General features: G+C 35.2%; 3 protein-coding genes, 1 long non-coding RNA gene and 2 pseudogenes across 4 annotated transcripts in view; 3 read left to right on the forward strand and 3 right to left on the reverse strand.

Annotated features, from left to right (window-relative positions):
• Window positions 1-2,598: 2,598 nt before the first annotated feature.
• Window positions 2,599-3,861, reverse strand: LOC114541082 (chromobox protein homolog 5-like). Its single transcript, XM_028561067.1, has 4 exons — window positions 3,682-3,861; window positions 3,470-3,555; window positions 3,081-3,257; window positions 2,599-2,674 (listed from the first exon to the last, which is right to left on the reverse strand). Exons 1-4 carry the CDS (start codon window positions 3,859-3,861, stop codon window positions 2,599-2,601), a joined length of 519 nt encoding a protein of 172 aa, XP_028416868.1.
• Window positions 3,862-4,989: 1,128 nt separating this feature from the next.
• Window positions 4,990-8,254, reverse strand: LOC114541095 (annotated as a pseudogene).
• Window positions 8,255-16,008: 7,754 nt separating this feature from the next.
• On the forward strand, window positions 16,009-30,085 carry LOC114541105 (C3 and PZP-like alpha-2-macroglobulin domain-containing protein 8). Its single transcript, XM_028561087.1, has 16 exons — window positions 16,009-16,297; window positions 22,596-22,800; window positions 23,109-23,253; window positions 23,390-23,442; window positions 23,669-23,689; window positions 23,967-24,018; window positions 24,122-24,195; window positions 25,056-25,095; window positions 25,423-25,507; window positions 25,930-26,026; window positions 26,599-26,814; window positions 27,371-27,556; window positions 27,985-28,095; window positions 28,422-28,499; window positions 28,813-29,085; window positions 29,909-30,085. The coding sequence occupies exons 1-16, from the start codon at window positions 16,242-16,244 to the stop codon at window positions 30,083-30,085; spliced, it is 1,869 nt and encodes a 622-aa protein (XP_028416888.1). The 5' UTR covers window positions 16,009-16,241.
• A 1,970-nt stretch (window positions 30,086-32,055) lies between these two features.
• LOC114541113 lies at window positions 32,056-32,665 on the reverse strand (annotated as a pseudogene).
• Window positions 32,666-39,358: 6,693 nt separating this feature from the next.
• Window positions 39,359-50,570, forward strand: LOC114541122 (pregnancy zone protein-like). Its single transcript, XM_028561110.1, has 15 exons — window positions 39,359-39,458; window positions 40,240-40,416; window positions 40,488-40,653; window positions 41,517-41,673; window positions 42,057-42,131; window positions 43,197-43,359; window positions 43,697-43,899; window positions 44,071-44,298; window positions 46,004-46,143; window positions 46,304-46,391; window positions 48,155-48,256; window positions 48,760-48,853; window positions 49,336-49,392; window positions 49,678-49,794; window positions 50,114-50,570. The coding sequence occupies exons 1-15, from the start codon at window positions 39,359-39,361 to the stop codon at window positions 50,509-50,511; spliced, it is 2,265 nt and encodes a 754-aa protein (XP_028416911.1). The 3' UTR covers window positions 50,512-50,570.
• A 21,339-nt stretch (window positions 50,571-71,909) lies between these two features.
• The window catches only part of LOC114541598, a 494-nt gene continuing 314 nt past the window's right edge, over window positions 71,910-72,089 (forward strand). The window contains exon 1 of the long non-coding RNA XR_003689320.1: window positions 71,910-71,922. This is a non-coding gene — a long non-coding RNA (uncharacterized LOC114541598). The remainder of the gene's footprint in view (window positions 71,923-72,089) is intronic.

Here is a 72,089-nt window from a genome sequence, read left to right on the forward strand (position 1 = left end):
CCATGTTATTTTAGGAATGTCTGCAGGGGTTTTCCCTAACCTTGCACGTGTAAACATGTCGTAATACCTCATTTGCAAGTAAAATGTCGGACAATTTGTCTAAAAATCGCTGGTCTTTTGAAGATGAAATCAAGCTTTGTCAACCGGATTTACGGTATGCAGCTAGGAATAATGAGAAAAAGATCATCTGTACGCTGGATATACCTTATCCTCTTTTGAAGCAATGGCACGGCATTGTATACGGGTATGTTAATAAGCCAAATTCAGCACAGACGAGTCAACCAGATATTTGCCCTGATCGCCCATCGTCATCGAGTTCTGATCCTACTTCGACGGCTAATCGAGGCAAGCCCGTGAATTTTGTTGATGTGCTAGAATATTGTATTCCGGACAGATTTTTTATGGTAAGCACCGATATAACAGTGAGAGAAAAAGTAAATGAAACACTTTCAAAAATTGCTGGTGGTGTGGCACAACTTTATAGAAAGACCAGGGAAGAGCTCGAATAGATTTGGATAAACGGATGAGAAAATTTCATTTGTTTGAAGGACAAACCAAGCCAATTCATGATTTCCATGAGGAAATTAAGAGTGTTCAGGATGAGTTAAGAGAATGAAGGGAAAATATGTGAATTTGGAAGAGGAGAAAGAAAAAATTTATAAAGAAATGCAAAACGCGTTGGAAGAAAAAGAGAAAGTAATTGAGCATTTACAGAAAAGTAACAAACAACTTGAGGAGTATGCTGAAAATCTTTCAAAAGTTGTTGGTCTTAGTTCCTACCAGGGTAAGTCTGTATCAGAAGCCAAGAATAAGACTAGGACTTTGAAAACATTTCTATCAAGAGCAAATATGGCATTATGGTTTACCTCATCATTTGGCCTAGAGTTAGACACTCTTAAAGTCAGAGAGCATGAAACTGGACAGGTTCACATTGTGAACTTCCAACAAGAAAATTTTATTCAGGAACCAGCATCCAATGATGAATCTGGTAGGGATCAACTTTCAGCACTTTGCCAGAAGGAGAACAGAACAAAATTGAGCAAATCCTATTTCTGCTTGACAAGTTCTGTGTGGGAGATAATTTTTATCATGAGTTGTCAATGATGGTCGATGGACTTCCAAGGTCATATTTGGTAAAGCAATGCCGTAAAGATTTGAACAACATGTGTCACTTAGAAGGATTGAAGGGCAAGTTTCCTGGAGCCAAAGTGAGCTCTGTGGAAAATCTACTAGCAGATCACATTTCAGCCTATATAAAAAAAATCCTGGTTTTTGTGCAGAGACTGATTCAATTCAAATTAAAATCAGTGGTGATGGAGCAAAAATGACCAATAATTCTAATTTTATTTTATTATCATTTGCCATGTTGCAAAGCGGTGAAAGTGTTATGTCAGCTAAGGGAAACAGAACAATTGGAATTGTAAATGGGAAGGAGGATTACAACACAATAAAGGAGTCTTTTGGGGATATAATAAATGAAATAAATAAACTTGTTGCTGCTGCTGGAAAAGTAATTGTAAATGATCAAAACATAGACATTGAATTCTTCTTGGGTGGGGACTATAAATTTATCCTAATGATGCTAGGACTGAAAGGTGCAACATCAAATTATGCCTGTGCTTGGTGTAAATTACACAAAGATGAGAGGTGGAGAATGGATCAACATTACACTCACTTTAACAAACCTGAATTGTCCAGGTCTTTGGAAGAAATGCATGCTATGTGCACTAAGTCAAAAGATAACTATTGTTGTAATCAGCCGCCGTTGTTTAACATTGATCTTGACCATGTTGTACCAGATGAGTTGCACTTGCTACTTCGTGTGACAGATATTCTTACTGAAAACTTGGTGCTGGAGTGCATTGATTGGGACAAAGAGGAAGAGATTGATTGTCCAAGAGGTTCAGTTCGTGGAGTTCATCTGGAGAAGCTAATCCAGACAGTTAGATCTTGTGGTGTATCTTTTGATGTGTGGGAAAAGAGGGATGCTGATGGGAAATCAAGTGGCCATCATGATTGGACCAGCTTGCTGGGGTCAGATAAGAAGCGTCTTCTGGAAGAGTTACCTCAAAAGATGGCTGGGATTTTGCGTCCAGAGACTGTTGATGACATTATAACAATATGGAAAGGTTTTGACGAGCTATATAAGGTAATAACTAACTGGAGTCCAGATGAAAATCCAACAGAATTATGGATAATGGCTAAGGACTGGGTAAAATGTTTCCTTTCAATGAATGGTAAGAGGGAAGGCTATGAGAGAAAAAGGATAACCCCCTATATGCACATCATGGTACAGCACTTCCCAAGGTTTTTAGAGCTTTATGGGTCAGTGAAGATCTTTACAGGACAGGGGGTGGAAAAGAATAATGATGTTGCTCGGAATATAGTTTTGCGAAAGTCAAACAAATGGGACTCGGCATGCGATGTACTTCGACATGAGAAAAGGCAATGGGAACTGCAGGATTGTGAAAGGAAACCTAGAGCTTACACTCAAAATAATGAGTTGTATTGGGAGAGTGGGATCAGAGAAAGCAGGCAAAAAAGAAAACGAGTAAGTGCAGTCAGCAATTAAATCAAGATGGTAACCTATCTAACCAGTCAAATGAGTGTGTGCCCAGTGTATTCAGTACTACCCATGACACCATCCCTACCAGTAGCGGCAATGTGGATTATTCTAGATTAACAATTAAGGAATTAAGGCAAGAATTGAAAAGGCGTAATGCAAAAGGATATAGCAGAAAGAGTAAAGCAGAACTTATCAAACAATTAACTGAAATGTAAAAATAACTGTATATAACAAACCATATATAAAACTTAAGAATAATAGTATATTTAATCTACTGTAGGAACTGTAACAGATTGTCGTACAAAATCAATTGATAATTTTTCAATTAACATCTGCCGACTTTCCTGAAGTGTTCCACTAGCCATGCTAAAACTTTTCGGTGACTTCTTTAAAAATGCCCTCACTTTAACAGGGTATTTTATTGCTACTCCATCACCAATCCTATTTAAAACTACATCCCAATTGTCTACAAACTTACATCTAATAAAATTGTTTTTTTTCTAATAATAAATACTTGTTGTCCCTTGATTGTCTTCCCTTCCCATAAAATAAATATCTAAAAACATCATGCTCAAAATCTAAAATTAACTTGTTCCTGTTCTTTGACTTTAACTTTGTTGTCAGAGCCACCTGTAGAAAGTCGAGATTCCTACATAATCTCTCAGGTGGAATACATGGCTTGTTATAACTCCTGAAAAAGAAAATATCAAGTACACATTTAAGAATTTAATGTAGTGTACATGTTTCCAATTTGACAATTGTTAAGCAGCTTTGCATTATCAGTTATGCATCATCAATTGCAGCACATCAACTCATTCAAACATGCAGAGAGTGCACAAACATTTATAAGAAATATTACACATTATAATGTACTGAATTTAATAATACTCAGTCACAAAATACCTTATGAGATCAGCAGTTAAATTATCTTCCTCTTCCCATGTATTTTGGAAGGCACTATATCCTTTCCATTTTACCAAGTATTCCGTCTGTGAAAGAGATAATCAAAAAATGTTATTCAACGGGATTTAGAATCAGCTGCCGCTGTAAAATACTATTAAATACACGATTTCAAATGCATGTATATAAAATATAAATTCATTAACATTTCCTACCGTATTTCGCACTCTCTTCTTTGAAACCAATCTCTCTACTGGATAAAACTCACGAGAAGCCTTCCTTTTCCTTGATTTGAGAGATTTAGAGCCTCCCCAAAGTAAATCTCCCGAAGATGCATTGTGCATTTGAACGTAAAATCCCTCGTTATTTGCATATTCGCGCAAGCCACCCGCCATCTTTATGAATATTAATTAGAAAGACATGACGTATCTCAAAATCCCCGAGCCAACAAGCAAAACTGCTGAATTTATGAAACTGCGCGCCAGACCGCTGACTGTCACGAATTTCTGGCCAGTAAACTAAATACTGTATGCCATATAATAAATTAAATTCCTCATTAACCGAATACGTTCGGTCCGTGCTGGAAAAATATCAGACCCCGGTCTTTTATGTACGGACCTTGCTATCGCTCTGTCCGATTTCCAAGACCTCGCGGTCTGACATTTTTCTAGTACGGACCTCAAATTCGGTTAATAAGTGGTATGTCTTAACTCTTAAGACACTTATATAGAAACAATACACCGGTGCACGTACTTCGATTTTATTAGACATTTTGTTTGCATACGATCATATTTTCCAGGCATAAAAACCGCTTATGCCCAATGCCAAGTCAACTTATTTTGCATAAAAAGCCATAATCACTTTGCAAGGTGTATAATTTATTAATGTTCATAGAAATTGTTCATGAAATCGACAAATGGTATATAGCGATGTCGTAAATTTTGTGAAAAACAACCGTTTCGAGCAGATAGTAACACACATTTCATAAAAAACCCGGTTTAAACAATGTTTTTTTTTTGCCATTCCTGGCAAGTACCGTAATATAGTGAGAATGTTTAAAATCAAAATTTCGTCAAGTTTTGGATTAGTATTATAATACAAAATTCCATAAATTTTGTGTGCCTTATTTTCTTTCCCTTCTTCATAAAAATAATTATCAGTTGATGTGGTCAGTACAGTTGAAATATTGCGCCTTACTATAACCAAAAGAACTTAAAATGTGTGACAAACATATCCATAATTTTCATACAAAAGCGGGTAAAAGACTTTATATGTTACGCTTGTGCATCATTATATATACCTACTTACATAAATGATGAAATTGAAGGTTTTCAGAAGCGTGCTTTAAGAATTATTTTGTCCCATCATGCTTATATCGATGCATTGGAAGAGTTGACATTCTCGCCATTTTTCAGCTGTTAACTTTTTTAGAGAGGATACCGCTGTAAAAATTATTATAATAAATTATAGAATAACACATGGATGCCCGGAAATAAGGACTATATTTCATGTTGAAACTACGCTAATAGAATGCCATAAAATGCAATGTTTAACAGACGGACAAAGGTTACATACGCTAAATTGCAAGCACGGAGTTCTGGATTTTTTTATACACAAATAATAGTTCCAATGATATATATTGTTCCAATGATATTACTGGAAAGCCACTTCTGTTTCTGCTCCGTTTTGTAGTTTGTTGAATTTCAGAAGGCTATGATTTGGGGCCTCTGCTCGTTCCAGATAATCATTTTTAGAGCCCGTTTTATTTTTTCCTCCAACGTATAAAGATAGTAATTTTGACCATTGGTTGGGTTTGCGTAAATTTATGTGAACAGATTGATCAGCGCTCTTGGAACAATACAGCAAAGTTTCATCAACGTCTCCGTTCCTCGATGGATTAGTCTTTCCTCCCTTGCACCACGATGGTGATTGATCTATTTGTTCCAGCTTTAATTGGGGTGATTTCACGCTTATATACAACCGTTTAGGACTTGTTGTTTCCTCTGTCATCATAATACTTTGTTGTAAAACAGATTTTATTGGACCACTTTTTCCTACTCTCACTGCCTTTGAAGGAGAAATAGGGAAGACGACGTAGCCATAGACAAGACCTCTGCCGTTATGTTCTTTGAATTCTACAACATGTGTTTTTGCAGATTTCTTAATGACACGATATCTGTTGCTCGGAACGAGTTGCGTCTTTTTCGTACCACTGGACGGTTCTGCATCTACTTGCACAGCATATTCATATTTCGATTTTGCTCCTGAGGGATTTCTACCGTGGTTAAACCACGCTGTGCAATACATGCCATTTGTTGCTTCGGGTGGATTTCTATTTGCCTTATAGGAATCTTGCCTTTTGTTACGATGAAGAACCAAACCTTGGCTGTCTGGATTAGGGACATAATACCTTTAAAGCGCAAAAAAGATCAATCATTATTCAGATAACAGCACCTAATTATCTTACACCGCAAGTCTCAACGATAAAAAATATTTATAGATAAAGTTCGTCTGCGTATTTTTGTTTGCAAAACTATCATGCTATAATATCGCTTTACAAAAAGCGCGCCTTCTTCGATGAGCGCGCGCGTGTATCCGACGTTGCACATGCACTCAAAGTTAATTGCTATGCTATCATGCTTCAAACATTGTGCTAATGCATGCATCATGGCAAGCACGCTGCATAAAAACAAATGCGTTTTCATAAAAAAAGTATACGAAGAACCACTTTTGTCAGTATTGATAATGCATTGATTAGTTACTTCGCTTTAAAAAAACTATCCATGGCCAAAAATACAGGTTAGTGGTGAGGTGTGTGGGTTCATGCGGTTCAGTTTTTATTTCAGGATCAGTTCTTAGTTTTGTATTAATTTTGACATGCACCAGTATATGGCTGCATTTCTGGCCATGATTGCATTATTTCGAAATTTATCACACAATAATAAAGTTGAAAATAATTAAAAATATATCTTTCATCATGCACAATTAATAAAGTTTGTCGACTGCGAGAATACATACACGATGTCGATTTACGTGGAATGGTTGGTATTTCCCTCTCTATAATTCTACAAATATATCTGGTGCTGGTATTTGGTGAAAATACATATTTCTCACCTGTTTCCATTAACATCCACCAGTATTGCCAGTTCAATATTTGACCAGGATGTTTTGGTCGATAAACCATTATTATTGCAAGAAAAGATATTTGAAGACGAAGTGCTGCTGGATGAAGAACTGGTTGAAGGCATCAAATCTTGGAACAATGTGGTATGAACTTCATAATTTTGACCATTGTGTTGAATGTTTGATCCAAGCGATACAATGAGATCGTCGTAGAAAAACACTGATTTCTTGAAGCGAAAATCAACTGTCTTAAAAGGTGAACTTTTTTCCCCAATATATGTGGGTTGTTTAAAGTCCATACCAAATACACCATTCCGAGATTGTCTTTTGCCTTTACTACCTTCGAGGAACAAACCACCGGCCATAGCATTATCCGCCGGGTTGTACTGTCGTGCACTACTGCGGCTATAGGTTGCCATATCTGTATACGGCAGGTTAACTGCAGTGGTACCAGGAATTTTTCTCCAATCCCATCCTTTGTCTATGTTTTTCGAACTCAGGGCTGCCTCACTGTTTGCTATTAGCATTGCTCCATGACTGCCATACATTCCATAGATATTATCCTTGCCACTTTCAAAATCCCAAACAAACTTGTCAAAACCTTTCATGGAAACTGCCCAGTCATCTCTGCGATGTACGCTAAACGATCCAAACTGTTTTGCCCAGTGACCTATTGGTGATTCTTCCGCTTTATAAAACCATTTTCTTGGGCCAATTTTGTATGTGGCGGCGAGGCGTTTTACTCTTTCTATGATTTCCAAAGAACCCAGCGTGTTCAAGTAGTAAATCCTTGATGCTTTACCCTGGCAAAGTCTTTCATTTAATTCGCCGGTACAGCTTCCAGGAACTGGTTGATAGAGTCGGAGACACATGCGAACTTCAGCTAAATCAGAGTTGAAATTCGGATCACCGTTGGCCAGGTAGTCTTTTGAAGGAGATTTCGTGGCCATGTAACAATAGGCTGGCACCATTTCAGCAAGAATGGCTTGATCATAACGCGGAAAACGCGCACCAATCGAACTAGGAGTCGAATAGAGAACAGCGCTTATTCGAAGGACTTTTAATGAGTCGATTATATTCAATTTTATCTGGCTACTTAACTCAAAGCTGTTTCTTCCAGCAGGGAAGAAATCAAAGCAACTGTATGCAATGCTTGAGGACCATATGCAGAGGCGTAAAATGTCTTGTGATGGAAAACCGTGTAATCTGGCTTAACAAGTCCCGAAAGTCCTTCAGTGACACTCAAGGCGTTCTCAACCCATCTTTTAAATGCGTCCATATCTCGAATCTTTTTAGTCTTCTCTTCCTTATTACTTTCAGGCATCGCAAGCACGGCCATCAATCGATACAACATTGCACTTCGTATCCTGTCCGCGGTACTGCCCTTGAACTCAAACGTTTCTTGGTAAACCTCTCCAAACTCCACATACCATTTCATCGTTTCAACCATGTCTGAAGCGAGATGTTTCGCATCAAGAACATTGAATGCAGAAAGCCCGTCATTTGAAGGAGTTCGTGGTCCATGGAGCCAAGCGCACTTCCTTTGCTCAACCCTTGATCTTTTAAGTAATTCATAAGCCCAATTATCTTTGTTTTACGAAGATTACTGATGCTCTCTAAAGCTCCCTTGACATGTTCAACGCAGGCTTTTTTACTGTTGAGCATTTAGGAGCCATATCGTTGCTGGTAGAATCAAACGAACGGCTATAGGAAGCTCTAAAAGACGCCTTTAATGAAGCATCTTTGCCAGTAATTGCTTCCACATCCGCATCAGCGAGGGTATTTCCGGAATCACAGTTATACTTTTTAGCGAATTCACAGGCGACATGTTCGACCTCGACTGTACGCGACTTAAGATGAAATTCTAACGTCAACGGAAGTAGGACCCTATGGTGAACGAACGAAAATTCTTCTATTCCACCGCGAGCTTTCGATTTGTCATTTCGTGAAAATAATCCAGAATTGGGAGTGGTCGAACCACCTTTTAACAACTTCTGATATTGTACTCGTGCATCGTCAAAATATTTCACCAAACTGTCCCACCGATGTTTAAGAAACGAGTCAGTTGTAGAGACACTGTGAGGGATTGTTGTAAATGCATGGGTGTCACTTGCGTACCAATTAATTAAACGTCGAGTTATTTCAGTAATAGCGGTCATTTTTGAGGAATCCACTGTAGAGGGTAATGAGGGATACGCAGGTTGTAGGCTCCAACGGTATATTTGATGCCAGAACGATTTTCGCCTGTGTCTTAACAAAGCATCTTCTTGAGTTAAACCAGAAAATATTTTGCTACAACTCGTACAGTAGTTTTGGTTTGACTCTACATATGTTAGAGGTGGGACGATTAAATCTCGTGTTCCAGTGGGAAGCTTATCAAGAAATCTTAAAAAGTCAATGTGCAAAGTTTTCGATGATGTTACGCCGGAAGGAGCTGTAATTGTAAACTGTTTGACTTTTCCGACGTAGTTTTGTTGCCCGCGGACTGATGCAGATGATGTTGTAGAACATCCAAAAAATTCCGAGTATGATACCCATGCTCCTCTCCAGCCTTTAAAATTGAGAGAAAAGGGAAAACAAAAATTTTTCTCACTGGAATCTTGCAATTGCCGAACACAGATAGATAGACACTTATTAGCCAATGCTTCCGAATTATGAACCCAAATTTGTATTCCAGCGTTCCTTTTGATTTGCACGTTCTTTGCGGAAAGATCCCAAGTCAGCTTCTGTGCCGCACTCCATTGCCATTTCAGTGATTTTGATCCTTTTTTGAAGCGACTTGTGGTGATTTGCAAATTGGTTTTTGGGCTGATTTCGCTCGGAATTGAACCTTCGAAGTTATATTCTAGAATGAGAAAGAAAAGGAAAGAATTATACACCTAAAATCATTATAATACTGTTTTGAAACTTGAAAAAAGGACCCACGCTCCTCTGGGAAATTCTAGTTTTAGGGAAGAATAGGAAGAGTCGATAGCAGATGGCAGTTTCAGAAAATTTTTCCATACTTCGAAGGTACAAACTATAAACCAAACGGGGAGGTACATATTCAAACTATATATTGCGATATGCATGTGCTGGTTTTGAATGTTTTGAGTTTGAGATTTATTAATTTTTTTGTTATTTTTTTTATTTTGTAAACATCTCGAATTGAATGGGTCTGCCAAATAAATATGTTTGGACTGGGCAGATATCAGTATATTTACTACAGTATCTATATATCCAGCAATACTCAGTTCTAACTATATATAAATACACGCATCCAAAGTCCCTTGGCGCTAATATAAAATGCTAGCATTTTCAACAGTGAAAAGTTCTTGTGAAATGCAGTTCTCTTTTTTTGCATATGCATTTAATCATACAATCATCGCGTGGATTCAATCAATCAAATTAACCACGTTGTTTCTTGTTGCCTGGCGACAGATCATAGGAATCCTAGTTTATTCGCAACAACCAATGAAAACCGTGATTTATCGATGATTCCATACCGTAAAAGCAAAGTTATTATGGAGTGTATCCATCTTTAAAGGTATAATTGGAAAATACAATAATGACACAACAATGTGGAGAAGCCAAATTTAAATTTCTTCTGGTTAAATAATTTTGATGATAAATTGTTGAACCGTTTGATTTCCTTTTTGAACGTCTTTTTAATATCATTTCTTAATATAAATATAGCTCTTACATTGGATCTTCAGCAATCAATTAACTCAGATTGTATATTAAAACTGTTAGAGACTATAATGTTCGTATTTTCTTTACTTAAAATGAACTAAAAAGTTCAAGATTGCTCTCGGCTAAAACAGTCTCTAACCCTTAAATAACAAGAGAAGTATAGTGAAAGACAAAACTATAGTCACATGAGTAAAATCAAATACAATTAACTCGAGCTATAAAATTCAATTGTGCATGAATGTACTACATACAAACAGTTTTCGCGAAATTTCAAATATATAGTTTGAAATACTTTTTCCCAAAATTTTGTGATTAAACAATCACACGTTGGTTAGTTACCAGTTCTAACACGTCTACAACTTTTAAGTTTTAATAGAGATATTATTCTACAATATTCATGTTTGCATTGTGTTTGACGACCTACCAACTGCAACACTTGAAATTGCTCCCGGAACGAGAACAACGAACATTAAGACAAACGCGCAGTTCATATTTCTATCCTCGCTCGTTGATGTTCTAAAAATTAAAAATAAAATTTATCAACTCAACTAAATCTTCGAAAAAATGCACTTTCATTATACTCAATTGTTAAACGGTACAATCACACGTGTTTCATAGTAAAATGTAAAAAATGAATAATTTCCCTTTGAATTTACACTAATTATATTACGGCAATCTCTAGCATTACGTTCTCTGTTGATAAGTTTTGCAAACAATCGAGTTTGATAAAAATGTTCATGCAGTTGGACTGGACTGTTAAGGCAGTGTTACCCTTACTTTATCTTCTGTGAACAATAACTTCAATTCCTCTCCTAAATTTTGGAAAAACAGTGATCCAGATACTCGCGCTGCAAAGAACTTTACCGGCGCGAAGACGAAGATAGAAGGATTGCTTCTTATCTCTGACATGCCCATCTTATAAAACTTCAGCTTTCAAATGTTTTAGCGTTGATGTCATTTATCCGGATGATTGATTTTAACCCAAATGAGAAGAAATGAAAGATGTTTGCATAGGCCTTCATCATCAGTACGATTCACTTTCAAAATGATCATTTTTATTATGAAATAAATATAAAATTGAAGCATATTTTTAGTGATGAATATAGGAATAGTTATGGATATTCATGCAGTTCGTATTTTGGTTGAATATTTTTCTGGTGTCATATTGTTCCGCTTCAATGAACTTTCTGGTTGTACTGTGCGTAGAACTCCGGGATATGTCGTCCAACACAGCATGGAAGCAACCTTCTTCAACATCCAGTCAGTTTAATTAAAGCCGAGATGCCACCAAACTACAAATATAACGTTTAGATAGCTTATTAATTCGCAAGTGCATTATGATTTCCCAGCAACTTTCTATGATTAAATAGCTAAATATTTACTTTACTTTCCCTCCTGTTGGGACTTAAATAAAGCTCTCATGATGATAAAATACACCTAAAAAACTCCCTGCAAACATGTAACATATTATAAACTTTATGATAATATTCCGACGGAGGTAACTTCGGCCTAAGAGTATAATTTGAAATTTAAATGTCACCGCACTTTGCCACAAGTTGTCAACAACTTGTCAAGACTTGTTACAACAACTAGAAGCAAGCAATGTGACATTTTGTTGACAGCTTGTCGCAAGCTACACTGACTTGGATTAAGCAATGTGAACACATCTTGTTGTCAGCTTGTGAACAAACTATTTACAGACTTGTTACAAACTGTGCGTTTTGGCGTCTGTTAAATGTAGGCTTCTTTCGGTTCGTGGGAAATATGACGCATGGTCTAAAAGGGTTTTAACGCAACCTTATCGCCGCAAACGTATTCAGGAGACAGGAACAACAATCGTTTGTTTTTATATAACACCGTCGGATTTACAATGGACAGCTTTGAGGTTATCAAAATGGTGTTTCGCAAAGAGGACGACATTTAACGCTGCGCTGGAAAACTGAAATCCAACTTCAAATCATTCCACTATGTACAGTATACACAGCGAAGTCTTTAATTTTTATTATTATGTTTTATTTGATTGTCAACTCGACCGTAAAAGCCCAGACCTTATTAGATCTTTGATTTACAATTTTCAGCATCATATACGTGTTGTGTAAATATATATATATATAGCTATATCAAATAGCTATTATACGCAAAAAAATCCGAAATTCTGAAAGTTTCGATCTAAGCTAAGGGTTTCGACAAGAAAATAAAGAAGTATGTGCTTTATTTAATTCACTATATTCATGCATGCCGGGGCGAAGAAAACAGTTTTTGTGGCGGGGGCATGCAGAGATTTAGCTAGTAAGGCTAGGATACATTCCTGCCACCTTTGCCACCACCTTAAACTTAACGTACACGCAGAGCAGCAAAATATATTTTCAAAATAATAACCAGGCAATAATATGATCTATTATAAGCTATCACTTTTGGTTGAACGCTTTTCCAGCAAAGAATGTAGGTGTCATATTGTTTTGCTTCAATTAACTTCCTCACGGTACCCGTGCGCAGAACTCCAGGATATGCAAGCTATCACAGCTAGCTTAGTAACCAGTTGTTTAAGAGCCGGTTAGTTTAAATAACATCGAGTTGATCGCCAATCTACAAATCTAATGTTCCGAGTTCCAGCTTATTAATGATGTTTCATCAAGATCTGCGGCTAAATTGTAGTTAGATAAATGCGCTCCCTCGTAATTTAAAAACGATAGCTTTTATTATTTGCTGATTGAACGGAATTTTTAGGTAACATACTTTCTCATAATGCCATTTCATTTCAGTAATAAATAAATAGAATTGCTCCATGAGTTGTAGCTAATTGTGAGCTAGGCTTGCAAATCATACCGGTCGATTTGAAGCAATGCAAAATAAAAAAATTAAAAAAAGCTATCTGCACGATAGGATTCGCTATACAGGAATTAAAAGTAAATGAATATAAATACACAATTTTAAAAAACAACCAAAAAAATGGAATAAAAGTCTATAAATAATATCCATTCATCAGTAGAACTCGATGGTGTGTATTATAGAGAATAATACATGGACGCGCAGAAATATGGAATTTATTTCGAGTGTTGAGAATGATATCGAACGAGTGAGCGCAGCGAATGAGTGAGATATCTTTCTCAACACGAGAAATAAATTCCATATTTCCAAGCATCCATGTGTTATTTTGCTTATTATATAATAAAAACTGTTTTTTTGAAAAGTTTTTTATCCCCCTTCTTGATTCCACATCGGTGGATCAAACACGATAACCGGCTTTAAGCCGGTTTTCCACTAGCGATATTTTTCGCGCGAAGCGACTTTAAGGCGGTTTTCCACTAGGCGGAATTTTTCGATCGAACGAAATTTTTCGCTCAATTTTCTTTTGAATTGTGGTCGGTCAAGCGAATCCGCTTCGGTCGACTTCTCACAATTGAAAAGAAAATTGAGCGAAAAATTTCGTTCGATCGAAAAATTCCGCCTAGTGGAAAACCGCCTTTATTCCTTTGTATTTGTTCCAGATGGTTGCAGTTGAGAGCTCTGAAACAAAAGTAAAATGTCGCTTCGCGCGAAAAATATCGCTAGTGGAAAACCGGCTTTAATATCATGAATATTCGCACATGCGTTATTATCGCTTTTCAAAATGGCGGACTCGTCAATAAAACACTGCATATTATATAATAAACAAGATGCCCGCTAGGCATTAAACTGGCATTGCTTGAGTCGAGCTAGGGCTATGACAATATTCGTAGGGCTATGTTCAGATATTCGTAGCACGTCATGACACAGTTCATTGACAACGTCGTTGTATTGTTTTCAATAGATAGTACTAGTGAGAACTCGTGAGATTGATTTGAGATTGTATTCAGTTTGATCAGAGAATTCATAGCGATATGGAGTTGAAAACGCTCGGCATCTTTTAGTGTAGGGCTACTGTGCTCGGCGTGTGCAGTTGTATGTAAGGTCAGCGTTAAGATAAACATGGCACTTGGAAGCCACATTTCGAAATATCTTGAATTTTTATCGTCTTTTGTCCACAAGAAAACGATGAACGTCATGAACGAATGCACTCAGCAGTGCAGAATGCACGTTAGCTTAGCAACCACGCCTGCATAGCTCGTGGCTTGCAGGTGAGCGCACCTTATCGCACCTTGCGGGTCGCGAAATTCTCGAACATAAAAATATTAATAAGAACGCTTCCCATTTTAAGAACTCGCCTGCACACGCATGCGCAATGCGAGTTAATAATAATATTACATATGACAAAATTTAACCGTGATGGTAATGCAACACTGTGAAGAAACAGTCTCGAAACGATTTGAATAGATTTACGTTATCCAGCCCATCAAACAGCCATTAAAAAATAACCGAGATAGCTGCAGCTCAAGAATTCTTCGCCTAATGCAGGCGGCGAAGAGAAAGCGAAGGGGCCTGGAGAAAATAATGATTTTATGATTTGCACCATTTTGTGTCTACTGTGAATATAGGCAACCTGCTCACGTGGCTGTCAGGCCTGCTTCCACCGTCCATTATACGCGATCCCGGTTTGGGACAACAATATGGAATATTTTAATTTCTAGCGCAATATTGACTCCTAATTCACAAAATGCGAACTCCCTGACTCCCTCCCAGCGGGAGAAATGCTAATGTCCACAGCTGTTGTCTATTCGCGCCAAAAATAGGCCAGCTTCCTATCAAAGTGAAAATCGATTCCCATTAATCTCACCATGCAGTGAACTTTGTGGCTTATGAGGCATAGTGAAAAATCACGTCGTGTGCGCCTTGCTTGAATGCGCAATTGTTTATAGCATAAAATTAATCTCAGATTAATCTGTAATAAATATATAACATGCATGAAATTACAGGAAATTGTACGTACTATATGGCTAAGTAAAGTGAAACTAAATACGGAAAACAATTTGAGCAGGATATTTACTATACAATCAGTGTTTTGGTTTTTAGTTCTATTAAAAAATCAACCTATATGTTCTGTCAACTGCCAATGCCCTTTTCTGGCATACGACACGTTACGTTAAAAAACTGTAATGATAGTGCGTTTTAAAATGGGCACCCTGCATGGCTGCATGGCAGGTATTTGTCATTTGTGATGTGCGACCACGTATTTTTTGTTTCAGTGTCAGTCTGTTTGTACCCTTTCTAAGCGTACTCGATCGAAGCTAAACGACAGCACATGCATATGTTGTGTACTCATCAAAGTTAAATCAAAATGCATGTATATTCTGTATACTCAATCAAAACTAAACGACGACACGCATATTCTGGGAGATCAAAATTAAAGGTCTGTACGCAAATTCTGCCTTTTGATCAAAACTTCACGACTGCTCTCATCTGCTTTCGTTTATAAACTTTCTCAGGCTAAAGCACAAGCAAAAACACTCGTTACTCCTTACACTTAACATGCAATACATGTGTCAACAAATGCATAACACATTTGTCAACAAATGCATACTAAAGTATATGGAAAACTAAGTTATTTCGATTTATTCACCTAGCTTTTTCAAAATAATTATGACAAGGGTAAGGATTTAGACTTTTACGTGCGTGTGACTTGAGATTATACGACTATACGTGCGTGTATACGTGCGTTTAAAAAACAGGTATATGGAAAGCAGCCCTAGCAAAAATGATAGGCCAAGGTTTGACCAAGATCAACAGCGGTTTTCGTTAGGTTATTTCTGGACATTTCTGTCTGTCCTACAATAATATTTACTTCTCAATTGGCTTACTCGCAGCGGGGGAAAAGCTAATCAATCCACACATGCTTACAATGCTGTGAACTTTGTGGCTTATAACGCATTGTGTTCGCAAAAGGTGGCTGGATACATTATACAATCAGGGTTAATCAGCTTTGATGACTTTGTCTGTTAAAAGGGAAATTAGCGAGACGTGATTATTCTATTAGTGACAATAGGCATATAAAGTTACATTTATTTAAGAACATGATCAGATTATTGTTCACGGTTCAACAGCAAAGGTTGGGCAAAAGTTAACGATGAAATCATTTATATTGACATTTTTTCTTCATCTTTTCTCAACCTTTCCTGAAAGGTGAGTCATTGATTGCATCATTTTCCGTTTAGTAAAACGTATCGAATGGAACTAATAATCGTTATTAAGCTAAATACTAGTCGTATTAAATTAATTGTGTGAATAATACAATGGTTAAACTTGCATGGGTTAAATTGCGACGTGAAAGCGTTGAAGCGTTCGATTGGACATGAGTTAACAACTTTCTAGCTTACTTTAAACATATTCAAAGCGCTAATTTAATTTAGGTATCAGCGTCTCATTCGATATCCTGCATTACTGAAAGGTTTTATATCGCTTCGTCAAATCAAAACGTGAATCCACTTTATTTAAAAGTAGGAGGCATACTTTGCTAAATATATATATATAAATTATTTTCCGGTTCAAATAGCTACTTGCTCTTTCCTGAAACTCTGTTGAAAGCGTATGCCAATGCCATCATCAGCACTTCAATTTAGTAGATCAGCAGGTATTATTATGTTTAATAAAACCTTGTGTTTATGGTCGGCACCAACCATCCAAATGATCCAATGGCCATTTGCTTGACTGCTTGTCGCTATATTGTTCATTGCTGTGGAGGGAGCGTTTCTGAAGCCAGTGGGATTAAGCAGCATCTTAGTTTGTCCGCGGCATTACTAAAACGTTTCATATATATATCGTTATATATTCGCTTCGGCTTCATCGCATCAAAACGTGAATCCGCTTTCAGTTTGTATATGTTTTTATAGACGTATACGCTATAGACAGGCATTATAGTCACGCGGGAAAAATATATATTTTCCGGTTCAAGAAGCTACTTGCTATTTCCTAAAATTCTGTTGAATTCGTCTGCCACTTCATTTAATAAAGCCTTGCGCGTGCACACCAAGAACTATAGGTATTTTAGGGTCACTTGACAATTTAACGCTGAGTTTGAATGAAAAATTTTGTATCGATATGAAAGGAAGGGTTAATTTCAAAGAGCTAAAACAAGTATTGCGCACAAAAATGGACAGTTTCAATCTTAATTCATTATCATAGGCTGAAAGTTTATTAAAGTTCGACTGAGTTAAAAACCGCTTGGGCATGTAATGATTCATGTAAAATATACTATTAAGTAAGTACAGTACATGTTGAAAACAATTTGAGCAGGATATTTAAAATGTTTATAGTTCGAATAAAAAGAACTATATGCTCTGTTAACTAACTGCCTTGTATACCTATGTAAAGACTATAGTGTAGGAATTTACTTTTGGTTTCATATTTGGAAAGATTTCTTACATTTTAAAACAGCTTGAACAAACAACTGCTTTCTCTAATAACCTAGAGGATAGTGCGGCTTTCTGACCCCATCCTCTCAGAAAATTGTTCTTGTGTTACTAGGCATGAAATATTTAGGCCTACCCTATAGCTTCATAATAATTTTATTTAGCTTGAAATTCATTTTGACCCAGGTTGCTCGTAGTATAAAAGAAAAAACAGCTGGATAGCCTTTTCATTGTATTCAACGTTAATATAACTTTTTGACCACACGTTTTTATCTATAATTGTGCTTTTCAGTCTTGCATTTAAACGAAATCGGGTTTTTTGTGTTTTAGAATGTTTAATATTCTTCTTTTTGATTTTCCGTATATGTTTGAATACTGAATTTTAGTTTTTAAAAAAAAAAACACGCGAATTGTCGGTATTGAATATCGTTTTATAGTCTACTTCATGACAATGTAAAATTTCGATTAGTATTTTCCTAAGTTCGAAATAACCTTAAGGATTGTATATTTTCGCTGTATGGAAAGCAAATGATGTAGCTAGTTTCTCAATTTGGCTTCGTCCTATTTTTCTCCATTTTCACACTGGATAATGCACGTATAGTATAATAAACACATAACTGATGGTCTTGCATGTCTTCCTATAGAAATAAAAATTACTTCCCTTTTATCTCATCACGCTGTGAATGACAGCTAATGACTTGCACATGCTGGCTAATGACGCATTGTGTTTGCAAGGGGTGACTGGTTAGAATAAGGCTAATTTTATTATATTAGTAAAAATTTCATAGTTCATACCGTGCTTCATTCTCCCTTAAATGCAATACCTCGCTAATGTATATATATATATATATATATATATATATATATATATATATATATATATATATATATATATATATATATATATATATATTATATATATATATATATATTATATATTATATATTATATATATATATAATATATTATATATTATATATTATATATATTTATATATATATATATATATATATATATATATATATGTGTGTGTAGGTTGTGTGTTTTATATGTTCCTCTTCATAAGTATAGCCAACCAGGCAAGAAGAAATTCTACTTGACCGCGGTGGGAATCGAACCCGCGACCTTCGCTATTCTAGACGATGCTCTATACCGTCAGAGCTACAAGGCCAAGTTGGAAACGACAGTGATTTTTACTTAACCTGTTATTGACATTACGGAGTTTCGTCCTTAAATGTCGTTTTGCAGTTAATTCTGCAAATGTTCATATATATGTGTGTTTTTGCATGTCCTCCTATTAAAGTGAAAATTGCTTCCCTTTAATCTGATCATGCTGTGAATCACGGATAATGACTTCCACATGCTGGTACATGCTGGCTAATGACGCATAGTGTTTGCAAGGGGTGACAGGATAGAATAAGGCTGATCGGCTCTAATAACTTTGGGAAATTAGTGAGACGTGATCACTGTACGTCATTTTTGCGTAAATGGCAATGGGATAAAGTCAACAAACTTTGTTTTTAAAGTTGTCTCGTTTGTATATAATGGGGTTCCGTGATTTCTGACCACAGGATAACACGTGATAACAAAGCTTGGCACAAGGTGGCAGCGAGATTTGAGTTGACGTTACCTTTAGCCCAAGTTTATACAAAAATATATATATATATATATATATATATATATATATATCTATATATATATATATATATATATATATAATATTATATTACATATATATATATATATAATATATATATATATATATATATTATATATATTTATATATATATATATATATATATATATATATATATATATATATATATATATATATATATATATATATATATATATATATATATGTATATATATATGTATATATATATCGAAGTCTAATTAGAATTGCACATGATTACACTTGCATGTGATTGCTATAATATTACACAACATACGCAATTCTAATTAGATTTCGAGTATCTATTTATATATCTATCTGCGGCCAACGTTTTTGCAAATGGGTGTATATATATATATATATATATATATATATATATATATATATATATATATATATATACACCCGTTTGCAAAAACGTTGGCCGCAGATAGATATATAGATAGATACCCGAAATCTAATTAGAATTGCATATGTTGTGTAATGTGATTGAAATCCCATGCAAATGTCATCATATGCAATTCTAATTAGACTTCGAGTATCTATCTATCTATCTATCTGCGGCCAACGTTTTTGCAAACGGGTGTATAATATATATATTATATATATATATTAATATATATATTATATATATATATATATATATATATATATATAATATATATATATATTTTGTACTTTTGCTCTTAATTGAGCCATGTGTCACTTGTGGATATATATGTGTAAGGTGTATTTGTTTTTCTACACAAGTATGACCAACCGGGCAAGCAGAAAATTCTACTTGACCGCGGTGCCTCAAATTATCCCACCGCGGTCAAGTAGAATTTTCTGCTTGCCCGGTTGGTCATACTTGTGTAGAAAAACAAATATATATATATATATATATATATATACAGGGTGTATAAAAAAAAATGTCCCAAAAGTAAAATTTCCGTTTTTCAGGATATTTTGCAGAATTTGGCATTTTTTTGTGTTCCTAGAGATAGTTAAGACTTATCTGGTATACCTAGGCCAAGTTTGGTTTTTCATTAACAAAATGATGTTACCGGAGGGGTGGTTCCTTTCCACTGATATTGAGAGGGCTTGCGCGCTAAAATGTGAAGCTGAAATTGAGATATTATTTAGCTGTCTAAAAATAGGAAAGCTTTTTAATAAACTGTCAAAGTTTCAGGAAAAATAATGCAAACTGGGAGCAACGCGCGACCGCTAAAAGTGACAAATATTTCATTGCGCGCAGTGGATTAAATGCATCGTTGATTTTAGCGTGACCGATCTCATGCAAGGCTGGGCAAATGAATAAATTAAAGCGAGAAACTGAACAAGAAGACGAGGCGATTTAATAACAAGATTTTTATTCTTGATGTTAATCCTCAACATTTCCACCATTTCTTTCTAAGCAAACTGCGGCTCGTCTGAGCATGATAAACACTGAACGGCGAACAACATTTGTCTGTCCTGCCTCAAATTATCCATTTCGTTCGAAATTCTTTCTTGCAAATCGCCTACGCTACCACCGGCAAATCTAGGCGAATGGGCAGACAAATGGTTCGCTGTTCAGTGTTTAGTATGCTCAGATAAGCCGCAGTTTACTTAGAATGAAATGGTGGACATGCTGAGGATTAACATCACGAATAAATCGCTTTGTTTTTGTGTTCAGTTTCTCGCTTTAATTTATTCATTTGCCCACCTTGTATGAGATCGGTCATGCTAAAATCAACGGTGCATTTAATCCACTGCGCGCAATGAAATATTTGTCATCTTTAGGCGTCGCGCGTTGCTCCCAGTTTGCATTATTTTTCCTGAAACTTTGACAGTTTATTAAAAAGCTTTCCTACTTTTAGACATCTAAATAATATCTCAATTTCAGCTTCACATTTTCGCGCGCAAGCCCTCTCAATATCAGTGGAAAAGAACCACCCCCCCCGGTAACATAATTTTGTTAATGAAAAACCAAACTTGGCCTAGGTATACCAGATAAGTCTTAACTATCTCTAGAAACAGAAAAAATTGCCAAATTCTGCAAAATATCCTGAAAAACGGAATTTTTACATTTGGGACATTTTTTTTTATACACCCTGTATATATATATATATTATATTATATATATATAATATAATATATATATAATATATATTATATATATATATATATATATTGAGAAAGAACACCTTGAAGAACACCTTGATAGAAAAATCTCAAAACTTAAACATTTTGAAAAAGCCTTAAACTGTGCATGAGCTGGCTATCATACACTTAATAATTGTATGCTCCTGAGGGAAATAGTGAGTTTTGTTTTCCCAAGGACCTCAATGTTTCCCGAGAGGAAGTCGAGGGAAACATTAAGACTCGAAGAGTCTAAAAGAGTAAAACAAAACTCACTATCTCCCAAAGTAATGTAAAATAAGGGTTTTGTTATATAGGAACAAAAACATCCATGTTACAGAACAATTTCATTAAAAAAAAAATTACTTTGTTGTGACAAAAAGAGAGCAATCATTTTTCACTTGTTTCACTGGCGGGAAACATTGCATTTATTTATAGTCATGTAACTAGGAATAAACCCATCACATTTAAAATACACAGCACCTATATAACAAGATCAAATGTATTCAATTCATTATCGTTAAGAAAACATTGATTTATACACATAAAAGAGAGATTAAAGAAGATAGAAACCCTGAGCTTATTTTATTAGTATACTTTTAGAAAAATAATATCTCAAGTGAAACATTTTTAGCTAAAATGTTTTTTCCCCAACCCATAGGGCCAATTCCTGCATGTGAAAAGAGTTCTTATTTTGTCAAATAAAAATATCAAACCACAGGCCAAAGGCCGACGCTCAACCTTGCAACCTGCTACATCAGAAAACATAAATAATTTTAGAAACGCGCCCCTCAGATCATTCGCATTCGCTGTTGCTGACTCTGCAATTTTGGAGACTCACCTCATTTGCATAATTTATTGACGGGTGTCAATAAAAATTGAGGACTCTGCAATCTTGAAATCTACTTAATTGATTGATAGGTTTCAATCAAAAGTCGTAAGCAGGTTTTTTAAGTTATTGACTTAGCACTTTGAAGAACGCTGCAGAATCCGCCTTTGACATATACTTCCGTCCATACGAATCTGGAGAAATTTAAAAACGGATAATATTAATCTCTTCATGGTACAGGTTACGTCCACGTGTTTTTAAAAACAAGAGAACAAATAGTTTCAAATCGTTTTCATGTTTTCGTGTGGACGTCAAAAACGACCCAGAAACGACGCAGATTTTTTAGAAAAGGCCAAAATAATTAGCCCTTTTAAAATTTGTCAGAATATAGGGGGTCTGGGTCTAAAATGGTATTTTGGGCAGGGACAAACAGCTTGACGCAATATAATATTTATTATTTTACAGAAGTGGTGCGTTAGGTAATGGTGATTATTTGATCACAATTCCGAGAGTTTTTCGTGCTGGTGAAAATGTCAAGCTGGGAATAAATATTTTTGGTACTCTATCCTGTGATGTGGAGGTCAGACTGTATGGTTCATCATTCAATGTCGTCAGGAGGCGCGCTAGAAGTCATTTTAAACCAAATGAAGCCGGAACACTGGAGCTTCAGGTTGGCAATATAGTCGCCCAAATTCTAATCCGCAAAAAACACATTTAACAAAATTGATATATGCCCGTGGTGAAGTTTTAATGAAGGAAATTCAAATCAAATCAAACAAAAAAAATTTCCAATTGAAGTATAAAAAATAGGCCACTTCTTAACTGCCTGTAAAGATAATCAGACAGAACATGAATATATGAATATGCACCCCCCCCCCTCCGATTATTGTGCTTCATACGCCACTGCGAATACAGATCGAGCGAAATTTTTCCCAAGTAGTTATCGCAATCGGTTTTTTGACACCGATTTTTTTTCAGGTACCTAAGGGATTATCTCTTGCAAAGGTTGAAGCTACAGTGTGTGGAGTTAAAACAATGAGAAAAGCAGTTTCGTACAAAGCTTCTCCGCTAAAGAAAGTCTTCATTCAAACCGATAAACCAATTTATAAACCTGGACAAAAAGGTTTTTCAGAATTCTTGCTTCTTCGTTGGAGAGAATACAATCTGTAAAATTCATACAATTAGCTGAGAGGTGATAATTAGGAAGAAAAAAAAGAAATGAAAAGTAATCTTATCATTTAAGCGTTCTTTTATTTCAGTGTTCATTCTGATTATTTGTTTGGACGCTGAACTGAGGCCCGCTGGACCTAAGGTATTCGACGAAATCGTAACTCGTATAATTGATATTTTCCACACGGATGAAAAATATTAAAACTACAGCACTCATATTCGAAACCCATAATCACCATAGACAATGCATACGAATCGTTTCAAATATATATAAAATTTCCATCTCAATAACCCCCTTTCATGCAATAAAATTTCTAAATTGATTAGAAGTAATAAATTCATTGCATTCTATTCTTTCGTCTTAATAGGTTTCCTCGGTGATAATTCAGGTATGTATACCTACTTTATTTTTTACATTATCGACGCTTAGCATAAGTGAGTTGTTATAACGACCATACCTGGTTTAATAATATAATATTAATGTTACAATACACATTCATAGCGGCGATGAGAGGGAAACCCTAAAGCAAAAATTTCAAATGTAGCTAAAGACTGTGAATGCAGCGTAAATCGACTGTAAAGTGCCTTTGTTTTGGCAGAAATCTATTACGTTAACTTACGAAATACAGTCTAACAAAAATATTCTCTGTGTTTCTTGTCACACAGGAACCAAGTGGTTCCAAGATTATGCAATGGACCGATGTTCAACTACAAGACGGTAAAACTACTTTTGTACTTGTTGCAATGAAATGGTAACGAAATGATATTTTGATCAAGAAATGCGGCTATAATGATATCATAAAAATCATTAAAATTGTTAGGTGTCGGTAGTTTGGAACTTCAGCTGTCAAAAGAGCCAGTTCTGGGTAAATGGCTTATCAAAGTAACCTTTGAGGTATCATAAAGTTGCAAATATTAATAACGGACTTGCATGCAAGAAGTTCATGCTCTCAAAAATTATTACTGATGTATGTGCGTCGATACATATTGCGCAGTACAGAATTAAGTACGTTAATTGTAATCAAACGTACCACCATACATTTTGCAAGCAAATACAGCATGAAAGATCGCATTCTCCAAAACAAAGAGTTTTTGGGAAACCCTTCGCAATAAGGGAAATAAAGTCTTAATTAGGCTATATCAAAAAAGAACCCCTTATTGAAATTAATCTTTTGTTAAAATTTGAATGCATGGTTAATGCACTGGTGAAATAGCATAGTATGTAGTTAGGTAAAAGCATTCAAATTCAGGGAGTGGCATCGCCAGGACGAGTCTCCCACTCGCTTTTGAGATTTTTCAAAATATGAACAGAAAAGTGTGTGTAGGGGGGGGGGGAGATGATTCTAATTTCCAACAGCCGTGTAAGTAAAAGGTTTTTTTTGTTGAAACATTTCTTTTCATTACGTAAAGAATGACACTATAAAATGAAGTGTTCAGGCATTCAAATCGTAAATTCATCATAACGCATTCTAACAAAAGCCGGCTTGATTTTGGTAAGAAGTACTCTTTCTGTCAGAGTCAGTTACTCAGTAAGACCGAGTTTTCTCACCACGGTTCGACCTCGGTCTGACATCACTTGAAGCGAGGTTTGACCTAGGCTAACCGCGCTTTTTGTTAGGTTATTTCGGGACAGTACTGCATGTAATTGCTGCAAAATTTGTACGTACATTATTTTCGTATAAGCAGGCAGCAGTTTAAAGCATGATATTTGATGATCTCAGTGATATATTTTAAAAAAAGAATTTTGGTATTTAGCGAAAGACGGTGACAAAAGCTATCGAAATTGACAAGTATGGTAAGTTTACTTCCGAAATCAGTGAATAACGATTCGACCAGTGACGGATCTATGGGTGTGGAGAATAAATTACATAGCTTAATTTTAAATTCTAAACACCTTAATAACAACGCTATTAGTTATAGATTTGAATAGAATATTTTTACATATAGAATATTTTTTTAAAGTCTGCTAATGCGATTCAAATTATAGGCTGTAGTAATTTATTCTGCAACCTTCTATATCACCCACTGGATTCGACACTGGTAGTAGCTACAAAGCATTCCAAAATAATTTATAAATCTATTATAAGCCCAATAGAATTTTGCTTTACTTTACTTTACTTAGTTCTTCCTAAATTTGAACTGGACATAAAGCCACCAGCATACTTTGCATTGGATCAACGGGAAATTGTTTTTACAATATGTGCGAGGTAACTTTTGGTTAGGATTGTACTTGTTACAGAAAACACTTATTGTGTGTAGGTTCTGACGTTCAAATATTGCAGTAGCTTAAGAATTTTTTTGCGTTCTGATTTTTTATAGTTTGCTTAAAAAGGAACCAAAAGTTATTAAAACCGCTGAAATGTCCCTCATTCTTCTCCCGTCCTCCCATGACCCCCGCATCCCGCTCAATCTCCTCCCACAACCCCCCCCCTCCTCCAGCCTTTTCTCACGGGTTCCCACCTCCTGACTTCCCCCACAGGCCACAACCCTGTATAACTGGAACCCCTTTGTGATAACTACTTTCATAATGCCAACATTTTCGTAATTCGTTTTTGGTTATAACTCGCGAAAATTGGGATATTATCAATTTAAAAGTTTCATTTTTTCTTCTGACGTTTGATTCATAAAGGTATACTTACGGGAAATTTTTTACTGGTCGACTGAAAACAACATTGTGTCTCAAGAACAACCAAGTGGAACAAAATTGTTTGAAAGAAACCAAAAATGTACGTACATGTAGCAAAAGAAGGCGCTAAAACCTCAAACATGTTGCATTGCATAAGTTGACTAACACCGCACTTATTTCGTGGTGTAATAATATAGTGAATTTACTCTGTATATAATTATATTTGTTCCCCCCACTGCATGGATATAAAGCCCCTTTAACTGGAGCGCATTCACTCAATCATGGCCACTAGTTCGTGACAAAAGCCTTACTACAATTCGTTCGCATTTTGAATACGAACACTATGGCAGTGACGTCATTCTGCAAATTACGAAACAATGACAATCGTGACCGACCGGAAAAAAATAGGAGATCGTTAAACGTTAGCAAAAACGGCACAAAATAGTTAGTTTATGTTATTTATAATACTTAAAAGTCAAAAACATATAATTTGTTACCCTCCCCCCTCCGTTACTTATGGGCACCCCTGCTTACCATCTATAGGACGCTTTTTAGTAAAATTTCAAAACGTGTCTAGGTGAATTACTATTTATTTTTACTATTCTACTATATCTATTTTTAAAGCTTTCATGGTCAAACCTGTAGCTAATATTTATGTGTTTTATTTTTTAGATAACAGGATGCGTTCATATTGATGCTAAAGAACTAATCAATTCACATACCCCTGTTGGATATTATTTACATATTACTGCTATGTTTACCGAAATCTCTACTGGGGTTAAAATAAAAGAAACAGCCCGAAGTCCTAATATGGCGTTGAAGTCTAAAGCCATGTCACTAATTGATGTTCCTCAGAAATTCAAACCTGGTTTTCCAATAAAATTTAAGGTAGTTGATTTTGTTTTAAGATAAACTTTGTAGCGATTTAGTTGGGGGGTTGTTGAATATATGCTTTAAAGCCAGCGTTTACAATTTAAAAGAATCAGCACGAACAGAAATAACAAAGTTATCTTCTGCTATTTATATGGTTGCTCGAAAGAAAAATGTTCTGCTTATGGGAATTCGAAGTGACATCTAAAGAAGGGTTTCAGTGATAATTAACATTTCAAAGCCTTGTTTGACAAATATCCAGAAGAAATATATCCACTTCCTATCGGCGGAAGAATAAGTCGTGAAAGACCGTTACAAAAGCTAATTAATGTTTTTTAAATTATAGCCTGAACATTCAAGTAGAATAAATATTACTTATTTAAATATGTTTTTTAAGTGTTTTCGTTTGTATTTCCAACTATAATCTCGTTTTATATACGAACCAGGCAAAGACCATATTTTCACAGCAACATCAAAGAAAATGGGGGGGAAACTCGTTATGTCACCCCTAAACGTGACATACGTAAAATATCCGCACCACGGTGTCCACGAGAATCTTTTTTTTTGTTTTTAGGTCCAGATTAAATACCTTGATGGGACACCTGTAACTGATGGGACAGTCCGAGTTGACGTGTCTGAACGTCAGCACAATGTTCAAACATCAAGAAGAATATTCCGCAGGTGGTATTCTGTGGCAAACGGTGTGATTGTTGTCCCCCTAGAGAACGTGTCGCCTTACGCAAAGGCACTCACCTTTACGGTAATGCTATAATCCAAATCTAATGCAGCTATCAAATCTTGTAACATTTTAGTACAATTAATTAATCCTCACAAGGATTAATTTGCGTTTGAATTTGAGCAGTTGCATGCATGCAGAGTCCGTATAGTTGTGAAATCGACTTGGATGATATATATGATTTATAATAATTTTATTTTGTAAAATGGCGATTAACCGCGGGTAGAGCTGCGTACATATGTTACTTCAAGAAGGATCTCGTCGAGAAAAATTTTGTAGGTTCACTTTATATAGGTTCAATTTATTCATGAACTCATTATATATTTATATATTAATATATTTCGTAAATAAGATTTGGATATATGTGGTATTGCTGCAAATGTTCCATTTTTAAGTTGGAATTAAAATTTATTACCTGTAGCCTTACTTTAGGCTATTTTTTAAACATTTAGGCCAACTACAACTCAGACCAATTGTTGAAAGTAAAAACTTCCAATTCTTGGTACTCTCCAAGTTTGTGTTATTTGAAATTGGTCTTACCTCATCACGGCTTACCTGCGAAGGTAAATTTAATGGAATATTAACTATTTATATAGGCAAGCTAGGAAAATGGACAATCGTTATAATAATAATAATAATATTTCAAATTTATATTGCGCATATTCTGTAAAATATTCATATGCGCATAAGCACATAGTAGAGAACGTGTCGCCTTACGCATATAGTGTGCACGCGCTATTATTTCGGTTGATCAGTAGTGTATTTACAGCTTTTTATCAAACCGCTTACACTAAGTTTATATATATGTACTCCGCAATGCATGCTTTTAACCTATTTTTTTCTCAACTTTTATTAGTATTTTTTAGGATGATATAATGTTTTCTTTCAGGTTGGAAGCGAAGGATCTGTGAAAGTCTTTTACACTGTCCCTGATAACATGCGAAGAAATATTCCATTCTTTTACAAAGTATAGTTATTAAATATTAAATTATAAAACATTCACTTAAACGAGGTACGAACATTTTAACGTCGTACATAATGACTATTCGAAGAAAAGCTGTTAAGCCATGTATCACCATTAATATGATCACGACATGGTTATTTAAACTAATTTGGCACTGGATTGTTTAATGGGAGTATATTGATGTTAGGCAGAACTCACTGTAACACACAATTCTTCGAATTAATCTTCCTCACACAATTCTTCAGATTATCAACTTATTATTCATTTTTTTGCTAAACGCGTAACCAGACTCATTACATTATTTATCGTTTTAAAGATTTTGTGTAAAGGAAATCTGCTGTTATCTGGCGTTACTTGGAGAACACAGGATTGGCAAACTCTGAAAAATTCCTCGAATCGTAATCATAGACAATTTATGTATAACGGAAGAAGGATAGCTGGAAGATCAATGAATAAATTTGAACTTTTCTTCAATGTTACTCAAGAAATGGTTCCGAGTTGCAGAATGTTGGTATACTTTGTCAAGATGGATAAGGAGACTATCGGTGACAGTATTGTTTATGACGTGGAAGATAAACTTGAGAATCAGGTACCTGACAAAAATTCCGCTTTGGGCCAAACGTGTGAGCGCGTTTTAAAGCTTTGCACGAAATACGAAATAAAAATTGCCAATATACACAAAATATTTATCGACGTTTCGACCTCGGGCTATAAAAGAGAATGACACAGAAAAATAAACCAAAAGGAACCGTTGTCAGGGAGACGCCGTATGATTGCGAACTCTGAAAACAATAGCAAGATATCTTGGAGGCGTATCCCAGACGAAAGAATACTAAAATTAATAACAACAGTCATTCTGGTAGTTAACACACCCGCACTTTTGATTAAAAGCAAACGACATTTTATTGCATGAGATGCAATAAATGATTGTTTTTTTTTGCTATATGTTTATTTTAACCTTTTTTTCGCCCTCACAGAAGACACGCGATATTTTTTCTATCATACTGGGTAGCTCTCCTGACAAAATATGGGTATTGTGCATGCATAAGGATTGAGAGTTCTAAAATGTTTACATGTTTTTTAATAACTATTCTACCCTAATAGCATTATATCATGTAACTATCGCCTTTCTCAGAGACGCCTACTCTCCAAAAATAAAGAGGTAGATATATAGCCGAGTGTGATGGCAAGGAGCAACCTAATTTTTAGCTATCACATATGGGCCCTGTCCGCCTGCGGTGCTTGTCTGTGTTGCCTGTGATTTGATTGGCTCAAATGTGAAATTCACGCACAATGAGTCTATTAATACCAATCAATGAAAGCAATATATTAAAATTGTTGTTAAGAATTACTGCAATTTAGGGATTGATCAGAGTTTGCTTGCATGTTATTAACTGCTGCCTTATTTTTAGTTGCATGTGAATTTCGTTGACGAAGAGAAAAAGCCTGGGGAAAAAACAACAATTGTTATGAAAGCCAAACCTGGCTCGCGTGTGGCCATTTCTGCCCTGGATAAAAGTGTTTTATTCCTGAAACAATCAGATGAAATTTCAAAAAAGGAGGTGATTAATTCTGCTGAGTATTCATAATTATAACATAACCATAATTTATATAATCTAGACCAAATATTATCTACTAATAAAGAGGGTTTGTGTGGGAAATACTATAGGAACAATTATATAAATTATTAGGACGGATGATACCAACGGCATTGATGGATCCCTAATGCATCAGTGTCTGTCGTAAGCGTCAGAAATATAAGTGCATGTATAGCCTAATGTATATGATAATGAACTAATCGTTTCCCTTGTCGATAAATCCATGATCAGGAGAACACTCTATAAAATTAAAGGCTCTTAATTTCAACAAACGGAAAATTTTAAAGATATCTTAGCTTCACAAAATGGCAATTACGTTTTAACACTGGAAATATGCTTCGAAAGTTTCGCTACGCACGAAAACAAGAAATGAAAAATCATGCATTAATTGCTTGGATGTTCTCCTGATGTGATTTATTCCTATTTGATATGCATGTGCGGCCAGTTTACTTAGAAGCGGAATTTTTCAATTATAAAAGTATATATATACGCCATTTTTTACTAACATTTTTTATCAACCTCCTATTTGCTCCTTTTTTTTTCGCGATTTATTTTGGTATTAAAAGCATGTCATTCATAGTTAAAAGCCTGATCTTTCCGAAGTGAAAAAAATTCGTTAATAGAATGAGTAGCTCACGTACAATAGCGCGCAAAATTTGGATTACCTCTTTTTTAATACATCCTTTATGGACGTTATACCCGAGTTTTATATTGTTTATAAATTTACTTATTGGGTATCATTGCTTTAATTTGTATATTAGTAGCAAAAATACAACATCGCAAAAAGCCTTGATTTTCGTGCCTTGTAACCTTACGCATCATTTGACTTCTTTGTTTTGATTTCTTTGAATTTTTCTCCTAATCTCGAATTTTTGTTTGCTTTTGTAGGCTATTAATTTTTTAAGTCTACAAGAAGTTGGTCCAATGAACTCACGTCAGTACTTCACCTGTAGCCGGAATTTGAGAAAGCCTGCTAAAACAAATGACCAAGTCTCTCAAATATTTAACGTAAGTATGAATATATTTAGCACAACATTATATTTCAGAAAATGTATCATGCCACCATGTCTATGTCTAATGGAAAGAATTAATCCATTGCGCAATTGTGGTTGATTTATCGCTAGATATTAATCTAATCGTTAAGTCTTTGCATATGTCTTTAAATTGTTTATGACATTTCCTTATATTCTGTTCTCAATTGTGATTGATTTTCGGTTGTTGTGTCTCTAAGTTGTCTCTCTATAAGCGAAAAGGCCTCGACGGGATCGTATACACTATACGGTTAGGTGTGTTCTGTTCTATTAATCAAACCATAAATGTGGCGATGAGCAAATATCCAACCAATTTTAAGGTCAAGTATGATATAAGATGTTGTTTGTTTTGGTTATTGGGAACGTGGTGAATGGAACTTAATGGACCGATTATGTTTAGCAACTGCACGCATTCGATCCTTTATACATATAATGTATTAAGGAACGTTTACAATGAGAACATATATATAGATCGCTTTTGTAAAGGAACTGCAAAAATTTGTTCCTTATTTTTAGGAACTCTATTTTAGGAACAATTCAGTTGTTCCCCTACATATAATAAGGAGCCATGAATGGGAACTTACATTTCGCTTTTGAGCAAAGGAACAACAGCAACCGTTTGTTCATTAATTTTCCGTACTCTATGATCGGAACTAATGCATGAATGGTTCATTATGGATCGTCTTTTGGAGCAAAATTACGAGTTTGCAGCTTCTGATCATGAACTCTTGCTACGTTTGAGCTGTGTTTCTAATCGTCCGATACAAGTCGTTTTGCTTGCACATCTAAACTGCTCGCGCTTTCTGTTTCCATTATGTAATCTGCCTATATCTTGGCGGATGAATGTATTTCCGTATTCCAGGGTTTCGATATTTAAGTCTTTCGTCCATTGAGAACGCATCTGTTTTGTCAAACTTTGTCTTGCTCGCTTTATATATACTTCGGTGACGGAGAATTTTTGAAGGACAGGCCCGGGTGAATGAAATCTGCTATACCGTTCACGTAGCCAGGGCGGCCAGATTATCCCATTTGCCAAACACTTTCTAAATGATCGCGAAAGTCTGTTCAAAATCTAGAAGAACATAAAAAAGTTCAACCGTTGACAACACCGATTATTCATCTTCGCCTGATTGTTCGCAACAGTACGAATTTGAAAGCTGGTCGCCGATATTTCGGTTTGCTCCGCTTGTTTTCCACCGGCGGTCGTGCTTTGAAGCCAAACACAAAATGATCGCCCTAACTCGGAATCTGTAGCACAACATGGCATTGTTGCCTTGCTTGCCGTCGAACACGACTGCCTTATATCAGATGTTATTTCATGGCTTCCTCCAAGGATCGGCGTTTCAAAGTACGTGTGACGATGGGTGCTTTATTTTCACATGCTTTCGGCATTCTCTCTGATAGAAAGAGCTTGATGATCACAATTTGGGGTTGGGCCATGAAACAATCCTTCTTTATCTCTTTCCAGGTGAAGTCTTTGGGGTTTTCGAAATGCCCCTGTGACACTTTTCCAGTCAATGTTTGTCTGCTGTTGTGCCATAGAACACCGGACGAGAAAAAGGCTGGCAACACTTAAGCTTCTTATTATGTATATAGATTATACGCACTACAGAAAATAGCTGTTTCAAGAAAATTATACTTATGTATGACGTCTGTGCGGTGACGAAACGTATCAATCTCTGTCCGAATTGATGAATTAATATCCATAGAGATTACGGTCTAAATCCTTGAGTATAGGTCGCTAAATTCCTTAGAATCGAATATGCACGAAGAGCCAATTCTATAATGCGAGTTTCACCATTTCGATGTTACATGAAAACTTCATTGAATATCAGCTTTATAAATATATGCTGTGGGAAATACTGTGCGAACAATTCGTAAGCACATTTTTTTATCTTTTGCACCACATCTTACACATGCACGTACTTATTTCAGCATGAAAAATGGTTAATTATGTCAAATATAATATGAAATAATTTCTATATAGAAAGCGGTTCAACTCTCACACATGCAGTTGGCCTAATCCCATTGAAAGCCGGGCTAAGGCAAATGGAAGCCGAAGTGCGATATCATTCAATCAATCAATCCAACAAATTTATTTAAAGCACGGCAAAATCTTCAGTATAACAACTTATGAGAGGATTAACATTTAATAATACAAGATTACATATAACTAATTACATAATACTACAAGTTAAAATTTCACTTATTTACAAGATTGCCGTGCGGGAGTTCAGATTAAGTATTATAGTATTCGTTCACAGCCCTGCAAAACTGTGAAAATGATTGTAATTTTCGTATATTGTCGGAAAGGCTGTTCAACAACAATGCTCCACTATAGTGGAAGCTTCTTTTCCACAACGAATACGAACTTTTCCACATCGAATACCTTGCAACCGGTGATCAGCATCAACGCATCAATGTACGGATCTGGTTTCGTATCGAAATCCTTTTCCTGCTGTGGGCCGAATCACGTCGTGCGGCGATTGCTAGTGTAGATCGTTGAGGAAGCACTCTGTTGGAAACCTAATGAAAAAAAAAGTTTCCGAACATAAATAAAGAAAAGGAGCGAACAAAACATGTAGATTCACAAATGTGCGTGATGATCTCTCACCAACCTCCACTTGTGCTCGTACACTTTCGCCGGGTATACTTCATTGTTGAGCAATCATCCATCATTCGGTGTATGTTTTCATCCATTGTTTCCTTCTTCTTCTCCTTCTTCTTCTCCTTATTCTCCACCTTGTTCCTCTTCTTCTTTTTCATCCTCTTCATCAGTCTGTAGTTCGTTGTCGCGGCATTTTCTTTTAACTAAGGATGTTTCACAGGATTCTTTTGATTTCTCTTCCGCACGTCTCAATTCTCCTTCTGATGACGAGAGAGAAGTCAGCGGCAAATTTCGGCGTAGTCGTCTTGCATTGTCGAGTTGGTGACGTTCTTCTTCTCTGACAAAGGAACGATTAACAACGCAGGAGGGAGTAGAAGCGCGAGTGGTGCTGCTTCTCTCATTTCTTGTAGGTCGCACTTATGTTGTTCACAACGGTTTAGTCGAATAGCGATCTACTGCGAGTGAAAAATATTGTTCTTATACTATTCGAACTGTACCGTGCTTATTATACACCAATCATGGAATGTTGAACTACACGAGAGACTATCATGTGTGTAAACCAATTTCACTTGGTTTTAAATTATATATATATATATATATATATATATATATATATATATATATATATATATATATATATTTTATATTTCAATTTCAAAGTCCGTCAAGCTTACAATATAAAATATAATTTTATTTGTTTCATATTTTGTTTCGTCTACAAACATTTTGATCCGAGGAATGTATAAGAATACATATTCAAGAACAGCGCTCTCTATTTTACTACAGTAAAACGGTTTGTTTTAAATTTCGTACGTGTGATGTAGTAATCATTTATGAAGGATGCTTGGCCGTCTATATTTTCGTACCATCTCTCGTTCTCTGGCACATGATGGATGTGGTCGTTAATCTCATTTGCCACCCAAACAACATAACCATTGCGTTATTATGTATCCATTTTTCTACGCCTGTTGTTAATTGCGGCAAAGATTTGGTTTTGAAAACAACGATTGGACGCTCCACGTTTTCATTCTCCTCTCCGACGTTTAGGACAGCATTAGTGGTAATGTAGCATAGAGTGTTGTTTCATATACATCTTGGCTGCTTGTGCTTGACAGCTGTCACAAGCCAACCCCCCCGCCCTTGTAGAATCGTCTTGGCAAGATCGGAGTCCATCATTTGCATCGACCAGTCATCGATAGTGAAAAGTTCTGTCGACTCGTTTATCATCGACGCGGAGAGGTAATTTTTTTTTGTAATGGGTGCGCTAGGTTCCGACGACACAATTCTCTGCAGGACACACGCCCATGATGTTTTCTCTGTATCACTCGGTCCGCACGCGAACAAATTTCGTACCTTCTGCGGCAATCGTCGACCGACAACGCATTGATAAAACTTGTTCAGCAATGCTATTCTCAGTTTTAAGTCCGGAAACGAATTATCCCTGGCACTCTTGAAGTACAGAGGCTGTGGTGGCGTTGTACGGTCGTACCGAATGAACGCGCGAGGTGAGATCTTTCTGAAGGGCAAGTTGGGTACGCCGTCCGTAAAGCTCCCCGTTGATATGCAAAAGAAATGGCTTCCTCTCACCTCAATGTAATCAGCATGGAATTCTATATGTGGGGCGATTTCGCAAGAGGGATGAGATATAACAGGTGTATTATTCTGGCCATGTCTTTCAGAATTTTTTCTGAGAAGAGTAATGGGTTCACGTATGTTTTAACTTCCATCATCTTCACAAACCTAAGCATCGCGCTGTCTGGTTTACCATCAACGTAGCCACGATGCAACGCGTGATCACAACCTTTCATCATGAGTCCAATGTAACGCAATGTAGTCGTTATGTCGCTTTATGCAGCTACCAGGCTTCGTTATACGAGATTTCTCGTTACTATTGCCAAATCACATCCAAGTCCGTCAACGGTAAAGAGCGCGTGTGTCAACAACGACAAGCCGATACGGAGTTTGTGGGTAGGCTGGTGGTCATCTTCGTCTACATTCCCACATGCCGAACGACAAAAGCGATTGGACACATATTCATTAGATCCTTCCTTGGTTAGCGATCGTTATCTTTGACAACCTGAGCAATTTTCTTTCTTGTCACTTCTTCATTCGTAATAGCAGCGCCATTGCGCCTTTAATTTCAGTGAATGACGGTTTCATCTTGTCCTCGTGCAGCGTTGCAAATAGTATTTGCTTCGGGCACTTTGCTGTTTCTCGATATACCATGAAAGACACGACGCCCGGGTCTGTTTCATAGTATGATAGTATGTTGAGGTGATTGAAAGAATATTGATGCTTGTTAATTTAACCGTACAGTACTTAGCCACTTTAAAACGTTGACACGTAGGGAGTTTTGTAGCCGTTTATACTGTCCAGCTGCTTCCTAGGTAGTCCGGCAAACATCACTAGCAGTCTTATCTAGTTCACGCAAGACAAAGCGTTTTCCTTTGTAGATTGTAGAACTTATAGTTAGCGTTATTTGCATATGCGTAAGGTAATTATGCATAATGGAACGCAATTTTCGAATTCGGTTAATGGTATATAGGCCTGTAAACATTTATTATATGTATGTAAAAAACATTTAATTTCAGAATGCTGGTGTCAATTTTGTTTCAAATTTGAGGATCTTTACTCGGCCTTGCATTCGTCCTCGCCCCCGACCAATGCCACGTCGAATTAGATTTTGGCGACGATATTTTTATGAAGGAAGAACAAAGCATAACTGGAGGAGTACATCTCGCCGGAGAAATCCATTTTCCTTCCAAACGCCTCACCATGATGGTGGTAAGATAGAGAAAAATTATTGAATAAATCCCACCAGGCTGCGGACCATAACATTACTATATAATTGTTGCAATAATAAGCAGTAATGTATTATAAAATAATTCTTATTGTTCGAAAAGACTGTAGGTGCAAGCATGTATAGTCACAATTAAGCAAAAATTTGCTCATATAGTGCATGCCATCACATACAGCTTGAGGAAATATAATACATTGCTACTATACTTTTTCATCTTACCAAAATATATTGAGAATAGCTATAAAAAAAGGAAAATTTTTGAAGAATAAATTAAAAATTATTATATAGGATCATATTCGATTTTAATTTGCTCCTATGCCCTTGCCCTTATTAAAAAATTTTTGTCTGTATCCCAGCTCTCAAATCCAAAAAATATTTCGCAACGTACAGTAGTGAGAAAGAATGAATAGAACTTAGTTAATTAATAATAAAAAACGATTTTTACAAAAAATATCTTATAGGCTTTATGAAACTTATGTCGGCTGCCAGCAGTTCCAGCCGCCCCGCTCCATCGGTTCCAAGAAAGGTTCAATCGAAGTCAAAAAAAAAATTCACTTCCCCTAAAAAGAAAGAAAAAAAAACTGCAAAGAAGTTCTCAGTAGCAGTTCGTAAATATTTTCCGGAGACATGGTTATGGACAGACATCAAACTAAAGTAAATATTGTTATGTTATAAATACATGCATGCAAAAACCCCACGTCAATTTAATTTGCATTAAAATTTAAAAAACAATTCACAAGACTGGTTCAAAATTCCATTCTCATTGAATTGTTTTTACTCATATTCATACTCGTCCACCGTACATTAGATAGAATTTGGATAACTTTAAATTCCGCTATGTTCTGTTAAACCCGTGTGTAATTTCTGTAATATAGTATTCCCAGAAATTTATTACTCTCGCCGGCGTAGGGATTAACGCAGGCGGTAATTTTTCCCTGTAGCGACACTTCCGGTATACATGCGATGGAAGTGAAAGTTCCTGATGCCATCACCAGTTGGGTTGCAAACGGTTTTGCGATGTCATCTTTGTACGGTATGGGGATCTCAAATCAAGCAACGTTGAAAGCATTCAAACCTTTCTTTGCTCACATAACGATGCCATATTCCGTAATCCGTGGGGAAGAAATACCCATTACAGTGACAGTAATAAACTACATGTCATCCTGTGTTCCAGTAAGTGTTTTGATTAATAATCATGAAATAATATATCGTTCGAACAAATCTATCAACATATCCACCATGTCCGTCCGTCTGTCCGTCCGTCTGTCCGTCGGTCTGTCCGTCCGTCTTTCTCTCTGCCTGCCTGCCTTCAAATTGAATTTTTTTTAATTTAAAGAAATAATAAAAACTTCCATGTTTTCAGATTAAATTAGAATTAATTCGCAAAGCCAGTGATTTTAAAGTTACATCAATTCACATCAGCAAGATGTGCGTGTGTAGTGATGAAGGAAAGTCTACGAAATTTAATGTTATTCCCACTAAACTTGGTCATATACCAATTACGGTTAAAGCCACGACTTCTCAAGCAAAGCTTTGCCCTAAATTGACTCTCTACGCAGTTGACGCTGTCACAAGAACATTGCTGGTTGAGGTAAACATCTATTTAGCCCAAAGATTCATAATGTTTTTTTTTCTCTTTTTTTCGAATAATTCTTGCAATTATTGGAAGAAATTTCCTTTTTTAGCCGGAGGGAATAAAGCAGGAATACACCAGAGGAACATTCTTTTGCGCTTCTTTAAATGGTAAACCAAATATTGAGAGAAGATTGGTAACAACTAAGCTCGTCATTAAATGCGATTATTTTGTGCCAATCTTGTTCCGCAACCCGTGATCCTCTAGCGAGAAAAATAAAGACCATTGGATAATTATAATATGTAAGGAAATACTGATAAGTACCAGGAACTCTGGCTTTCGGTTTGGCTTCTCTCAGAACCTCGGCTTTCTCGCTAGAGGATCGCGGGCTCGGGAAACGAGATTACATAAATGCATGACAAAAATTTTTTAATGATTATTCAAGTCTATGAAGGGAACCTCAGGAGCCGGGGGTTTAAGTATGAATGTATTTCTAGTAATGGACGACTTGCGCATTATAGACTAACTTTTGATCGCAGTAATTACTAAAACTGCCAAGTTTGGCTGCGAAATTTTGTAAAATATGGAAAAATAGCCATGCGAAGTTGGTAAATTTGTATACTTTTGTATTACGTGCGGAAATGTGTAACTAAATTAGTTACAAACTTCCGGTCATAATACAAAAGTATACAAAAATTGAGAACTTCGCATGGGTATATTTTCCGTATTTTACAACAATTCGCAGTTAAACTTGGCAGCTTTACTTATTTTAGTAAGCTCTTTCAGAAAATGTTCTTTTTATCACAGAGGTAAGAAATTAGTCTAAAGCGCAAGTCGTCAATTAAAAAAAGTTTAAAGTGCCTATATCACTCGTGGGATCTTTATGCATTTGAAAAAAACGTAAAAAGTTAGTTAATATATTAAAAAACGTTTTTTGATTTAGTGCAGTAATTTCGAAGATACAAGCCTGTAAACTACTTGCGGTTCCTGAGTCCCAACCCCCTGGGTTTAAATACGGCTATTCAATTTGAAACTGCCCATTGTTTACAGGAGCCTGGGACTCAGGAACCGCATGTAGTTTAGAGGCTTGTATCTTCGAAATTATTGCACTAAACCAAAAAACGTTTTGTATTATGAACTAACTTTTTACGTTCTTTTCAAATGCATGAAGATCCCGCGAGTGATATAGGCAGTTTAATTACAATATGCATGCAACTTTTGTCTAAAATTTTTTCCTTTTCGATTCATTCCAATGATTTCTCCTTTACCAGAAGAATATGCTGAAACGATTGACTTACCGCTACCAACCAGCATCATTTCAGGATCTGTGCTACCAAAAATATCGCTTATTGGTAAGTCAATATAAATTAAGCAGCCTTCATTTTTTTAAAGCTATGCATGTATATGTCGCTTGTTTCCGCCTGCTATTAACTTTAAATTTTAACCAAAGCTTTACCAGTAGCTTTTTAAGTATAAATACCCTGCATTAAAATCAATAAAGTTGCATTCCATTTTAAGCATTGCTTGTACAATTTTTTTCAATGAGCATTCTTATAGATTTCATTTCTTAGCTAGGTAGCTGCAATTTTAATATAAGAGTGTAAAAGGTGTAATTTTCAAAAGCTAAGAAAAATAAAACGAAACACCGTAGCCTAATATTTTCGCGATCTTGCCAATATCAGTTTGGAAAAGATGCACGATGACAAAATGAGTAGGGCCGGGATGAGTCTAAAAAAAATGTGAAACAATTGAAAAAATTCAAGTGTAGCATACATCACAGCGCTCTTTTTTGAAAAAAAAACGCCCATATTTTTTTTGTTATGAAAAAGAGTTGAATGTACCGAAAGACGCGAAAAAGTTCAGTTGTTCGATTTTTTATAGAGAAGAAAGCATATATTGGTAAACGCTAAGTTTAAGTGACACTAGCCTTTAATGAATCTGGTAAACTATGTTCATATACTTAAGTTATAATATGTATATAGTCTTAAAGGTTTTTTGCATGCAGTAAACGTCTGAACCTTTTTATGCCATCCGATCTAATGTCTATACACAATTGTATAAAAAGGGTTGCAACAAGGAAAATTTTATGGTGGCTAATTTTGAATTCGTTTTGATGGAAGTTTTTTTCTACAGGTGATATAATGGGACCTGCTCTTACAAACCTTGATGGACTGTTAGCAATGCCGTATGGTTGCGGAGAACAGAACATGGCTAAATTTGCTCCCAATATTTACATCATGGATTATCTCACGAACACAAATCAAATTACAAAAAAAATAAAAGACGATGCAGTTTATTATATATCCTCTGGTATTCGACAAATGTTGACCTAATTTTATCTTATATACTTATATATACGAATTCCTGAGCTTCCTACCTAGGCGTTACGGTAAAACCAATTTTCCCTACACCTCATCATTTTTATCAACATATTTCTACTGACAACGCTATTCTTTTCCCCGGAGGTTATCAAAGACAGTTAAAGTACAAAAGAAAAAGTGGTTCGTACAGTGCCTTTGGAGACTCCGACAATAAAGGAAGCATGATGTAAGTGATTGGTGATTAATCTTCCAACCCCTATAATTTAACTAAACTTTCTTGACGTGATATTTATAGATAAATAAAAAATATACTTGCATGAGTTGTTTTAAAAGAAAGTTCTAATGGAAGTTAAAATAATAAACTCAAATTTCAAATCCAAAAAAGGACTATAATGGCCTACTTGGTCCTACGCTTTAAGGTTAATGGCAGCATGATGATCGTTTCAAGTGCATGTGCATGGTTATCGAGGCAATAGTCAATATACACCAAAATTTTTGAAATTAGTTATTGGCAAAAATTGTTATCACATATAGATAATATTAAATTCAGGTTTTTTTTGAAAAAACAACGGTGCTGTTCAGGTCATATATCGCCTCTGATTTTTGCCTTTCAGAAGAAAATGATTCCAATCACATAATTTAAAACCAAATTTTCACATTCAAATATTGCAATGGGGAGATAGACCTACAACGCAGTTTGTTGTTGCCTTTATTTTCGTTTATCTTTTTGTTGGGTTAAGTCCCTGTATCAAAATATCTATTAAGTTAATATGTATCCATAAAGTCAATAGTGTCATGGTTATTGTGCCTCTCTTATAAAATAAAATTTATATTGTTCGATTTTCTTAATTCTAGAACATTGGAAGCCTGTATAATTTATGTTCATCCTTCGAATTCACAATAATTAAGAAAATCGAACAATAGAAATTCTATAGATATTTCATTTTAAAAATGTAAATAACATTTACCCGTACCTCGAGGGGCAGATATATATCTTATTATCTTATTTAAATCGATTAACTTTTTCTTAATACAGCATTTTTATATGATTTACCATGCATGCAATAATCTTTGTAATTGTTTTTTTAGGTTAACAGCTTTTGTTGTTCGCTCATTTGCGAGAGCCCAGAGATATGTATTTGTTGACAAAGATCAAATCAAACATAGCATCGAGTGGTTTCGAAGAAAGCAATCACGTTCAGGTTGTTTTCCAGAGTATGGTCAAGTGTTTGATAGATCGCTTCAAGTAAGTTCGTGCAATTTGATGCGTATATATATTTTATGCGAATGGAAGCTAATTTGACTTTATTATATATTCAGTGCTTTATCCGTGAATCCGCCATTGTGAAAAGCGCTAACAACACATCTGCGATCATTTATATATACGATAAATGAAAAAATGTGCGATTATCGTGTCGTGTTAAAATACTTTTTTTATATATTAAAAAACATTTTGTTTTTATCATTTAAAAAAATTACATTGCCCTAACTCGTGCGTATTATTCTCAATTAAAACTCGAAAAAATACGTTTCTCGATCATTTCAAATAAACATTGTAGTTTTTCGATCTCTTTAATGCTTAAGATAGTATTCTGGTAATATGGACGTTTTTGTATTTTCTTTTGGAAGGGTGGATTGAACAGCGAACTTACTATCACGGCCTACGTCGCCATAGCTTTACTGGAGGCAGGTTTTGATGAGAAGGTAATAGCTTACGTATACTTACTGTATTTTTGACCTACTGATGTATAAGGCTCTTAAGGCCTATACGGACGGTTTATTTGTTACAGCCATTAAGGTTATTGACTATATTTCAGCTTTTTTGGCATGTCACACAGCACGCCAGAACCTATATATGTTGATTTTGTTCCCTTAAGATTCAAAACATTTCCGCGTGCATTTTTGCGAAATGTCCCCAGTATAGCCGACCGGAAATACTTGGCGAAATGACTTACATTATTCTAAACATTAATGAGGTTCCGCACATTTTCAACACTCTAAATATACCAAATTTGTGCCTAGCAACCTATATCGACCGTTATAGTTGTTTCTAAATACCGTCTTTTTTTTAATTAAAAGTTCACACTTTAATATTTTTTTAATTAAAAGTTTACACTTGAATCTATATAATTATGCTTTATTGACAAAAATTCTGTCAAATCTATGTGATATGTAATTTTTATATTTTTCAATCAACGTTATTTTTGCTCTAAGCCTCTATTAAAAAAATCCCTGATTTGAGAATTTTTTATCGAAATTTAAAACATTTTTAAGTAGAAAGCATGCTAAGTGCGAATCTTTGAAGTAGAAAAAAGGATTCCCAAAGCCTAGCTGTTTGTGATATAATCATAAATATATATTTATATATTCAGCGGTCATTCAACACACCTCAGTTGCCTTGGCAAGGTTTGCCAGGCAGAACGCTCAATATAATATGTAAACGAAAGGAATTTTAAATTTTTGGGTTGTATAATAAACAGTTAGACGCATAGTTTTCTTATATGCATTTAAAAAACCCACGAAATATCAGGGAGCTGCAATATTGTTTATTTACAATGAAAATTTAGTTTCTGCCATTTAAAAGAAGTCTAGATCTTAAAAATATATATGAATAACGCAGGAACATAATATTCGAGGACCGCTTTACACCGCTATGTTTTTTAAGGCGTATGTGGCGGCGTGTTTTTGGTGGAAATTATCACTAACACAAAATGCAAGCTCGTGTAAATTTGCATGATGTAAACACTGTATGATGCTTATTTTGCTTAGACATCTATGGTTTCCAGAGCTCTTAATTGTATATCACGAAATCTGGATACAATTCAAGATTCCTACACCACTTCATTAGTATCGTACCTGATGGTGCTGGCAGATCATCCGAAAGCAGCAATAATGATAAGTCGTTTGAAAACCAGGGCGATAAGAGAGGAAGGTGAAAAAGATTTCTGTGAACAATTTCATTTCCATATATATTTCATTTTCTTATATTCTTAATTATTTTCTGAATTCTTCGTGATTGCAATCCTATAATCGATGGATAAACAATTTTTTGTTTAACATCCAACTCGCAAAGTTCCTTTGTGCTATTTTTATTGTGCACTCGTTGTCACTCGTTCGGTTTGCGAACCTCCACAACTCGTGCATGAAAATCGTACCCACTTGCCAACATGAATTAATCTCTATTAATTTATTGCTGAATTATTACATTTATTTAAATCTTGTACAATTATACAATTATCATGGTTATAGCAATTAATATTTTTTATTAGACGAACAACTTTACTGGTCATCAGGCAACGTAAATCAAGCACGGTTTGATTATTACCACCAAACATATGCCGCTGATGTAGAAATGACAAGCTATGCTTTATTGGCCTACATCAAGCGCAATGAGCCTCATAACAAATTAAAAAAGATTGTGAAATGGTTATCGAAACAACGAAATTACTACGGAGGCTTTTCTTCCACACAAGTATGCAAAAAAGTGTCCTTTGTTTTACTTCGTTTTTCACAAAGGCATCTTTAATATTTTGAACGCAATTGAATGAGAATAATTTTAGGCGAAACACCTGGAAAAAAGTTCTCTGTATTTTGTGGCATAATTATAATATTTAACATTCCTCTTTACGTCCAAATAATTTAGGACACCTGTGTAGCGTTACAAGCTCTTTCTGAAGTCGCTGCAAGATTTTATTCCAAGAGTGATCTTTCGATCTTGAATGTATCTGCGAATATAAAAGATGGTTTTAACCATAATTTCTCGGTTACTGACAACAACAAATTGATACTACAACGCGTAGAGATTCCAAGTAATTTCTTGCCAAATACTTTGGGTATAAATGCATCTGGTTCAGGATGTGCTTTATTACAGGTAAATAACGATTTTTTATTGTTCATATAGGAAGTACCTATCTCACATCTACATATACATTTAGCTAATAGCTAAATATATCAAATATTAAACACTTGTACCAGTGATTGAAAATTCTTTTTAACGGCAGACGCCTAGCTAGGGCTTAATTTATAAATTATTCAATTATCGCTGAGCCGGTGCAGAGCACAATGCCAATGCACTAATTCCGTACGGAGATTAGAAATTACACCTGGGTATTGTGACAGATCATATAGCGGAATTCAAAGTTGTAAAAATTCTATGTCATGGACGTTGGATGGTTTTCTTAATTATGCGCATGCGCTAAATTTAAAAGAGTTTCAACCGTTAATCACCAACTTTCTGTTAGGCCGAGTTAGAAATTCGTATTTCAATGATAACATAAGCAATTTAACAGCAAATTCGCACTCTTTTAATTTCTATAAAGCTGATTTTAAAAATGTCACCAAATAAAATGGAAAACGGATCCAATAAAAATCGCCAAGAAACATTTATCAGGAACAAAAAGGTTTGCTCCTGAAGATTAAAAGCGAAAAAAAAACGATTTATACTCTTTTGAAATGTTTTAAATCGGTACGTGACTATAGTATAGTTTTTTATAATATTACGTGTTTGTTGTATGAAGAAAGATACAGTTTATTTATATATAATAGCTTGATACGTCATTTTCCAAAGTCGTACACCATCGCTTTAAAGTGCCTATATCACTTGAGGGATCTTTACGGATTTGAATAAGGTTTGAAAAACTTGTTTATAAGTTCTACAACTTTTTTCATATAATTAAATAGTTTCGAAAATACGTCGGTTTGGGGGACACGTCAGTTTGGGGGACTGGGACTCAGGAATGATTTGCAAACACGCCGTCTTTTATAATGTAGACATGAAGAGTTTCACTGGCAACATAGTTTGCGTTTTTCAAGAAAAAAATGCGGGAACGGTGCGTTGTGTATGGCTGTAGAAACTGGGCGAGTTTTTCTCAAAATATTTACGTTATTGGAAGATCGAAGTAAAATTACAATTGATATATATTATGCTTGACTAGAACTTGGTTCCTGAGTTCCAGGCCCCCGAGCACGACAGAAATTTAGGCAAATCGTCATGTTTAGATGTAAATATTTCCGAAACTATTTAACTATATCAAAAAGGGATGTAGAACTTATAAACTAATTTTTCAAGCTCTATTCAAATCCGTAAAGATCCCACATGTGGTATAGGCACTTTAATGTAACTCGTGGTTTCAAAATCAAACAGTCACCGGCATAATATTTGAAGCGGAGTTTTGATGTTTTTCTGAAAACACAAAATTAATGTTGAAATTTCAACAGTTACCTAAATCGCTTTCAATGTTATGACTATCTTGTACCAAATGATAAAAATATTGGCTATGGACGCTTTACCATAGAGTCATTCTAGTTATCGTTAATCTAGGCACAGGAGATTATGTTTTCCTGGTTGAAAATGGCGACGGGTGCGGCATGCATGTATCTCTAGTTATAATTCCAGAAATTTTGGCTCGACATGGGAAATCCTTTTTCTAGTTAGACTATACTTTTGAATGTTGTCGTTTGTGTTTATGCCCTTAGTTTATAGTGATTTTTATCTCAATTTTCATTCCGACAATGCATTCTACGCCTAAAACGCTTTTAAATTCAAATAGTTAACTTTTTACTTAATTCCCATTTAGGTTTCTGTGAAATACAATATTCCCGTCTTTGAATTGCCGCCAGCCTTCAATGTGAACGTTTCCGTACTTCCACGCGGAGCAAAAGACGAGGAAGAAGAAACTCCTTCATGTCAACCTTTGCAGTTAAGACTACAAGCAAGGTGTGTGTATTAAACTCTCTATTCTATCACCTATCTCTGTAGTTTTTTTGGAAAATGATAGCTCATAAAGTTCGTACAGCTATATATAAAACATACCAGAAAACTTCTCAACTTAATCAACCGAAGCTCATTTACGCACAAACTCGATTTATTGGTTTAGATGGCTCAAAAACGATGTTTCAAATATGGCTATAGTTGATGTTAAGCTCGTGTCGGGATTCACCGTGAACGAAAAATCTCTAGAACTGGTAAAAAATTCTCATATAAAAATTGATTGGATTTTTAATATTACCACACTCTCAAGTAGTGTAATAGTATGTGTTATAGTGAAAGACGTGTTACGTGTTGCGGGCCGCGGAGGATCGTTAAGTGGGTGGTTGGCAACGATATTTACTGCTTGCCAACGTGAATATATGAATATATGAAGTCCAATTAACGAAATTACGCTACAAAACAAGATTCCAACTACTTGTCTCAATATACAATCGACATTATATAATTTTACCAGAGGAAATAAACGATGAGTGTCCACCATTGAACTCAAAAGAACTGGAAGGCTACCTCCTGATTAAAACAGCCAAAATTATTGAAGCCAAATTTTACCTCCAGACACGCGTGTTTTACCTCCAGACATGCGTGTACATGTTGCGAGACATTCTCGCGAGGGCCTTTTCAGGAGTGAACATAAAACATGAACTGTTTAGCCGCGAAGTTACATTCGTTCGGATTTGTCCTTTATTTTAACGATTTAGGCTATAATTTTGTAATCAATGCTGATTAGAGCATACCTCGAACCGCGGCGTGGTGAAATTATAAGGAAAATGTAAACAGTTTGTTCGAAAACCATCACTACTTCAAAAAGTTTTGCAGGCAACAAAACAAAAAATATATATTTTGCTGTTATGTGCTCATAAAACATATAAAAAAAGAAAATTTAGCTGTAGTTTGTTGTTAAATAAATATTGTTAGAATGTTTTTTCGCAAGTTTCGAGGGATTAAATTGATAAACAATGAAACCAAATAAGTGAATTCACACAAACACTTTTGAATTGTCCCGGCTTCACTCCTCGTTCATCGTTTTTCATAAGAAAGGGCAATTTAATCGCGGGTTTGTTACAGATAAATTTAGTATACTTTACTCTGTAGTTTTCACGGATGCTTTTATCGTAAAAATACTGTGCAGAACGCACTTTGTGTTCTCTAAAAGATGTTTTTAGTGCTTGCATGTTAAAGTATTATTTTTGAAGTTTTAAAAAACCGCGTGTTTGGTTGCGTGAAAAGACTGGGCATGACCCCAAAATTTGGCTTCAAATCTCCGGCCGGAGGTAGCCTTCCAGTTCTTTTGAGTTCAATGGTGTCCACAATTGGCCTGCATAAAAAATAACGATGATAAAGAATGTTAGATTAGTCATTTAAATTATGTTTCTCTTTCGCTCTCAGTTTGAGAACATCAATCATCGGAAATATTTCACGCGATTGTTACTTTTATTTTCTTTGGTTTAGTGAATAGAATAATATATAAATATTTAATTCTCGTTTTAGAATAAGTTAAATGCCCTTTGCTCAACATTCAGTTCTCGACCCAATTTAAGAAAAATCGTGATCGACCATCGAATCGAGTTGATTCATTGGTGGAAAAGCTACTATAGCCCACTTTTTTAATCAAATTTTGTCGGTCTGCAAAACGTTTCCACATGGAAAATGTTTCATGCGCAGTCTGTCAGCCAAATTAAAACCAAATTATTTGCTAGTGAATCCAGCAAAAACTAATAAAATAGAAGCGCGAAAATCAAAATTTATCCCCAATTCCTATGGAAACCTTGTTTTTATAGCTAATTACTGTAGCTATGAAACATGAAAAAAACAGTTCAGAAAAATAGAGTTTGGAAATTTCTTATTTAGAAAAATGGATTCAAACTCAGGGCAGAAGCTTGTCATTTTTTATTCTAACAAGTAAAAGGCCCGGCTATATTATAAGACCTAAAAAGCGCTTTCTCTCATCTCTTTTTAGAAGTTAAAGGGAAACAAAAAGTGCACGGCCAGCCAGGCAAATAGGGCAATCTTAAAACGATTTGAAACAGAAGGACAACACGTTATTCTGTATTTCGATGAGGTAAACGCGTACGTATACATTATTAACTATACGTGTTTTATTACTATATACTAATATTTTAATTTAAAAACTTCGCCGTTTACATTTTTTTTTACAAATACATAACAAAAGGACATAACAGGCAGGGTATCCCGTATCCGCAACAGCAAAAGCGAATTACTGCGGCTTTTCAAAGAGCCGTGCTACAGCTTAAATACAACACATAGTGAAAAAATCTAATAATAGTATTTCATCCATTATTTTACAAGAATACATTTTACATATTTATTATCCCTTATTATTAATGAGTCTTTTGAATTAATTTTTCCAAAAGTCGCCATATACGTATCTGCGATTTTAAGCGGCAGGCTATTCCAGGAAACCGCTCCTCAGGACACATAGTGTACAGTTTCTATTCTTAAAGCCACCTTTTTTAAAATTATTGAAAAAAGGTTACCAAATTTTTTTTTCTCTATGTAGCGTCGATCTGATTCAATTCTTATTGAAATGAATTATTTTTCCAGATAAAAGAGTTGGATTTCTCGCTGGATATTACGCAGAGTACATTAGTAAAGAACGCCCAGCCAGGTGTTGTCAGTGTCTACGATTACGAACCAGGTATAACGATACCGAATATTAGTTTTTTTGAAATAGCTGAGAAACAAAACATGAATGCATATATATGACAACGCGGTAAAAGATTACGCGCATGTGCGAGGTTTTAAAAAATACGCGGGAAAGTAGCCACGTAAAACCTCAGGGGAGAAAATTTGGTGCCAATTACTTTCATTCGTAAAAATAAAGGCTGCATGAGAACAATATCTTCGGAAATTTTACGAAAACTCAACAGCCTTCGCTTCGCCTGTATTGCTTTTCGCTGGGACAAAAAAAACACCGAACGGAGAAATGACTAAGTTATGGATGCACAGGCGTTTCATTTCACTAGTAGCAGTTTTGTGCTCACGTTCGTCTACATCGAAATGGTAGCCCATGTACGCGCCCAAATAGCGCTCAAAAATGTTTTGCTGCCTCGATTTAGAATCTTAAATTTCAGTTGCAATAATGAATGGAGGTACAACGCATTTTATATTTCTATTTAGAAAGTCAAGGGAAAGTGATGTACAACATCACTGAAGATGATTGCCGTAGTGAAGAAAGTAAGCTTCTTAGAATACCAAGCTCATAAAAGCTTCTTAGAATACATGCAAGCTCCTAATTTTTATGCAAATAAACAACATGCATACGATAAATTCCGTAAATCAAAATGAACATTAATCATCCTACCCATTTAAAACTCTTTACGGATTCAATGAAGATCATAATTACGGTTATGAACATCGACCATAGTGTAGAAATAGCACCCTCGAAATATGCAGAAATATCTACTGGATGCAAGACAATGTATATTCCAAGGGAATAATCATGTGATGATTCGTTTGCAGGAGGATGCTCACTGACACCGTGCGGTTCTAACGGTTACTGCACAAACACAAACGGTTCTTACTTCTGCCAGTGTGCATCAGGTTTCACATCATCGGACAGTGGACAGCCTTGTACAGGTAGGCACAGCACAGACTTTCTCTAAACTATTTGTATATTTATTGATTAATGACCGCGGCTTCATTTTAAACTTCTGTTTAATACATTGTCGTGCACTCCACATTTACATACTAGAAATGATGTTTTGTTCACATGTTCATTTGCTAGTCTTGAGCAGAGCGCAATGATGAGTGCTTCACCCGTCTTTTCTGCGCAAATTTAGTTCGCTTCAGCCTCATTCATACAGTGTTTAATACGTAGATATTAATGTTTACATATTTGTTGAATCCTTCGGGCGCAGGATATCTTAAGGACAATGTATTTTAAACAATATTTCAGCTACTAAATGCCCTGCGGGTTGGGAGGCATTCGATGGGCTCTGCTTTTATATCAGCAATGGCTTTGCGACATCATGGAACAGTGCGAAAGACGACTGTCGTCGGCGTGGCGGCCATTTGGCAGTTCCAACCAACACGAAAATAAATAATTATCTCTATCAGGTTATTAAGCGACATAACCTCATCGCAGCGTGGATTGGCGTGTACCGAAAATCGGGAAGAGTGTTTTACACAGTGGGTGATGAGGAGATCTCGTATAAAAACTGGAATAGATGGGAACCAAACAACGCTGGCGGGCGGGAAAACTGCGTCGAAATATTAAACAGAGCAACAGGGAAATGGAATGATCGGCCATGTCACTTGAGCGATCGTCATTACCTTTGTCAGCGGTGTCTGTGAATATACGAAAGCAGCTGCGATGGAAAGAATATTTTTTTCCAATAAAAAGAAATACGGCAACGGACATTATATTCAAATAATAAATCTTTAAAATTTGTTTTAGTTTTTTGTCAATTAATACGCAGTCAATCTTTTGTAGTCTTAGTTACTCTTAATTCAAAATTAAAATCAATATGAACGGCATCGCAGTGCATTAGGTTATCTTTGACTTGAACCCATGCATATCCCCTGGAACATATAAAAAAAAACAAATTGGAATACCATTTGATTGCAATAGGAAGCTGTTTAATAACTGTTTCATTACACAAACCAGCACAGGATAAATCCGCGTGAACGAAAATTTACTCGCAATTTGAGTAATTGGAGGATACATTTTTTTTAAAAAGTTGAATAGCTAATTAAATGCTGCATCATGTTTTTTTTTACGTTTTATAACGGAAAATCTGAAACAAAGTCGTATATTTTGCAAACAGATATTACGCTCCAATATAACCAGGGAACAGCTTGGCCTCAATTATTGCATCCATTGCCACAAATGCGGTTTACTATATATCGGCGAAACTGAAAGATCTGAAAGGGTAAGGGTTGGTGCACACTGCGTAGATCGGTCAAAAATCACGATAAAACCAAGGCTGTTGCCAGACACTTTACATGTGGTAATCATTGTGTCACGGACATGAAAATTATAGAGCCCTCTGTCCCATTTCCGGTACCAACGATAACCGTAAACGACAAGACATGCAACTCATCCTCAGTCTTAGCACTCTCCATCCCTCTGGCATTAATTAAAGACTCTCTTTCGTTCATTTAAGCAACTTCACCCTGAGCAAAATGACTCATTTTTCTTTGTTTACATCAAAGCTTGTTGTAATATGTTTTCGTTGCTGATCAAGCTTCTCTCCTTGCGGCCTTTTCTTAGCCCACAATCAGGCGTCTCTTTGGCAATGTAATGTATTCCAATTTGTTCGGATTTTTTGTTTTTTATTGGCTTATTTTTATCACGTGTTTTCCCATACAAAACATGTACTCTATTTATTTTCATACTAACTCTCCTGACAAAGGCCCTCAGGTCGAAACGTCGAGAAGTGTTTTGCCTATTTTAGGCAATTGTCATACCACATTTGATGCAATAAATATATATTATGTACATTGTTTTAACATGGCGTTAGATACTTTCATTCCAATGTTTGTCGTTTTTTAAACTGGAAAAGCCTTAATATCTATGTCGTAATAATGGCGTTAAAATGTGCAAGTTATCACTATTCGTATAAAATGAACACAAATTCACCTTTACCTCGTTGCGGCTTTTTTCGTATGTGAGGGCATTATAAATTAGGGTCCAGTTTGAACCAGAGAATATAATAAATTTGAATTCCTACTTATTGCACATTTATTAAAATTTTAAAAAATAAATCGGGGAAATAAGCCAAAAATATTAGGTAGCCTAAGACACAGTGAATGGCAAAGGTTGTAACGAATTTTTGAAAATTCCTTTAAGTGCATGGATTCCATTTTGGATATAAGCTCCTTGCATGAATCGAATTATGCAAAAATCGTACGGCTGGAAATCCAGCAGCTAAATAATAGTCCCGAAGAGAAAGAGGCTCTATACATACGTATTTGTCATTGTCACAAAGTGTTGTCGGTGAAGGGAAAAACGAATAAATCAAAATTAATATAAAAAGATGCTCCAAGACAGAACCGTATTGACTTATATGGTCACACGGAGTTGCATAATTATGAAAAATAATTATACGAAAATCTCAAATGAAATTGAATTCTGGGTGTGTAGTATTCATCTCTCTCAGCTAATTGGTCGACGTACAAATTCTCGAGCCGTCAGCGTCCATATTATCATTCTGCGACAACCAACGTCCACGTTCGAGCAATGAATAGCATTCGATATGAATAACTCTATTTTTGAGCCTGTCTTTCATGTCAATCAATGCCTGTGTGCATGAAGTCAAGAAAGTGAACAGCAACGTAAAAAGCAAAATTTAACATTTTGGAACGTGGTACTGTAGCGATCTAGTTTTTTCGGTTGAACAGCAACAAAATATGTCCTAAAATATGTCTTATTGTCCAAAATTACTCAAAGTTATAACGATCAATCTTTTTAGTGTGGATAGATTATCATTAATAGATTATCGTGAATTAAAACCATTTTTTTTCGGTCAAATAACTTAATGTATATCAAAACCGTCTTCAGCTCTACTGATGACTGAAGTCGTATATAACGATATGATAAATGTAACAACTAAAGTGATAGCTAATATTTAAATTACTACATTTATCCCCTCAACATTAAAATAACGCGATCACGAACTCATATATAAACAAAAAAATATTTTTACGTGTGTTCCACTCAACAAGAGTCATCAAGTTCAAAAATCATTCAATTTTCAAAGGCAGTGGAAATTTTCTCTTTTTTTTTTTTGCCCTGAATCTTAGATAGTCGATTATAAAAGATAGTTATATAAATAGTGGTGTACAGACAAACATAGCAATGCTGGAATTGCGAGGCAAATAAAAATTTTTATGCCCAGATTCAGTATAAAACCTACCAAATTGTTTATCTAAGTTAACCTGAATGTAGGTATTATTTTAGGCACCTCGTAACTATCCACTTTGTTTTATCGCACCAACGAATGCGACCTAATTAAGGAAAGCGTAATGTAAAGACGCCAAAAAGCTTCTATATAGAATCCATATTGCATTTAAATGTCGGTGGGAGGGCCTAATTATTTGTTCTAATTATTATGTTAATAATTTATGCCAATTTGATGTCTGTTGTACGTACAACCAACCTACAAACCATCATTTCATCACTTTTCATCATTTCATCACCTCACTTTTCGTATTCAGGGATCAACGCCTCTGAGTTTTTTTGTTACAAGAATAGCTAAAATGCGTTGATTATTAATTCTGTTTTATAATTTTTTTTTTAATATTTTATTTATATTAGCTATTGAAAGCTATTTTTGGCAATCCTCCTCACAATAAAATAGATACTTTATCTGAGTGGCCGAACATAGGAAATGTTTAAAGCAAGCCTTTAACGCCATGCACTAAATCACTAAATATTGAACAAGAAATAATAACAAGAGCCTTCACGAAGAGGAAAGCATAATTACATACCTGGATGAAGAACATGCACAAAGTATTTTTCGTTCAGTGAGAAATTACGTGGATTGAAATGGTTGTTTGTTTAACCATAATTTTTATTTTAAAAAATAACCATTCCTATTAACAGTTTCTAGCAACTACCGATGAATGAAGTAATGTTTCATGTAAATAACAAATTTATCAAAGCTATATTTGGCAGTCTTCCGTGCGTTTGAAAAACGCCCAGCCCTAGCAAAAGTGATAGGCCAAGGTTTGACCTATGTCAACTGCGGTTTTTGTTAGATCATTGCTGGACAATACTGAATGTCCTACAAATATTTACTTTTCAATTTAACTGGCTTACTCGCAGCGGGAGAAATGCTAATCAATTCACACATGCTTTTATGTACCTATCAAATTGGGTTTTGGTCGAGGGTCGAGTGTCAAGGGTAGAAAGTCGAGGGTCGAAAGTGAGGTCGAGGATAAAGTCGAGGGTAGATTTTTATCGTATTTTTCGATTCGCAATGTCGAGGGTGCAGTCGAGGGTAATAAATTTCTCGCATTACGTGAAGTATGTTTTTTAATATCTACGATTACCCGAGATTATTTGAAGTGAATTGACAATTGCATGTCTATAACATGAGCAGCTCACAGGTTCTGCAGGCAGTTATATGTTACAATGTTGTTTTGAATTCACTTGAAAGAGTAAAATAGCCATAGGGAGAATACGGTATATTAGTTATTTGCGCATTGCTTTTTGCGCATTACGGCTTGTGATGCTAGTTTTTCAATCTGAAATACAGGCATAGTATATCAAATTATATGCAGGTACAATATAACAGTAATTTTTGTATAACAATATTCTTGTACGTTTGCATGGTGATATCAAATTAGCTTGTAGGTACACCGGGTAAATATTTTATATTGCAAAGCTTAATAAAGCAAAACAAAGCAAAGCTTAAAGCTCTCTCTCTTAATACGTCTAAAAGAAAATAAGACGAACTGCGAGTAAGGTAAACTAGTACTGGATAAGTCTTCCGTAGCTCATGATGCGGTTGGCTTATGATCATCTTATGATATATATATATTATATATATATATATATATATATATATATATATATATATATATATGTATATATATATATATATATATATATATATATATATATATATATTATATATATATATATATATATATATTATATATATATATATATATATATATATATATATATATATATATATATATATATATATATATATACAGGCTGTATAAAAAAAAAGTAGACAATTTTGAAATGTTAAGAAAACTATAAATTTATCAAAATATCTCATAGATTTATGCTAGTATGGGTACTTTACCATCTTCAGGTCATTCTAACACTAAAAACAAACAGAAAAATTAACCTCGAAAAATGGAAGAGCGGTTTGTGGAAGCATCATTTTGAATGGCTTGTGCCAACATGAATGAGAAGTTTAAAATCCAATTTGGGCTGAACGTTTGGGTAATTGTTTTTCCGTTTAACTCGCAGCTTGAGTAACTTTTTTCATGCACGATTGATTTCATGCATGAGTGATTGCTCGGGTGATTAAACTAACAATGGTGTTGTGAAAAAAGTTACTCAAGCTGCGAGTTGAACGAAAAAAAGCCCACGTTTACGCGGTTGCGCGGCTGACTTAATTTTCATCAAAATTTCTGAAATTTCGATTCTTTGTAAACAAATACCCAAACGTTCAGCCCTTGAATTCAAATTGGATTTTAAACCTCTCATTCATGTTTGCACAAGCCATTCAAAATGATGCTTTCACAAACCGCTCTTCCATTTTTCGAGGTTAATTTTTCTGTTTGTTTTTAGTGTTAGAATGACCTGAAGATGGTAAGGTACCCATACTAGCACAAATCTATGAGATATTTTGATAAATTTATAGTTTTCTAAACATTTCAAAATTTCTACTTTTTTTGATACACCCTGTATATATATATATATATATATATATATATATATATATTATATATATATATATATATATATATTATATATATATATATATTAATATACATATATATATATATATATATATATATATATATATATTATATATATATATATATATATATATATATATATATAAATATGCAAATTCTGTCACCAGGCTTCGAGGGATAAATCTCGTGTACCCCTCAGACCTTTGGAATAAGTGTTAGTGTAAAAGGTGACTGGATACATTATACAATCAGGGTTAATCAGCTCTGATAACTTTGTCTGTTAAAAGGGAGATTAGCGAGACGTGATCACTGCACGTCATTATTGTATTCGTGACAATAGGCATATAAAGTTACATTTATTTAGAACATGATCAGATTATGGTTCACTGCTCAACAGCCAAAGTTGGGCAAACGTTAAAGATGAAATCATTTGTATTGACAGTTTTTCTTCATCTTTTCTTTACCTTTCCTGGAAGGTGAGTCCTTGATTGCATCATTTTCGATTTAGTAAAACGCATCGAATGGAGCTAATATAGCGTTATTAAGCTAAATACAAGTCGTATTAAATTAATTGTGTGGATAATAATAAGTTAAATTGCGACGCGCAATCGTTGAAGCGTTCAATTGGACATGAGTTAATTACTTTCTAGCTAACTTTTAACAAGTTCAAAGCGCTAACTTAATTTAGGTATCAGCGTCTCATTCGAGGTCCTGCATTACTGAAAGGTTTTATATCGTTATATCGCTTCATCGCATCAAAACGCGAATCCACTTTATATATAAGTAGAGAGACATACTTTGCAAGTTTCAAATAGCTACTTGCCCTTTCCTAAAACTCTGTTTAATGCGTTCCATCATCAGCATTTCAATTTAGTAGATAAGCAGATATTATTATCTTTAATAAAGCCTGGTGTTTATGGTCGGCACCAACCACTCAATGGCCTGTTGCTTGACTGCTTGTCGCTATAGTTCGTTGCTGTGGACATTACCAGAAATTTGCGACATGATAATTTGCATGTATACTAATTTGCATTTAACTTTCAGCATAATGGCCTTCAACTTTTACTATAAAATACATTAGGTAATTATACAAAACTTAAAAATGCCGTTGCCCTAGACCTTGCCCACTGTTTGCCGACCTCTAGATCGGTAGAGCAGCTGTTTAGAAACGTTTTGGTGACACAATTTTTTAGCTTGGGCATTTCTGCATTCTGCCAAATTTAAAGATATATTGCTCAAAGTTTTGTCCGTGTTCTGTCCACGAACTTTTAAAATCGCTCACATTGATTCGCATATGTGACCTTCCACGGGAAAACGTACGTTAACGATATTTCGTTGAAACAGCAAAACGAACGGATAACGAACGGGTAGTGAACGATCTGTAATAACGTTTCAACGAACCCAAAAAACGTTTTGACGAATTCAGCTAAAAATGTGAACGTTTAAAGTCGAGAATACGAACGGATAAATAAACGTTCAATCTGAAGCCGTTTGAACGATTTATGTTTATGAACGGTTTTAACGAATTAGTCTGAACGCCTGTTGCGCGTATGATTGACGCAAGATATTATTGACTAATTAAAAGAATAGGAAATATTTTCAAACACGTAACATGTGTTGGCGCAAGTATGCGCACTGTTATTTTCAGGGTGTTATTTTAACACCACTTTTAAGGGATTCTAGGGGTGTAATAGGGGTGTTAAAAAATTCCAGCTAAATAACTCCATAGTTGGATTTAAAATAACACCACGTAAGGGGGTTACGCGCAATGTAACACCATTTTGGGGGTTAAAATAAGTACATTACACCACGTGATCAAGCTGATGCAATCATGCAAAACGAGCTATTTTTCAAAACCTTCGCAAGCACTGCTGGTTCCACAAGAGAATTGCCTGTGTTTTTAAAGATAAATTACGACTAAAACCGAAATAAACGAGAAAGAGTCAAAGAAAGATTGGCAGATTTGCTGTATGGAGTTGAAAACGGCCATGTACGTGTTTGAATATCATTTTCATGCCTCTCGGAGTGCGACTGTTTACCTGCCGATTGTGGATATAAATTAAACTGCAGTTCGTGAGCTAAATTCCCTGTCTCAAGAAAGTGTACAGTTGCTCAGCTATCCAGGATACAAACACAATTGCGCTGGAGAAAAGTGTGTAATATATTTTCAATATCTCTACAGAAAAGCTTCAGCAAGTGTCGACAAAATAATTCAATACAAAACTAATGTAGGTTGGTAAAAATATCTTAATATGGAACAGTTGACGTGAAAAACATTTGTCATATTCTCATAGTCTAAAGGAAAATAAGGACTTATATGAATTAAATATATTTAATAATAGGATGAATATAGGTATTATATAGTGTAATATATCCTAAGGTATATAGGCAACTTCAATCACCATATCGAGATGTACACATGAAAACAATCCGAAAATATGTCAATTAATACCTAAAACTGATCTAAAATAACAAGTGAAATGAAATCTACAATATTTTTACTATATACTGCCTATGTTTTAACTTTGAAAACAAGTTATAGAAGCGAGAAAAATGCGAAGTTTTTGATATTTTACTCATTTTTTAAATTAGCCGTTGCTGGACCCGCGCTGTTGACGTTTGAAAATGACGAATTCGTAATCTCATTGGCTGTCACAACAGCGAGAATAAAAAACAGCCAATGAGGTTACGAATTCGTCATTTTCAAACGTTCTTAAAAGTCTACAGCGCGGGTCCAGCATCGGCCTATTCCAAAAATGAGTAAAATATCAAAAACTTTTCGCATTTTTCTCGCTTCTATAACTTGTTTTGAAAGTTAAAACATAGGAACTATATAGTAAAAATATTGTAGATTTTGTTTCACTTGTTATTTTAGATTAGTTTTAGGTATTATTTGACGTATTTTCGGATGGTTTTCATGTGTACATCTCGATATTGTGATTGAAGTTGCCTACCTTATGATATAATTTGTAAAGTTTTTAGAATGCCTTTGTTTGTTCTTTAAAAGAAAAATGTTTAGATTTCTGATGATTTATTATACGAAACTTTAATATGAAGTTGTATTTATGTTGTAAATATTGTAGATTGGATATAAAGTAATAAAATTTTGCTCAAATTTTTGTATGATTCTTTATTTCTTTCCGGATATTATAGCGGGATCCTGAAAACGGGGTTATTTTAACCCCAAAATAGGAGTTAAATGTAACCCCCAAAATGGGGATTAAAATTTAACTCCAGAAACGGTGTTATTTGTAACCCCAAAAAAAGGATTATTTTCGATTAAATCTCGTAACCCCTGTTTTTGGTGTTAAAATAACACCCTGAAAATAACAGTGCGTGTACATATAAATAGCTATACCTTCATTTGAATGTTTAACTAAATTTATTAGCTAAACTACCTAAATCACATTATTTTATACTTTATATACATATATACATTTGCATTTTGCATCAAAATTCGGGTTTATTAATCGTTAGAAAGCCTTCAGTTATTAGTACAAATTATCATCGTTACGTCAAATTAATCAATGCATCATCTGCAACTATACCATCAAAATATTCAGCGCGTGTTTATTTGCAACAACGTAACAGATTTTGTAAATCTCTTCACGGACAAACTATATGTATGGGTGGTTAAGGACATATAAACACATCATGCATGCATCCGTTTTATTAACACGGCTCTAAACCGAGAGTAAACGAAGATTGCCATAAATGGCCTGGCTTCGATAATAATATCATAGGCAATGTCATTGGTCACCGTCTAAGTTTGGTTGAGTTTCAGCTACTGGATACATATTTTATGTTAAACTAAACACAAGAGATTCCATTGTACACTATTGCTTATACTCTTTGACGCGCAAACGACTAAATTAATTATCGCAAGGATCAAGTTGTTTACAGATGATAACCAGACATTAATAACAGTTATACAGAATATCGCATACGCAAAGCTCGTTTGTATACGAACCAGCGTAGTAACGTGTGCTTGCATGCTGTCAAAACTTATTTTGGTATAAATAGCCTACTACATTAAAATCCCAACCATTTATGCACGTGAAAATCCACATTTCAATTTCAGCAATGCATTGCGCGGTAATAAAATATTTAAAATATAAGCTTGGATATTTACCTAGTGCTCACAATATGTTCCGTGCGGCAATAGCCTCTAGCTGCGGTCAAGCTTGTCGCGGAATGTCGCCTATACACAGTACTGTCAGTAGCAACTAAGGGCATCATTACACCTTAAGAATATTTAAAAATTTGATAATAATCTATTTTATCCACTGCATGCACCATCGCCATATTTTCTTCGCAAAGCTAAAGCTGCAATGTCCCTATTTCTGCCGCCATATTTTTTCATGTAAGTGATATGTTTTGTGACCATACGACCACATATGCATGTGTTACTTGTGATATTAAATTAGCTAACTAAATTCCTGGTGGTCATATTCATCAGGAAATATTTTATTTTCCCCAAATATTCGACCATCTACATAGGTAACTGTGTAAATACCTATGCTACCTGCATGAGCCTAACAATAGTGACCTAAAGAAATAGAACGCGCGTAAATTAATGGGATAATTTTCGAAATCTTCATTTCAAACCACCGCGGCAATCCGCAATCCCGAAGGTCCGAATTCAGTTCCGCCCTGCAAAACAACTTAATACTCAACCCCGGCAGCAAGAAAAGATTGCACAGTATTTTCACTAAAGCATATAGCAATAGCAGACGACCATATAGAAACCGGGTTTTTAAATCACAAAGAGTGCAAATAATTTTTTCTGCAAAGCATATAGCAATGCTGCCGCCCATATAGAAACGACAATGCCAAATGCATGCACAGGGGAGTTTATACTCACCATTTTAAGAAACAAACGATCCTCAACATCTTCGAGACATCTACTTGTGACACAATTTGTGCCTCCTGCTTACAGTAAAATTAACTAATCAAGATTATTTAAGACATGCATGAAAGCATTAATCCATTTTGTCTGGCGAAATCTTTTTATATCATATAATTATATATATTTCGAGGTAGCATCTACCCCTTTTTTATGAAAAATGTCAGCAAAGTTTGTAAACAATTGTTGTTTCAATGTAAGCAAATGCATCCTATAAATTGTAACCACCACGGCCCAAGCTAACAACTTTTCTAACCTCAGCCAAGCCATTTTCAAGGTCTGGCAACCTTTCATGTCATGTTTATTCGGAATGATTGGATGATCGTGGCCCAACTTGATTCCACCGGCCATGATAAGCAATCTAAAGAGGTATATTGCAGTGCGCATTTATATCCGAATACATTTTACTCGCGTTAACATATATATAAAATGCAATTGAGAACGTCTTGTTATATACAATTGCATGATCATCTATATGAAATCTTACTTCGAATGCGTGTCATATTTCGATATATATGCATGGTCAATAGAGAGCTACAGTTTAGCCAAGCAAATACACTCAAGGAAAAAAAAAACTTTAGTTTAAATCGAGAGAACCGTTATACGAATTCTGTTGATGATCTCATCAATAAGCCTGATTTCAATGCTTGGAGGAAAATAATTGCAAGCGCGCCTAATAAAGTGGCCAAGTCATGACTTTCCTTATATCATAGCTAATGTTTCATTTAGTGTTCATACCTGGTATTAACCTTTATATATGCTTGCGTTAAAACGCCTTGACTTCTCCATAGATGCTAATATCCAGCAAATATTTGGGACAGTGTTCGCGAAATTATTGGTAAAGATCTTTACCCGCGCGCTCATGCACGCATAAACAGTTGACAGGCGCCATTTCAAATTTGCTCATTTTGCCGCTCTAGCTGGCAGGCTTCAAGGTGCAATGACCATGCATAGTTGCAATTTAATATCCGGAATGTAATTTCTAATCAAGGGAGGCCAAATCAAAATTAGTGAAAATTTTCCTGTTGCCCAACAGCTGATATGTTGTCCAAGCAAGATAAATTCCAATGCTCCTTTTCTGATGAATTATATATAGCGAAATATATGTGGCAAAATATCTGAAAGGTCAAACTTAAATGTTTGTAAACGTTAGCTTGGCAACTTGCCCTTTGGGCTTGTGTCAGCCCAGTTGTGCGCAATGAAGGACTGCACGCACTTTAAAACATAGCGCAAAACTCAACCTCACAAAACACGGAATTTTTTTTGTAATAAAAAAAGTCACACAATGAACATCATTGATATAGGTTCATTACTCTCATACAGTCCCTATCATTTATACGATTTGAGCCTTCTCCGCGTTCCACGTTTCCGATTCGAGGAGCAAGTCGAGAGAAATCAAATTACAACCAAAATATACATGGGGAGTGAATTGTGCTGAAATGTGCATATATCAATATATATGAAGTATTTTTTGTGAATTAAGAGTCTAAATAAATATTTACAATGCATGAGTTATATTTATGCCATGTATAAGTTATATTTATGCAATTGCCACCGTTCAACATGCCAGCAACGATCGAGCCAGATGGCTTAGATCTGGGGAGACAAAGATACCTTTTTAAGGAAATAAGACAATTTTGTAAGCGGGGCACTGAGGATCTTGTTGCTCCGGCTCTAGTTTTAGACTAGATGCACGTACATATTTAAATTGCTATTATATTCATGCAGTGGCGTAACGAACAGAGCTGAGGATGGGGTCTTGAGGTATACTTGGTACTGCGGGGTCCCTTAATTCGCTGTTTGTCATAAATCACGTTTTGCTTATACTATGATATTTCGTTATCTATCCTGGCCTCCAATAAATGAGGATCTCTTAGTTCTCGTCGTAACCCTACCGAACGCGCGTTAGGTCACTGTATTTATGTCTTCAAATATTACCTAGGGTATTTCAATTGTTGTATAATTTGTAGCTATGTCAGACTGCATTAAAGACAACGAATTTCAAGCTGAAAGGTCCGTCCTAGGATGCGGTCCTTAATTTTGAATAGATTTTAATCAGTAGCTGCTTCGTACGGAGGCCAGATAAGTTTATCAGATGTAAATAAATTAGCTATATATACACATGGTTTAAAAGTACGATATTAATATGTAACACGCAAAATCCCTCAATTCATTTTAAAATCTGGTTTTGTCTGTTTACATACATTTAGAGACTTCCGACAATTATGCAACTTAATTAGCACTTGCCAAGGCATATTATGGCTCGTAATGCTAATATATGGCTTGCGAGTTGTTTGGGTGCGCGGTGAAATTTGGCTTATGGAAGCTACAGAAGTATAGTAAAGCACAAATTCTAACAATTTAGTGCATACCGAAATTCAAAAAACGATAATTTTTTGAGAGAAAGCTTAAGACGTGAAATTTGACGCTAATGGAATAATTGCATGCACTGAATCTTAATAGCCTTCTGTCTGCATGACGCTAAGCATAAACCATAACATGAAGCGCACAAAATAGCATTCGATTAGGCTAGATTGATATAACCCCACTATTTCCTTTACAAGCCTTCTATACTAAGGAACTGAATACGTTTCTGGGAGTATTTCTGTGTAGCACATTCTGCGCTTCTTCTACAAAGTTGTAGCATTGCAAATGTTTAATCTAATATGTTGAACCAAATCCAATGCGATTGAACGAAATTCCGGCAAACGTTTCAACGAACGGTAAATCAAACGGTTGAACGCTTTCGGACCAATTTTCAAACGTTTTTTCCTAAGCGTTCGAACGGGCAATTTCGAACGATGAACGATCTCGAAAATCGTTTCAACGAACGCTTCAAGCGTTTGAACGGCAAACGAACGGATAACGAACGATATTTTCGAACGAACGAAATAGCGTTAACGTATGTTTTCCCGTGGAAGGTCACATATTTCGATTCAGATAGTTAATAAATTGACGTATAATGTACCAAAAAAATTGTTGAAGATATTGTCTTTCGTATTTTTGTATAAACTTTCTTGTACGGCTCGGATTTTTACTGCAATCACTTTAAAAAATATTATCAGTCTTATCTGTAACTTGAATAATACGAAGGCTATATACCCATTTGTTCACAATCATTTGGCCGAACGTAGAAATACCTAAGGTAAGTAATTCGATCATTAAAACGTTGGGAAACGGCTGTTTTATTGATCCAGAGGTCGGCAAACCGTGGGCAAGATCTAGGTCAACGGCATTTTTAGATTTTGTGTATTTACTATATGTATTTAATAGTAAAAGTTGAAGGCCATTATGCTGAAAGTTAAATGCAAATTAGTATATATGCAAATTATCATGTCGCAAATTTCTGGTAATGGGGAAAGTTTCTGAAGCCAGTGGGATTAAGCAGCATCTTAGTTTGTTCGCAGCATTACCAAAACGTTTCATAGCTATATATCGTTTTATATCGCTTCGGCTTCATCTCAGTAAAACGTGAAACCGCTTTCAGTTTGTATATGTTTTTATATACGTGCATGTACGCTATAAACAGGCATTATAGTCACGCGCGGAAAAAAATATATTTTCCTGTTCAAGTAGCCACTTGCTATCTCTTAAAACTCTGTTGAATGCGTCTGCCACTTGAATTATATAAGGAGATCAGTAGATTTATTACCTTTAATAAAGCCTTGTGTGAACACAAATAACTAGGTATTTTAGGGTCTCTTGACAACTTTAACACTGAGATTTAAGGAAAAAAATTGTATCGATATATAGGAATGGTTAATTTCAAAGACCATATATAGCAAGGAAGTGCGGCGGATTGTCTGAAATTAGACACAAATTAGACACAAATTGGACACAAATTGTCTGGAACTTTGATAGTTCATAAAACATTAATCATTACCCAAACGTTCAGCCTATGATTATGATTTAATATCGGAAGCGTACTTTTTGTGTGCAATTCTTGTTTTATAGGTGGTGTTTGAAAATAAGCCTTCTTACATTTCGATACAACATTTTTCATTCCATTCCAGTGTTAACGTGGTCAAGAGACCCTAAAATATTTATATCAACAAAAGTTCCTTAGACATTTTGCAAAATTTTCAGTGCACATTAATTTTGAACAATTTTCTACATTTTTTAATGCACCCTGTATTTCATTGCCGTGAGAGCCTGTCCCACGTTTTTATCAATTGTGCTCTTTCCTGTATTTAAACGAAATCGTTTTTTGTGTTTTTGAATGTTTAATATTCTTCTTATTGAATTTCCGTGTGTTTGAATACTAACTTTTGGTGTTTGCACAAAACCGCGCGAATGGTTTCTATTGAATATCTTTTATAGTCTACTTATTGACAATGTGAAATTTCGATTGTTATCCTCAAAAGTTTGAAATAACCTTAATGACATTATTTTTTCACTGTTTGAAGAGCAAATGATATAGTTTTCCAAGGAATTGGCTTTTTGCTATTTTTCTCCATTTTCACACTGAATACATGCAATGTATATTATAATAAACAAAACAATAATGTTCTTCCATGTCTTCCATAAAAGTGAAAATTTCTTCCCTTTAATCTCATCATGCTGTGAACTTTGAGGCTAATGACGCATTGTGTTTGCAAAGGGTGAGGGGATAAAAAAAGGTTAATCAGCGCTGATGGGAACGTCAGGAAATTCAACTTTGGGAAATTAGTGAGACGTGATCAGTGTACGTCATTGTTGTATAAATAGCAATAGGATAAAGTTACTTTTTTATCAAGATTATTAATCGTGCGAATAATCCACGAGCCGGTGCGGAGCACCGTGCGAGGGTGCTAATTCCGCTCGAATATTTACACCCACGTTGTGCAAATGTGAAATTAGTCGTCCGCCATTATGCAATTGACCTTACGCTATGGACTCTCTTCTAAGAAAAGCGGGTGCGCTAGTATGAACTACTAAGCTGTTGATTGGTTGAGAAAAAAAATTGTATCAGTTTCGAACGTTAATGAATAAATGTGATTTCGCAAAATTTTGATTAAATATAAAAAAATATTTTTTCATAAATATAAAATATATGTATTTTTAGAGAAAAATTCGAATGTGGTCAGGACTTTTTACGGTTTAACAAATAACAGGACTAAATTTTTGATCGAATTCATCGTGTGTAATAAAGTCGTGTGGTATGCGTCATTATAATTTTAATTATAAACTCCGTTTTCAAAATGACAAAAAAAATAAAATCAAAATATTCACGTGCAAAAACCTGTTGAGGCGTAGCATAAAACTGCGGAAGTTGTATGAGACGTCGGATGTTATACTTCATGGTAATTACGTCGGCGCCAGCGACGGAGTAGAAAATTCGCCCCGGTTTTGTTTTGTTTTTGTTTTTTTTCGTCGTCGCAAGTCTGAAATGGCGCGAAACATGCTAGCATTTAAAATGTGTATGTGACCGTATTTATCTACGTCCCAGTCTTATCTCCCAAGAGTTGTGGTGTACAGCTTTGACTAATTTTCCGATGCGCGATTCGATTTCGCCCCCATGATACGGCAATTCCTCCAAGAGGAACAAATAAACCGTTGTTTTCATGCTGTTCGATTAAGTTTAGATTGAATTGGGATAAGAATACATTTAATACATGTAGATTCTGGTCCTATTTTAATAATATCGCTGCTATTTCGCCGTTTAAAAACGGATGATGTGGTCGTGTATGGGCGCGTTGACACCTCGTAGTTTGCATGCAGGATGGAAGATTTAATATATAAGCGCGAATTCCAAAGGCAAATTGTAAGACAAAGGGAATGTATCATGCGGTTTATTTACATTTTTGAACAATTAAACTTCTATACTTTTTAGATTACGAAGTGCTTCTGAATTTCGCGATCGAACATTTAGATTCGCAAGGCGTCTAAATGCGAATATGAACTGCATTGTTTATGTTCAGAAGCTCTATATTAAAGACTGGCACGTGTGCCGGAGTTAACGCCAGAACAGGCGTCTTGTTAATAATTAAAATAATTTACAATAGCACTGAATATAGATTATTATTTTAACTTCCAGAAAAAGGTACGAATCTTGTCGCACTTTTGCCATTTTTTCACAAAAATATGAGAGTATACGTAAACTTCGATTCTTTAAAAATATACGGCCGTTGCGAGTTGCTATCACAGACAGTGAACTGTATAAACAACTGGAACGCTACCTTTTGATATTTTTTGTCAAGCCAAAATTTGCGGGACATTATACTGGAGGTAAAGGAGCGCAAATTTTCGCCTTCATTTTGCGGGTCACGAGCGAGATCACTGCAGATGCAGATCGAATTTTAGAGTGTTTTTTTTGTTTGTTTCATGGTTTTAAATTCTATATTTTATGGAATCATAATGGACTAGATGGCAAAAAAGTTGTATTAATTATAGAGTAAAACAAATCTTTGTACATTTTCACGCTAGGCTCTAGTTTTTTTCTAGCAAAGAACCGACTTACTCCGCATTTTCAAACATAAGTTTTTTTGTAATCAGCCTGAGCTTTTTATACTAAAGACATTTTTTAGTTCTCAACTGCTTTATTAAAAGACAAATTTCTTCCAAAGCTGATCAGCTTTTTAGACGCTATAGCTAAGACTCTATTATAGCCTGGAATTTTTTGTTTAAGGGTTACAATGTTACTCGGTAGGTTAATCAATGCAGGACTAATAGCGAGATTTAAAGTGACATTAGTGTCTTGGATATCTTTTCTCGTGTTTGAGATCATAATGGTGTCATCAATTTGAACAACACAATCCTTAACAAGCTTTTTGAAAATACCTTCTGTTTGACTACTACTTGTCCCTTGCCCAACAATCGATAAATAAGAGTCAGCTTGGGACCCAAGAATATAGAGTAGCAAAAAACCCTTCAGCTGACTTGAGAGAAAGATTTTCATCTCCAGGTTTGACAAACCAGTCCTTTTTCTTTCATAACCGACTAAGATTGTTTTCACTACCCTCTGAAAACAGTACCCAATCAACCCACCAAATTTACTCATATACTTGTCTTTGGTTTTCTAAAATTTCCATTTTCATATTTTTTTTATTGAGTTCTTTTATAGCAAGGCCAAATTGTTCTTTCGTAAATGAAAAGTTACTTTTCCAAATATATGTTTATTTTAATGATCCAAGAGCATTTTTTTATCATTTTCTGCGATGTATTTCTCAAGTTTTTGGGTTATTTTTGGTGTCCTTTTCTCCAATAAACAAGATGAAACTCAGCGAGGCTTTTCAAAATTTTTGGGTTTGTCTCAAAGTTGTCATTTTCCGAAGAGAATCTTCCTTTTCAATAAAGGACGTACCGATAAGTCAAACTTTTTCCAGGAAAAGTCAAGTGTTTTAAATCCGGATATCAATTACTCTGTTTCATTAACAAAAATGTTAAAGCTTTAAAAATCCCATATGCATAAAATATCATCATCTGTTTTTTGCACTCTTGTGGTGGCAAACTCATACCCAATGTCCCTCATTTTTGGCAAAGCTGACTCGAAGCCTCCAGGTTGAGCTTTAATAAATTCGTCTGGTTGGTTTTTTCTCGCTTGTTTGTTCAGCGTAGCCAACTCACTTAAAAATTTGTTTCTCTCATCTTCGACTCCTCTTTTTGATTGCTTTTTAAACGTCTTCACTATTTTATCTTTAGGGTTTTTGATAAAGTCTTTTCATCTTTAACTTTCTTTCTCGTCGGTATAAAGCCTTTTTCATCTCTATAGTCCATTCATAATCACCTGAAATGGGTATCAAACTGTCTAGGTAATCACTTGTCATTTATTTCAAGATTTGTCAGAAAAACCTTGTTTTTAAAGTCTGCACATTTCTCATTTTATCACTGCTCATTCTTCCTTTATCACTACACAAATTGGTTATCAATGCACACTAAAATTAGGTATGACCGGTTCCACAACTCACTAAATTCTCATTGCTTGAGAATAAAGGAGAGTCTGTCGGATAGGCGCTTATATTTATCGACGTGTATATTCAATATATGATTGAGGTGAGAAACATTAGCTGAAGTCAAGGATCTTTCCCGACCAGTCTCCAAATAAGTTATTCCAAGCTTTCATTTTTGTCTCTTGGTCTACTTTTATTGTCTCATAAAGGCATCTGTTAATGGGAATTTTCACAATGGACCAACTTTTGACTTAGGCGACAAAAAGGAGATTTTAAAAAATTGCATACTGAATTAAGCAAAATTACCAAGTTTGGCTCCAAAATATTGTAAAAAACAGAAAATACAGCCATGCGAAGTTGGAAATTTTGTATACTTTTTTACTAAGGCCAGAAGTATGTAACCTAATTAGTTAAACGCTTGGCTATTTCCTATTCCTATATTCTCCGAAATACTTGACATTTTGCAGTTTAACTTGGCAATTATACTGATTACGCGTACGAATGCTCTTTTTAGCTGTGGTTATTTATTTCCTTCTTTTTGGGTCGCATTGAATTTGAGTAATTCTTTTTCGCATGACCGACGGGTTCGATTAAGTCTTTCAACAATAGCCGCTGTTTTATCTGAAAAGGTTGTGAAAAAAGTTGATTTTTTTGTCTTAAAGCAGTCTTCAACCAAACGATTTTCAAACTCCTTACCCTGATCAGCTTGAACAAGCTTTGGAAGTGTCCGAAATATTTTTTTTAAACTCATCAAAGACCTTTATCAAAGCAAACCAAGTGTTGGATCTTTCCTTTCATTTGAATGGAAAGGTAAAAGCAAAACGAGATAAAATTCCAATCGCAGAAAGAATCCACGCTTGACCATTATTTTTTCTTTGTATTTTTGCATGTCAGTGAGGTCGATTTCAACCTCCTCACTGAGATCATTGACAAATGTCTTACGAAACCTTTTTCCTCTTTTTACCTCTTTATGGTGTTGGAAGGTTTTTTGAACCTGTCTTTTGGAGATATCAACTCATCAAGTCCTTGCTTTTTTCCCGATCTCCTAAATCATTGTGCGGATTGGTGGACAGCAAGAAGATGATAGTAATGTTCTCTTTCAAAATCATTTTGATCCATTTTAGTTTTCAAAAAGTTTTTTAAAATTGTCTCCATGCAGAAGGTCAAACACTCACCAAGTCACCATGATGATTATCAGAGCTTTGTTAAACTCCCTTATCATTACTTACCCACTTTCTTGTTCTTTGACCAAGTTGAAGACCAATCTCACCACACGAATTTTCAAACAGAAACCCCAAAAAAGCAATATAATAATCTCAAGTGAAAAATTTTTAGCCAAAAAGTTTTTTCCCCAACCCATAGGCCAATTCCTTTTTGGGAAAAGGAATTCTTATTTTATCCAATAAAAATATCAAACATGACCCCAAAGACCAACGGTTAAACTTGAAATCTGCTAAGTCACCAAAAATTAATGATTTTAGAAATGCGCCGTTCATATCATTCACTCTTGCTATATCTGCATTGATTTACAGGAGTCAATAAAAGTTGGATTTCTCTGCAATCTTGAAATTTACATGATTGACAGGTGTCTATTAAATATTGATGTCGCTAGTAAGTTTTTAAGATGCTGAGTCAGTATTTTTAAAATTTACATAAATGGTTGATAAGCGTCATAAAAAATTGAAGACATAGCTGACTCGGCACTTTTAAGAACGCGGCAGAATCCGCCTCTTACAGTCCATACGAATCTGGAGAAATTTGAAAGCGGATAATATTAATATCTTTTTGGTACGGGTTACCTCCACGTGTTTTAAAAAACGAGGGAACAAATGTCTCAAATCGTTTTCGTGTTTTCGTGTGGGCGTCAAAAAACGATTCAGAAACGAGAATGCAGATTTTTTTAGAAAAGGCAAAAATATTTAGCCCTTTCCAAATTTGTCCGGATACGGGGTCTGAAATTGTATCTTGGGCAGGGACGAACAGCTTGACGCAATATAATATTTATTATTTTACAGAAGTGGTGCGTTAGGTAATGGTGATTATTTGATCACAATTCCCAGAGTTTTCCGTGCTGGTGAAAATGTCAAGCTGGGAATAAATATTTTTGGTACTGTATCCTGTGATGTGGAGGTCAGACTGTATGGTTCAAGATTTAATGTCGTCAGGAGCCGCGCTAGAAGTCATTTTAAACCAAATGAAGCTGGAACACTGGAGCTTCAGGTTAGCAATATATATAGTCGCCGAAATTCTAATCCTCAAAAAAACAAATTTAACCAAACTGATATATGTCCGTGGTGAAATTTAAATGAAGGAAGATTAAATGAAGTCTAAAAAATAGGCCGCTTCTTAACTGCTTGTAATGATAATCAGACAGAACACGAATATATGAATATGCCCCCACCCAACTCCGATTATTGTGCTTCATACGCCACTGCAAAAAAAGATCGAGCGAAATGTTTTCCAAATACTCCAGCAATCGCAATCGTCATTTTGACACCGATTTTTTTTTCAGGTACCTAAAGGATTATCTCTTGCGAAGGTTGAAGCTACAGTGTGTGGAGTTAGAACAATGAGAAAAGCAGTTTCGTACAAAGCCTCTCCGCAAAAGAAAGTCTTCATTCAAACCGATAAACCAATTTATAAACCTGGACAAAAAGGTTTGTCAGCATTCTTGCTGATTTATCCCCAAAACACTGATGTTTTGAACTAGCTTGCCTTGCCCCTAAGTATGGATAGAATAATCGCGAGCATGGACATTACTCATTTGGGAAGGGAAGGGGGGGGGATGGAGAGAGAAGTGTGACTTGAGATAACTGGCACTTTCAGGGATCGCTGAGCCCACCGGTCCCCGCCATATCTACCCCTGTGTGTATAGATTCTTTAACTCCTTATGCATGGCCAAAATTGAACATTACAATTTTAAAATTGAAATGAATATCACGATCGTTGAAAAAAGTTGTATAACTTTATCCTCCTTTCGACAACAACATCCCCCTTGGTATCCTACAGTTCAAAGGCTACTGAAGAAGAAGAATCTCGCTGCATATATTATCAGAATTATCGTTTCAGCCTTCGTAGCCGTTTTTCATTCGCATTTCATTTTAGCCGTTCATCCATTTTTCTTGTTGGAGTAAATACAATCAGTAAAATTCATACAATTAGCTTAGAGGTGATATTTAGGAAGAAAAAAAGAAACGAAAAGTAATCTTATCATTTAAGCGTTCTTTCTTTAGTGTTGATTCGGATTATATGTTTGGACGCTGAACTGAGGCCCGGTGGACCGAAGGTATTCGACGCAATCGTAATTAATATAATTAACATTTTCCATACGGATAAGAAATATTAAAACTAAAACACTAATTTTCGAAATCTGTAATCATCACAGAAAATGCATACGAAAGCTTTCAATAAATAAATATAAAATTTCCATCTCAATAACTCCCTTTCATCCAATAAAATTTCGAAATTGAAGTAATAGATTCACAACACGAACCAACAGTTTCTATTCTTTCGCCATAATAGGTTTCTTCGGTGATAATTCAGGTATGTAAACCTACTTTTTTACCTCATCGATGCTTAGCATATGTGAATTGTTATATAACGACCTTACCTGGTCTAGTAATATAATATTAGTTTTACAAAACACATTAATAGCGGCGATGAGAGGAAAACCTTGGGCAAAAATTTGGAATGTTATTCAAAGATTCTTA

Source organism: Dendronephthya gigantea, unplaced genomic scaffold (assembly GCF_004324835.1).
Source record: "Dendronephthya gigantea isolate DGI-Jeju-01 unplaced genomic scaffold, DenGig_1.0 000003F, whole genome shotgun sequence".
In the NCBI taxonomy this organism is placed as follows: Eukaryota; Metazoa; Cnidaria; class Anthozoa; order Malacalcyonacea; family Nephtheidae; genus Dendronephthya; species Dendronephthya gigantea.

Bases quoted from the DNA above. Each gene is read 5' to 3' on its own strand.
- LOC114541082 (XM_028561067.1), bottom strand. From the start codon at position 3,861: ATGGCGGGTGGCTTGCGCGAATATGCAAATAACGAGGGATTTTACGTT. The intron at 3,556-3,681 runs GTAGGAAATGTT...TCTCTTTCACAG, and splicing joins AGAAGAGAGTGCGAAATACG to ACGGAATACTTGGTAAAATG. The intron at 3,258-3,469 runs GTATTTTGTGAC...TTTCTTTTTCAG, and splicing joins TTAACTGCTGATCTCATAAG to GAGTTATAACAAGCCATGTA.
- LOC114541105 (XM_028561087.1), top strand. From the start codon at position 16,242: ATGAAATCATTTATATTGACATTTTTTCTTCATCTTTTCTCAACCTTT. The intron at 25,096-25,422 runs GTAAGTTTACTT...TACTTTACTTAG, and splicing joins TATCGAAATTGACAAGTATG to TTCTTCCTAAATTTGAACTG. The intron at 27,557-27,984 runs GTAATGCTATAA...TTAAACATTTAG, and splicing joins CAAAGGCACTCACCTTTACG to GCCAACTACAACTCAGACCA.
- LOC114541122 (XM_028561110.1), top strand. From the start codon at position 39,359: ATGATTTCTCCTTTACCAGAAGAATATGCTGAAACGATTGACTTACCG. The intron at 40,417-40,487 runs GTATTCGACAAA...CTTCCTACCTAG, and splicing joins AGTTTATTATATATCCTCTG to GCGTTACGGTAAAACCAATT. The intron at 48,854-49,335 runs GTATAACGATAC...ATTTCTATTTAG, and splicing joins TGTCTACGATTACGAACCAG to AAAGTCAAGGGAAAGTGATG.